Below are 69,380 nucleotides of genomic sequence, written 5' to 3' on the forward strand. Positions count from 1 at the left end.
TGTAAAACCTATAATAATAGTAAACTCAGTGATGCAGAAGGCTTTCTATTATGAGACTGGTTTGGAACTTGACAAGACCTGCTTGACAGCTTATTCTTGAATGAGATAGGTAAGAATGGGCAGAGGAAAAAGAGACATTTGGCACAGAGACAGTCGTATGTATAGGTGAGAGAGCCCCACTCAAATTTTCCAAAAGAAGGGAAGTGACCACCCACTTTAAAAGACCAGGTTGTAAATAAAGAACAAGTACATAGATTTAGAATTAGAGGGGATCTTAGAGATATAGCAGTAAGCTCCTGCTAGCTTTTCATTTTACAAATGAAGAAACTGAGATCCAGAAAGAATCAGAATATGAACTCCTTGAGGGCAAAGACTATATTGCTTTCATATTTCTATTTCCAGCAATAGCAGAGGAGTACTTAATACTTTTTCTCATATTTATTCATGAAAAATTGAGTCTAGATTATACCAGTAGTCTTGGGCAGCATGGCCTAATATACAAGGCACTAAAGATGGGATCAGAAAGACATGAATTCAAATCCTGTCTCAATCACTTACTCGGTATGAAATCCCAGGCAAGTCGTTACTCTGTGCTTCATTTTTCTCATCTGCAAAATGAGGGAATCTCAATAGCTAACTTCTAAGGTTATTTCTAACTCTCAGTCTGTATTCCTGTTCTTTCTTTCAAACAGAATCAAGTTTCTTCCTTTAGGAAAACTTGAATTCCTTCTCTATGTTCAAGGATATCTCATAAATATATTTTCCTTTATTTGAAATGACTCATCTTTTTTGCCCATTCTGACATCTCTGGATCATCACTAGCCACCTTGACTTATGTCTTGCCACTTGCCTACAATGACTAAACGAGAAATTAAAATTGATGAGTTGTGCAGCTCTGACTCATTCAAATACAATTCACTTGCAAGTGAAGACATTACCCTGATGACAACACCAGTTCATTTGGAGAACAAAGGATGAACACACTTCTGGTTTATCTCATTCAAAATCTGCTAGATGGACTGGCTTTTCTCTTCTCTCTCCAAATTTATGACTCCATGAATCCAAGTCCTCTGAAGTTACATCCAGTCTTCTTCCATTCCATTCTGGTAGGCATTCTAATTCTAGAATCTGTAGGATTTTGGCCATTCACCTGCCATAATCAAGAGTAAATGCTGATTTCAAATGGAAGTCACAAGAGACCAAAGTTTCAGCAGAGCAGTGCATTGTGGTGAAACAAAACATAAATTTTGCCAAGAAAGAATGAATTTGGCTTTAACCCAATGCCTAAGTCACTCAGTGGTAGCAAACACCACTCAGGGAGACCCTTTCAGGCAATTAAGTTTTGATATATTCTGTACCAACATGCCCACTAATTTCTTTCATGTCCATTCAACTCACTTGGAGTTTGGATGCATTCAAGGGCATTTTGTTCAAGTGCAATTGTTCCCCTAAGGGCACCTGAGTGCCTAAGAAATTAGAAGACAAATAAGTTTTGGAAAATAAGATGAATCAGCAATACCTTAATTTATGAGCTCTGCTCTTGGTTTGCCACTAAGGAACTGTATTATTCTTTTCAAATCATTTACCCTTTCTGGGACTATTTCCTTATCTGTACAGTGACAAAGTAGAGTAAGTAGAGTAGAAGACTACTATGGTCTCTTCCAGATCTAAAGTTCATGTACACAGATGTGTAGCAATCTTGGGTACATATGTGTGACTTTGGACAAGTTACTTCTTTTCTATAAAGTAGTAATCACAATTCTAGTTTGCATAACACTCAAAAGTTTGCAAAAGACAGAAGAATATGCAGAGCCCAAAACCAGGACCTTGAAAAAAATATCCTTCAGTCCTTAGTTCAACAAATAATAGATAATTGCCTAGGGGAAACTTAGGATTTACTAATAGGCTATCGAAACCATAATTGTTGAAAATCCCTCTTATTACTTGAAAGAGACTTCTTTTTTTAATTAAAGCTTTTTATTTTCAAAACATATACATGGATAATTTTTCAACATTAACCCTTGTGAAATCTTGTATTCCAATTCCCCTCTCCTTTCCCCAACCCTCTCCCCTAGATGACAAATAATACAATATATGTTAAGCATGGTGAAAATATATGTTAAATCCAATATATGCATACATATTTATACAATTATCTTATTGCACAAGAAAAATCAAGTCAACAGGAAAAAAATGAGAAAGAAAATAAAATGCAATATGTTGTGGTCCACACTCATTTCCCACAGTCTTCTCTCTGGGTGTAGATGGCTCTCTTCATCACAAGATCATTGGAACTGGTATCAGTCATCTCATTGTTGAAGAGAGCCATGTCTTATCAGAATTGATCATTGTATATTCCTATTGTTGCTATTTACAATGATCTCCTGGTTCTTCTCATTTCACTTAATATCAGTTCATGTAAGTCTCTCCAGGCCTCTCTAAAATCATCCTGCTGATCATTTGTTATAGAACAATAATCCCGAAAGAGATTTCTAAGGCTTGGAGAGTTACTATGGGAAGGGCAATATGCTTTAAACAAGAAGCAAAATAGATCATGTACAGACATCAGAATCTAGCTCAACAAGAACACCTCCATGATGAGTGTAGGTATAGATATGGCAGTGAAGGAGAATCTACTGGAAATTCCAGCTAGTGTTCCAGTCAAGATGGCTATGAAAGTTCCAAAACTTCTCTTATTCAACCAGCCAGATATGAATTTATCTGGTGAAACTTAATTAAGCTGAGATTGGAAGTGGCAAAAACAAATATTGGAAGAGGAAATCCTTTTAGTTATAAGAAGACTATAAATTAGAAATGCACATTTCAGAAAGGGGAAGTAAGGGAAGGCTAGGATAATTCAATTGCTTGAGAAAGAATAAGTGAGATGGAGCACTTCCCTCTAGCACACAGACTGTATTCATAATTTTGTCCCCTTATCTATATAAGACTCTAGCAAGTACCTGGGAAAGATATTTTGGTTATATTAGATTGTATTTGGTTATATTAGGAATTCCCACAATCAGCAAAGGTAAGATTGTTTACTAAGTAAACAGGATCACAAATCAGGGAGGATTGTTGAACAAGAGGGTTTGGACTTCTTTCCATTCCTGCTTCAAGGTGACAAATGCCACAAGTGATCCTAGGCCAAAGGCCATTGTCCTTGTTGAAGGAGCATAGTGCAATGAACATTTATTAAGCACCTATTATATATCAAGAAGCATATTATGCACTAGAGATACAAATAAGCATGAAAGGTAGTTTACATTCTTTTTTGTTTGTTTGTTTGTTTTCCTTTTCCCTTAAAAATTTTTTTTTAATGGCTTTTTATTTACCAGATATATGCATGGGTAATTTTACAGCACTGGCAATTGCTAAACCTTTTGTTCCAGTTTTTCCCCTCATCCCCCCCCCCCCCTTGCTCTCAGATGGCAGGTTGACCAATACATATTAAATATGTTAAAATATAAATTAAATACAATATATGTACAAAAAGAATCACACTTTGAAATAGTGTACAATTAGCCTGTGAAGGAAATAAAAAATGCAGGTGGGAGAAAAATGGAGGGATTGGGAATGGGGAAAAACATTCTAACAATTATGTACAAAACAAGTCACATAAAGTATAAATTAAAAATAGCAGAGGGAAGGCACTAGAGTTAAAAGGAATAAGGACTGGCTTCTTGTAGAAGGTAGGATTTTAGCTGGAATTTTGAGGAAGATAAGGAATGCAGGAGACAGTTAAGGAGGGAGAACATTCAAGGTATTAGGAATATTCAGTGAAAATGTTCCAAAATCCAGTGCCTGTAATGTGTATGAAAACTGAAGAGATGATGGGGGTAGGTTTGAATACCAAATAGAAGTCTTATATTTGATCCTGAAGGATAGGGTACCATTGGCATTTATTGAGTAGAAAATTGTAATATGGTGGGAGCTGTGCTTTTAGAAGGTCATTTTGGCCTGAGTGAGGAGACCCTTCTGGTGGAAAGACTAACCAGTAAGCTACTTCAATAATCCAGACATCAGGGGATGGGAATTTTAACTATCACTATGTGTCAGTGTCAGTGTCAGAGGAGAAAGGGATTATATGCAAGAGATGCTTTCATGATAAAATTGGCAGACCGTGGCAATGGATTAAATATGCAGAATTGAGAGACAATTATACCTGTTATGGCCCTGGGTATTTGGAAGGCTAAAGACATGATCAATTAATAGGGAAATTAGGAAAAGGGGAAGATTTAGGGGAGAAAATAATATTGCGTTTAAGATGTCCAATAGGGGTTGGAAATGTGACAATGAAAGTTAGCAGAGAGAATAGAGTTAAAGAAGTAAATTTTAGAATCATCATCATAGGTGAAAGGTGGGCAGGGAGAACATTAATTTCACAGCTTAACTCAGTCTCTACAAAGCATAATTCCTCTAAATTCCAAGTCCCATCCTCCACCACGTTCTGGTCCTGGCACTCTAGCTTCTCAGGGTTTTCCTACTAGGCTGACAGCAAATCTGGTTTGCATTTTTCTGTTGGGCTTCAAGGATAACATGGCTTAAACTTCTGAGTGGAGTGATTCTACTACCTGAACTTAGAAACTAAATGGACAAATGGAAGAAATCAAAACTCTAAGTCCAGTTTTTGATCCCACAGGACCACAGCAGCAGTCCAGATGATAACCGCATAGTAGTACTACAGCTGAAAAGAGCATAAGCTTGTCCAGTGGCTGAATTAAGTGAAAGACTTCAATAATACATCAAAGACTGAGCTCAAGGAGTCCAATGGGCTGACTGATCCAGAAAAGACACCGTATGTTAAGAATCATCCAGTGCTTTGCAACCTACTTTTCTCAGCCTGGGAAGCCACAGCCCTGTGACTAAGTAATCTGTCTGATTTAATCCATCAGCAGCTGCCCAGAGGAAAAACAGAATTGGTTTTCATCATAGCACAAGCTGTGCAGGGGATCAATTCAGAAACCAAGAGACCTTAATGACCCAGCCCAGCAGCATTTTGACCCATTCAGTTGCTATGAAAAGCAACCCTGAGCTTCATGTCCAACAATGATGATATACTCTAAAAAGAAGCCAGCCCATTTAAGCACATTATGAATTATCTATATCTCCAAAACCAACTTTATAAGGATACTCTCTCCTCATTGAGAAAGAAAGGGCACCAAGGCTCTGTATTTCTGAAATTAGTTGTAGACTACTAAGTCAATCACTATCATACACTGTTTTTACCTATTCTTTTCTCCATGGATACTGTCTATTTGTAAAAGAAAATGACTAAGATTTGGGGGAGAAATGATTTGTAACTACTGTTCTTGCCTTTCTAAAAGAAATTTCTAATTACTGCTATACCATTTGAGTAAATGCCTTTCTATGGAACTGAGTCTCCTAATTGTTGAGGGGGAGCACACTAATGGGGGCTTTTATACTATGTATTAGGAGGGTAACAATCACAGTGTTATCCTAAAATCCTAAAAGTAATAGTAGGGATGCTTCTGGGGACTCAAACTGCCAGTGGTAGTGCTGTCTAGGGAGTAAATGTTAATCAAACTATCTATCAACAAGGTACTGTGCTTAACATTGGCAATATGAAGAAAAAGTGAAAGTGTTTCTTTTAAAGAGACTATTATTTTAATGGAGGAGACTACATGGATAGGTATAAATACAACATGTCTTCAAAATGAATGTGATAATTTGGAGCAGTTGGGGGTATCAAAAAAAAAGTTTCATGTAGAAGGTAGTGTTTGCATTGAATTTTGTAGGACACCAGGCATATCAAGCAGTTCATCTTAAGATGTAACAAATGAATCATTTACTTATCTGGGGGTTCCCAGAAATAGTAATTTGATTCCCTGGTGGGTAAGCCTGTACTTATAAAGTTTTGTGAATTTTCATTGCTCAGGGATTGGTTGACAGACCTAAAACTCATCACGAGGAACTTCCTTGAAGCTTTCCTAACCTGGGCCTGTGTTCTGCTGACTTATTCTTTAAGAGGACAGATTTACTTCTATATCACAACAATGAATTTGAGGGCTATTACTATTATTTTTTAAATCCATAGAAGAAGAGTGTGCTTCAAATTAAAGAAGAAAATTCTATTCTTAATTCTACCTTTCATTTACCAACATGTATACTTATATAGTAGAAACATGTCAATGATCTTGGGTCTTTGAGCTAAGTGAATAGTAAATATGGATAATTCAGTTCTTTCCTTTATTGCTTTAATCCCATTTTTTTTTTCAGTAGCTGTCTCATCATCTTAATTTCTTTTTAAGCATGTTTATTAATTTGTAAAATAGAGATAATAGCATCCACCCTACAAGGTTCTTGTGAGGCTCAGATGAGGTAATATGCTTGTAATGTGTAATTGTACATATAATTTGCTTTGCAAACTTTAAAGTGCTCTATTTAATGCCAACTTTTAATATAGTCTGCATAATTCAATAAAAATTTTGTCTGCCTCTCTGTCTCTGTTCCTCATCCTTCTCTCTCTCTCTCCTCTCCTCTCTCTCTCTCTCTCTCTCTCTCTCTCTCTCTCTCTCTCTCTCTCTCTCTTACTTTCTTTCTATGCTCTCTTCCTTTCTCTTGCACCTCAATTATCTGGAGCTGAACTTAGGCTGGTGATAAGAATTTATTTGCAAAACATCCACAGGGTGTTTCACTAGGGGATAGTGAGTACTTCCCAAATTAAATTGAGGCTTTACTTAAGTGAAGAATTTCATGGCAATTTATAAGCACTCAGTATGAAATGTTCCCAGTTTCCTATTGCTGAAAGTTTCCTTCAAATTTTATTTTTAATATTTTGTCAGGAAGAATGATCATTTCCCCCCCTCTAATTTGTTTGCTCTAACAAAGGTTTTGTTGTTATGTTGGGGAGCTACAAAAAGTCTCTTAACAGCTTAATTGATATGAAACATTGATTAGGCCTTCTGAGGGATGGAGAGTTCCAAAGGAATTATGAAATAACCACTAAGTTTACAGAAGGATGTTTGCAAGCAGAGGTTCCTGGCTTGAGCTGGACAAAAAGCAGTTGGACAGTTGATAACTAAATTTAAAGAAATACATGCAGTCTGACAGTAGAACTATTGAGCTTGGTCAAAATGTTTACATGTTGATAACTGAACAGCAACAAAAATAAGACAAGGATTAGATGTAGCAAAGAGACAAAAAAAATATTCCAATACATAATTTTCAAGAGAAATTGTTCATGACATTGGCTCTGCCTGCTGAAGGTGAAGGGTTATTGAATTCAAGCACAGAACCTAGCACAACATGAATATTTAAGATAATATTTATATACTAAGGCAGAAAAGGAGGAACAAGAGACAGAAAAAATACAAACTATTATTTAGAATGTGAAAATTACACCTATGCTCTAACTATGTTAGCTACAGTTAGCATTAGTTAGTGTTGGTGGAGCACTGGATTGCCAAGTTAAGGTCATGGACTAGATCTCCTTGTGGCTCAATTATATTTGATTTAATAAAATCACTCAATGACTATTAAACAACTCTGATGTGACAGATACTGTGCTTGGTGCTGGAGAAAAAAAGTCAAAAATGAAAATGGGTCCTCTTCTTAAGGAGTTTACAGTCTGTTGGGGAGAAATGTACACAGATAAGAAAAAAAATTTAGTAATAGGGGGAAAAGGTTAGACCATAACTCTAGTTCTAAATTAATTAAGCTATTCCACAGATGGATATTAATATAGCTGGGCCAGCCCAAACTCTTTGCTTTTATAAAAAGATTAAATAAAAATACTAGAACCACTTATTGTTGTATTATTGGTTTCTAGTACACATGTGCTTGAGCCTATATATTCTGAATATAACCTTTGATATGAGTCTTCTCATGGGGACAAATTGGGAAGAAATAAAAAGACAATGGATTTTAAATTTGAAAGTTAATTTCTTAGAGCTCATTCCCATTCATCTAACAAAGAAATAAATATTCGTTGACTGTGAAAATGAAAAAAAAAGACTTTATCTTTATATACAAATCCATGGTATAATGAAGAGCTATTGACATAGTGCTTGTGAATTCACTCAAATTATGTTCTTTCTCCCTAGGTCTTGGTTTCTCCTCTGTAAAGTGGGGGCTATGTATAGGGAGTGAACTAAATATAGCCTCTGAAGTTGTTTCCATCTCTCCATCTGTGATCCCATGATCCTTTTAGCTCAATAGAGGTAGTTAAGATTTTTTTAAAAGTGATCATATTGAAATCTAATTCATGATGACTTAGTTTAGCTGCTCCTTGGATGACAAACATTGTCCCTGGATCTAGACTTGAATTTCTTTGAACTTGATAGGATTTGATAAGATTCTGTGCTTTCCTGCCAAAGTCTCTAAAAATTCTCATTCAAACCTATGCTAGAGAGAAATGTCAGAGCATGATATTATAAGACATGAGAGCAAAAGAAGTAGAAACACAATAGAGGTTTATTATTATTATATATACATAATATATACATAAAATTACATGTAAAAACAATTTTAGCACTTTTTTAAAAACAATTTTGGGTTCCAAATTATCTCCCACAATTCATCCTCTTGCCCCTCTTTAAAAGAGAAGCAATTTGATAAAGGTTATATATGTAGTCATGCAAAATATAGTGGTGCATTTGATGCATCAGGTCTTCATATGTAACTGATGAGTCAAGGAAGAAAAAAAATTGCCATATTAGTTCCATGATTAAAAACAGTATTTTCCCTTTTGCTTGGGAGGCCAAATTTTGTCTTATATATATATATATATATTTTTTTTATTCATTTTTCCAAATTATCCCTCCCTCCACTCCCTCCCCCGATGGCAGGTAATCCCATACATTTTACATGTGTTACAATATAACCTAGATACAATGTATGTGTAAATACCTTTTTCTTGTTGCACATTATTAGCTTCCGAAGGTATAAGTAACCTGGGTAGATAGACAGTAGTGCTAACAATTTACATTCGCTTCCCAGTGTTCCTTCTCTGGGTATAGTTATTTCTGTCCATCATTGATCAACTGGAAGTGAGTTGGATCTTCTTTATGTTGAAGATTTCCACTTCCATCAGAATACATCCTCATACAGTATTGTTGTTGAAGTGTATAGTGATCTTCTGGTTCTGCTCATTTCACTCAGCATCAGTTGATTTAAGTCTCTCCAGGCCTCTCTGTATTCCTCCTGCTGGTCATTTCCCACAGAGCAACAATATTCCATAACCTTCATATACCACAATTTACCCAACCATTCTCCAATTGATGGACATCCATTCAACTTCCAGTTTCTAGCTACAACAAAAAGAGCTGCCACAAACATTTTGGCACATACAGGTCCCTTTCCACTTTTTAGTATTTCTTTGGGATATAATCCCAATAATAGCAATGCTGGGTTCAAAGGGTATGCACAGTTTGACAACTTTTTGGGCATAGTTCCAAATTGCTCTCCAGAATGGCTGGATTCTTTCACAACTCCACCAACAATGTATTAATGTCCCAGTTTTCCCACATCCCCTCCAACATTCATCATTATTTGTTCCTGTCATTTTAGCCAATCTGACAGGTGTGTAGTGGTATCTCAGAGTTGTCTTAATTTGCATTTCTCTGATCAGTAGTGATTTGGAACACTTTTTCATATGAGTGGAAATAGTTTCAATTTCATCATCTGAGAATTGTCTGTTCATATCCCTTGACCATTTATCAATTGGAGAATGGTTTGGTTTCCTATAAATCAGGGTCAGTTCTCTATATATTTTGGAAATGAGACCTTTGTCAGAACCTTTACTTTTAAAAATATTTTCCCAATTTGTTACTTCCCTTCTAATCTTGTTTGCATTAGTATTGTTTGTACAGAAACTTTTTAGTTTGATGTAATCAAACTCTTCTATTTTATGATCAATAATGATCTCTAATTCTCCTCTGGTCATAAATTCCTTCCTCCTCCACAGGTCTGAGAGGTAGACTATTCTCTGTTCCTCTAATCTATTTATGATCTCATTCTTTATGCCTAAATCATGGACCCATTTTGATCTTATCTTGGTATATGGTGTTAAGTGTGGGTCCATATCTAATTTCTGCCATACTAATTTCCAGTTTTCCCAACAGTTTCTTCTGAATAATGCATTTTTGTCCCTAATGTTGGTATCTTTGGGTTTGTCAAAGATTAGATTGCTATAGATGTACCCTTTTTTTGTCCTTTGTATCTAATCTGTTCCACCGATCTACCGTTCTATTTCTTAGCCAGTACCAAATGGTTTTGGTGACTGCTGCTATATAATATAGCTTTAGATCAGGTACACTTAGACCACCTTCCTCTGACTTTTTTTTCATTAGTTCCCTTGCAATTCTCGACCTTTTATTCTTCCATATGAATTTTGTTGTTATTTTTTCTAGGTCATTAAAATAGTTTCTTGGGAGTCTGATTGGTATAGCACTAAATAAATAGATTAGTTTGGGGAGTATTGTCATCTTTATTATATTCGCTCGGCCTATCCAAGAGCACTGAATGTCTTTCCAATTATTTAAATCTGACTTTATTTTTGTATCAAGTGTTTTGTAATTTTTCTCATATAATTCCTGACTATTCTTTGGTAGATGGATTCCCAAATACTTTATACTCTCAACATTTGTTTGGAATGGAATTTCTCTTTGTATCTCTTGCTGTTGCATTTTGTTGGTGATATATAAGAATGCTGAGGATTTATATGGATTTATTTTGTATCCTGCAACTTTGCTAAAATTCTGAATTACTTCTAATAGCTTTTTAGCAGAGTCTTTGGGGTTCTCTAAGTATACCATCATGTCATCTGCAAAGAGTGATAGTTTGATTTCCTCATTTCCTACTCTAATTCCTTGAATCTCTTTCTCAGCTCTTATTGCCGAGGCTAGTGTTTCTTGTACTATATTGAATAGTAATGGGCAACCTTGTTTCACTCCTGATCTTACTGGGAAAGGTTGCAGTTTATTTCTATTGCATATTATGCTTACTAAAGGTCTTAAATATATGCTCCTGATTATTCTAAGGAATAATCCATTTATTCCTATACTCAAGAGTTTTTAGTAGGAATGGATGTTGGATTTTATCAAATGCTTTTTCTGCATCTATTGAGATCCAAATTTTGTCTTAATGAAACAAATTAGCCCCCCTCTCAAAAAACTCTCTCAAAATATAATTCTCCCAAATAGTTAATCAAATCTAAAATAGATATGAATAGTTGGAACATGAAAGTGTTAGCTTTTATTATTTACTATTTTTAAAAAGGAAGCCGGTGTTTTTTAATCTTGACAAGTTAGTTCTATAGGTCAGTCAGCTGATAAACTGAAAGCAGAAGGCAGTCCTCCCTTCAGGAACTCACAAATCCAATAAGGGAATACACTCATGTAAAATGAAAGAACTGATACAGACATGTACTGAACCCAGTTGGAACCAACTCAATTCATTGTCAAATTTTCATGTGAGCATTTATGCATTAGAAATCAGCAAATGCAACAAATCTGGGCTTGATTCATTGTTTTGTTGATATCTTAGACCAATGGTGTCAAATTCAAATGGACCATTAAACTTTACATGAGCATTCCTGTTGGTTCATATTGACTTAGAAAACTAGGTATCAACATTAACCTTATTTTGTTATATTAAAAGTGAGGGAGAAAATGTTAATAATGCAGATTAATCTAAAAAATTCATGCAACTGTTTTCCTCCCCTCACCCCTCCCCGAGGGAAAGTGGTTGAATATTTACTAATATACTCTTGGTTGGAAGATCATTAAGGTCTTTTCTAATTATCATATTATCTATATAATTGTATTGTTGCTGTTCAGTCACATGCAACTTTTCATGACCCCATTTTAGAGTTTTTTGGCTTCTTAAAAGTGTGTAGTGATTCCATATGGGGTTGTGTAACTGAATATAGAGGGTCATGAAAAATTTGGCAAAGATTTCTGAATACAACGACCAAAAATTAATTGAAAATTAAATACATAATGAATCCAAGATATTTCTAACAGTGCTTGCTTATGTTGTACCTCACAAGTTCACTGCAACCTTGGTGCTGAACACATAACACTCATACTTTGCACTGTGCAAGCATAGACACTGCCAGAAACACATTAATTATCTAAAATTTGAGATGGGATAGAGAGTAAGAATTTGGGCAAAAAGAGGTCACAAGTGTAAAAAGTTGAAGAAGCACTATTTAGTATACAGTTGTCCCCAAGTACCTCTTCAGCCTACCTAATTTTGCTCTCCACTGATTTTAAAGCCTTTGAAATCCAGAACTATCTGTGTGACCCTGAGCAAATCACTTAACTCCCTTTGCCTCAGTTTCCTCATCTATAAAATGAACTAAGGGAAAGAATTGGCAAGCCACTACAGAATCTTTGACAAAAACAAAAACAAAAACCCCAAAGAGGTCATTGAAGTGTCAGTCGTAACTGAAAATGCTTATATAGTAACATGTACCTTTCAGGAAAAAAAAATATTGCTGCCTTTTATATATGACACTGATGATTTCTGGCTCTTATTCATGGAATAACTATAATTCTTTAAATAATTAATTTGATTTATGTTAGTAAATATTCCCCCACCTCAGCATTCTGATTAATGCAATTTTACTACTATAAGCATTTTATTTTGTAAGGAATTATTTTTAGAAAGTACCTTTGGAAAGGTACTTTGCTTATTGTTCTTCTCCATGTTTTAGAGTTTTACTCTAGTGTGTACTTCCAGGAAGTCTTCCTTGATCTCTCAGCTCATATAAAGCATTCTTATTTGCATCATTTTGAGGGAATTATAAAACCAAAGATGCAGAGCTAAACAGGACTTTAAAAATCATCTAATCTCAATCAATGCCTTATCTTTACAGATGAGGAAATGGAGGCCCAGAGAAATGAATTAATTTGACTGACATTGCACAGGTTTTTAGTCATCAGAGAATTCTGAATTCTGAATTCTGTTCTTTGACTTCAAATCTAGAATGCCTCCTGCCACACTATACTGCTTACCAGATAATACTGCATAAAGAAATTAAGTGGGGCAGCTAGGTGTCACAGTGGATAGAGCACCAGCCCTGAATTCAGGAGGACCCGAGTTCGGATCTGGTCTCAGACACTTAACACTTCCTAGCTGTGTGACCCTGGGCAAGTCACTTAACCCCAGCCTCAGGGAAAAAAAAAAAAAAAAAAAAAAAGAAATTAAGTCAGATCTTTGTAAATTTCCAGTAAAGTACTCTGACAAAAGAATGCTCATCTAAATTCAAGATAAATTCATAACAAAATTTTAGAAATTCTAATGTTATAAAATCCTAATGCTGTTGGATAGTGCAATGGATAGAGTATTGGACCTGAAATCAGGAAGATGAGTTTTTCACAACTCAAAAAATAGTCTCAGATACTTAGTAGTTATGTAATCCTGAGCAAGTCACTTTTTGCCTCAGTTCCTCATCTGTTAAAAAAAAAAAAAAAAAAAAAAAGCTAGAGAAGGAAATGGCAAATACCACTCCAATATCTTTGCCAAGAAAACTCCAAATGGGGGTCATGAAGTCACAGATGACTGAAAAAATGACTGAACAAAATTTAACTGTCTAAGCAAGCTCATCTCAAAAGTATTTATTGATAAAACTAGAAAAGGGACAACTAAAAGATGAGAAACAGAACAGGTGGGTTAGTATTTCAATACTCATTAGCAATAATAATACCATATTTGGGCTCTATCATGTCCATGCCCTCCATGTCCGATGCACTAATGAAGGAGACAGCAGAAGCTGTTTAGAAAGTATAGTCAGGCAGAATGAATAAATCAACTGAATATAGTGCTGAAATCTCTCCTAGAGATTGCATATTTATAAAAGCATTGAGGGATATATCTTCAAAATATCTTAAGAAGAGAACATTCAGGAAATGGTAATGATAATTAATATTTCATGCATTCAACAAGGGTATCATTCATTAAAGTATAAGTGCAGAATAGTTATACTTTTACAAATGATTTTCTACAACAGATCACATCTTCACCACTATATAACTATAAAGTACAAAGATTATAAAATCCCACTGTTTATTTCTTTATTTAAAAATATATTTTGCTAGAGTAGAAATTAAACTTTAAAGTCTCTACTCAAAAATATATCTTATTCATATTTTAAAATATATAAAATCTTATAATAGATGTGATTTTAGAGAAGTTAGTTTGTTGAATAGTAATATCTGAAACACAAAGTTAAGAGAGACATATGGTCACTTATGTTAGTTTGCTAAATCCATGGTACAGATGGTGAGGATCTCCAGAAACTTATATTTATAACTTGCACTAGTCGCATTGAGCTTCACAATACCACAAAACTTCCTCAAGGAAATCTACTGTTATTGAAAGAAACTAGTCTATATTCTTTGAAAAAACAGTAGAAGAAAAATTAATATTGAGCAGATTATTACTCACAGTTGGGCAGTCAACCCACTGGATTAGTCTATAAGTACTTGACTACCACTGTCTTAGACAAATGCTGCAAATGGACAATGAATCAAGCCCAGAACTGACCAAGAGGTAGAGAGTAAGAGGATTGCATTGCCTTTGGTAAATTGCCTTTGATTCCAAGCTATTTTTTTAGCAAAATAAATTTTAAAAGTCCCCAAATGCTTTTAGTGTTTTCTATGAATAAAAACCATGAAACATCATAATCTCAGAAGAATTAAAAGTGAAAGGTGTCAACAGGGCAAAATGAAATGGAAAAGCATATGTATAGTAAACGGAATCATATTGTGAGTGATTATTTGAATAAAGAAATGATATCAAAGATGCTATTAATGATGACAGGATCAGAAAAGGGGGATGTGGTTAATCATGAACTGAGTCTATTAACATGTATTTATTATTTATAATGTTCCAGGTACCATAGAGATAATGACTGGGCATTGTCCTGTTATAGCAATGTGATGTGACACATTGAATAGACTGTTAGTCTTGCAACCAAGATGATTTGGGTTCAGATTCTACTTCTGACATTAATTAATATTTATTAAGCACCTATCATGTGTTCCAAGAACTGTGCTTACTAGCTGTATAAATCACTTAATCACTTAAAACAAATCACTTTAACTTCTTAAGACTCAGTTTCCTCATCTGGAAAATCAGGGAGCTAGACTAAATTTCTGAGGTTCCATCCAGAGATGTATTTGTGAGCTTATGAATAAACAAATCCCCCTGGGAAAAGGTGCTTGTTTTTTTTTTTAATATCATGATAAATATATCTTGAATATATAATAGAAGAAAAATGTAAGCTATAGGCTTTAGAAATAATACAGACTATATAATAACACAGTTCACTAAGCCACAGCTTTTTCTTTGGTGATAAAGTAATTAAGATACAGTCTTGGCTTTCATAGAGTTTAAAAATAATCTGGGAACATACCAGATAATTTCACAGAATTTATCAATGTGTTCATTCCCTTCATTAGTACACATTATAGTTCCTTGCTTCCCTCTCATTTTAATGTACAATTCTTGTCAATAGTCACTAATAAATTCTCCATTAAAGGGTCACCTAAAGTGCTAGGGGAAAAAAAAAAAGAAATATATATTGGTAGGAACTATTATTCCCCTTGGCTCCCAACAAAACCTATCTCTCTGCTTCTGCCAGAGATAGCATCATTCTTTTAATTTGGGTATGACAAAATATGATCAGAAAATTCCCAAAGAGAAGGCACTCTTGTGACTTTTCCATTTAATAGAACATTTTCTGCCACAAATGTTCAAAAGAATTGGTTGAGGAGATAGGACCACCTCCAGATATTAACCTTGGAATCAAATTATGTCTTTTTTTCCCCTTTCCTCTCTTTGTGTCCCTTCAGCATACTGGCAATCAGTGAAAAACTACTGTGCTATAATATATGGATCTCTCAAATTACAAACTCAGTAGAGATTAGATGAAGTAACCTGTACATAGTCTTGTTACATTAAGAGCTTCTAGGCTTTACTCGTGTTCTTTAATGGGTTGTTGTAAGATTTACAAACATATTTGTCAGCTCATGTGTGGGGGAAGCCATATCCTAAACCCTTTCTCATATAAGGTAGATTAGTTCCCTCATAATATATTTAATTTATTCTTGAATCTTGATTGAATCAGGGCTTTTCCCATCACTTTCTGGACACTTGAGTAAAAAGCTATGAACTGCTCCAGGCACTTGCTGGTGCTGGTTGGCAAAAATGATGGGCAATCCAGCCAAGTGAGTTTAGGTAAGCTTGAATGTTCTTTTAAATAACCTGCTCCTACTAAGTAAATCTCCATTTCTTAAGTATTGAATGACCCAGAAGTATCTCATTTTATCATCTAACATAAAATACCAGGGAATTGAACTGAGTCAGGCTCAGTCCAGAACATCTTTACATCTAGGTTTACTGCTGGCCATCCTCTCTATATCTTAATTGCATGTAGAATCTGCTTACAGAGTTAAAAAGATTTTTCCTTACTCTTTGGTATCCTTTGCTTACCATTCTGGCACTAGATTTTCTATTTCTTGATCACATAGCTCATAATCAACTTTTCTCAGGAGATTCTTCTATTTATTATTGTGATAGTTAGGTAGCCCAATGGATAGAGCTCTGTCTTGAGTCTGAAGTCAATAACAAATGAGTTCAAATCCAGACTCAGATACTTTGTAAATGAGTGATCTCTGGCAATTCTACCTCATTTTCCTCAACTGTACAATGGGGGTAATAATAGCAGCTACTTCCCAGTGTTGTTATGAGGCTACAATGTGATATTTTATTTTTTGTTTTTAATTAATAAATAAAATTTAACACACATTGTTTTATGAATCATGTTGGGAGAGAAAAATCAGAACAAAAGAAAAAAAAACATAGGAGAGGGAAAAAAAGGGGATGAACATAGTATGTGTTGATTTACATTCAATCTTCAGAGTTCTTTTCCTGCATGCTGAAGATATTTTATGTCCAAACTCTTTTGGGTTTGCTTTGTATTACTGAGAAGAACCAAGTCTTTCAAAGGTGATCATTACACTTTCTTGCTGTTATTGTGTACAATGTAATTCCTGGTTCTGTTTGTTTCACTCACCATCAGTTCATATAAATCTTTCCAGGTTTTTCTAAAATCAGCTTGTTCATCATTTTTTATAGAACAATAATATTCCAATACCTCCTTATAGCACAGCTTATTCAGCCATTCTTCAACTGATGGACATCTACTTATGTAATGAGATATTTTAAAGCACTTAAAACAATGTCTGCCCATATAGAAATGTCAGCTATTGTTGCTATTTTAAAATTTCTCAGGTAATAACTGATCCTGGATTTGAAACCAGGTCCTATTTCCATATACATGCTCTTTTCTATTTAACTATGGTACCTTCCAGACATCTGATCACATTCATCTAAAATAGATTGGATATATCTTTATTGCTTCTTCCTCAATTTACATTTCTTGGAAATGTCTTAAATTCTTTTCTTTAGATCCTTCAATCTGTCCTGGCTTAAAGATAAGATTCTAGAGGTAGAAGGTACTTTGAGGAGCTTTTGGCACATTTTTTTAATGCAGTTACCTTTCTGCATAGTAAGCAATTCTCACTATAGAATACTTTCATGTCTAGTACTTAATAAATTTCATGATTGCTGATGCTCCATTAGTGGAATTTATTCTATAAGCATGAATCATTTTGGATAGGAAACTTTTCCCTACACACATTGACATTACTCAAACAATCTTTACCTTATCCACCTTCATGTATAATTAAATGTATCATTGTGTGATTGGGAAAAGTTATTTCCAAAACCCTCTAGAATGAGTGTAAAGAGAACTAAGCCTCCTTGCACTCATATTCCTGATTTCTAAAATGATATGGTTGGAGAAAATGAGGTTCCTTCTAACTTTAAGCTATTACACAGTATAGTTCTTTTTCTTCCTTTAAAAAAATCTATTTTATTTGTAATTCAAGATTTTTCAAGGGTAAATGTTGAAAATTATCTTTACAGGTATTTTGAAAATAAAAAGCTATTATTTAAAAATCTATTTTATATAATTGGTTTATAAGTCAACTACTTTTTCATATGTAAACATTTTTATAAATCTTATTTATGTATCTAATTATTCTAGTTTCATCTATGTGTACTCATGCTGTTCAAATGATCATGTAAATATGTTTTCCTGACATTTTTTTCTTATTCTTTAAATTGGGAGTGGGGGAGGAGATAGGAGATTGGTGTTAAATGACTTGCCCAAGGTCTCACAGCTAGGAGGTATTAAGTATTTGAGGCCAAATTCAAACTCTTGACTCCAGAGCCAGTGCTCTATCCAGTGTGCCATGTAGCTGCCCCTTTCCTGATATATTTAAAGCCAATTTGTAATATTATTGATAATCTTCCCTTACCCCATAATATTTTGCAGATTAGTTTATACACTTATATTCATTTGTCCTTGACAACAGTTGAGGTATGATGATTCCTTTGACATCAAAGTGAGATAGTTAATGGTTCCTTTACAAAATGATGTTAGTTATTGAACTTGAATATATATAATGAAACCATCTCATTCATTCACAACTGAGAACTTGTGACCCATCCTTCCATTGAACTACAGCATTCTTATGTCTTTTGATTTCATGTAAAATGTCTTTATAGAGATCGTTTAGTTGGACCAGTAAAGTGCCAACTGTTATTGTATATAATAGCCCATATTTAGAGGAATAACAATCTAATGCTTGTGGGTAGTCTAAAGTGTTATGATTTGTGGCTCTCCAAAATTCTTTTTCTCATAGCACTCCAATATTCTTATTATGATAGAGGAAGAGACCATACAGGATTGAGGATCATTTTCTATTATAATTTGCTTTATAACTTACAGAATTTAAAGATGTCATAATCTTGTGGACAACCTATTAAGTGTTGTCTAAACTTAAATTGACTGGTTTTCTTACAAGAGGCTCAGTTTGTTACCAAGCCATATTCTCAGTCTTTCCAGCTTGGTAGAATCTGACAAAACTAAAGTTCAGCTGGCAAACTTTTTAAATTCAGGGTAACCATACTGCACTTGGGGCAGGGCTTTGTGGAATGGAATTTTTTTTTTTAATTTCACAATGTGCTTTTTTCCTAATGTGATACACAAAAAAATTAAAAGCCACTGTTCTGAAAAAAACTAAGATGCCACTTTATGCTTTAGAAATAAGAATTAAGTTCCTTAGAACCCATTAATTGAGAAAAATGCATTTTAATATGCTTCTAGTAAAATAAAGTTAGTCTCATCTAATGTTTGTGTGCATTATGCAAAGAGCACTATGAAACCTGACCCGGGAAAATTCCAAGACAAAGGAAGCCTGATACATTAAAAAAAAAAAAAAAAAAAATGAACAGTCTTGTACCCCTCCTGGAACACCCAGGTTTGAGCCAAGTTTTCTCCTCTGATAACAACATGTGATTCCTATTAATATTTTTGTTCTGGGAGGAATCTACATTATATCTAGAATTTAGTGTGAAGAAGTTGAGTGGGAGAGGGAAATAAACAGTGAAAAAGTTTTTCTGATTAGATATTCATCTGGGGAATTACTTTGTCAGTAGTAAGGCAAATTGCATTGCAGAGATTTAATTGGGGGGGGGGGAAGAATGTCCTTAGACAGTTCTTTTAATGAATGAATATGGATGAATATGAAGAGTTCATTAAACTTAAAATTCTAGTTACTCTCCAGTTTCACAGAAAAAAAGGTAAAAGGATTTCACCCTGGCCCAAGAGCCCAGACACTATGGAAATTGTGAAAGCATATATAAAATTGGGGAAAAAAATATTAATTTTTAAAAGCATACAGACACTTCCCATGTACGCTGCTATAGCAAAACATAAAACAATATTTTGAACTTGAGTAAGAGTGAATTAACGCTATTTATTCATGCTTTTGGGATAATTTTAAAATTATATAAGTCATTTCACTTATTCTGCTGGGTCCCCTAATGTAAACTCCAAGGGCATTACCTATCTAGCGTTTGCTTTCCAGTTTCCTTAGTCCTCCAATCCTCCTCTCCCTAACTCAGTGCTGACCACATGATAGGCATATATTAAGTGTGTGATATTTACTTGCTTTATTATGACATCAGAAAACAACACATTTTCAAAATATAGCAAGAAGCACATACTGTTTTGGAGAGGCATAGAAAGTAGAAACAAAAGTGACTCTAAATCTTAAAGTGATAAATAGAATTGATAGGATCTTTTATTTAGAACTTAAAGGCATCTTAAAAGCTATTTTATTCTATTATTTTATAAATGAGGCATTGAGGCCTAGTTAAGTGGCTTGTTTTGATAAATTGTTTTGTTGCTTTAGTTTGCCAAAGTTGTGAGGCTTTAGATTATATTGATAGATTGTTATTCTTATACTTTTATGTAGTTACATGTTTTTAAGGAGGTGCATTTCAACATTAAAAACTATGTCCCTAAATGGTTGTTATAAATTACATTTTGCAGAAGCAAATATTAAACTAGATTCAAGACTTGGAGAAAAAGAATGTTTTCTCACTTGTATTTTTTTTTAACTTACACCAATTTGACTGATATCAAATTCTTGAGGGAAACATCTATTTTTTCTTTTCAAGATAGTCTCATTCTTTTAGCCTCATATTCTGGGAAATTAATTTAGATAATTTATTATATGTCTGTATGAATCTGTTTTAACTATTAAAAAAAAAACCAAGAGATCAAAGTATTCCTATGTCTGTTGTCAGTGCATTTCCCTGAGTGCAACTAAAATTAATTAAATGATTCAATGCGCAAATCAATATTGCGTAGTCTAAAGAACTGTTCTGGGAGTCAGAAAAAACCTAGGTTCACATGATTCCTCTGACACCTGTAGTGACTTCGTGACCTTCTCTAGGCAGGTAACCTTTCAAATGCAAGACAGAGAAGATCTATTTGCATATGTAAAGGTAAATGTCCTTTCTGGGAGCAATCTACACTTATGAAATCGGAGGTTTGAACTAATAAACAAAACAAAAACAAAACAAAAAAAGAGTGCAAAGTGCAAAAAAGTGTTCGAGCTTCAACACAGAGAGCCTGCTGCCAAGGGGTTTGCAGTCTCGTAGTGGTGGGGGAGAGAATAAAAATTATACAAGTGCTATATAAATTGAGGAAAATATAGGCGAGGTCAAAGTGAAGGAGGCGGCAAGAACCACCAAAAGTGGCTGGGGTTTTCCACAAAGTGATTTTTAAAAAGAAGACTGTGTGAATTCTGCTGGGTTCCACTGTCAAAAAGTGAATCTTTCTGAGTGTCCATAGAATGTATGCGGTGTACAGGAAAAAAAAGGGGGGGTCCCTCCTTCCCCCTCAGAATTTCCAGGATCGCCCAGCAGGCGGCAGCGCCAACTTACATTGCTCCCAGCCCCAGGCAGGCAGCTCTTCTCAGTGTACCGGGAACAGTATCCCCACATGCCCCAAGGTCACACCGCTCCTCCAGCTCTAGCCCCGAGGCCACGGAAATAATGCATCTCCCCTCCCGGCGGTGGCTCTCCGGACTCTGGGAAGTAGTCTACCTTGGCCAAGAAGCTCCCTGACACAGGACGATGTCCCCGCGGCAATCTAAAAGGGGGAAAGTAAAGGCTGGGGTGTATCGGGTTTGGAGCAGAGAGAACCACCATAGGGAGGGGGATGGGGCGCATCTGGGCGCTTTCCTGCTAAGCTCCGAGGCTGCTTCTCAGCAGCGCTTCGGGTGCTTGAGGCTGGGCCGGGAGATCCTGGTTCTGTTCTCTCCTCCTTAACTTGGACCTGCTGCTCTGTGCAAGGGAAATGTCAGCGCACCCAAATAGATAGGGAGCCTTCCAGCCAGGAGGAGAGGAAGGCACGGGAGAGCGGCCCAGAGATTATATAGGGGAGCTTTCCACGCCTTCCCTCCAGCCCGCCCCGACCAGGCTCTGCCCTCGAGATAACATCCCAACTACTGCCCTCCCTCCCCCAAGTCCAACCAGTGTCTCCTACCCCCACCCTCAGCCATCTCCTCCCTTTCCCCCCCTCACCTCCCCGGTCGCAAAGGGACTTGGAGTTGGCGGGAGCCTATAAAAGCCCATCATAGAAAGAGCCGGGGACAGACTTGCAGTAACCAGTGCAGAGGTGCAATCCAAGAGCTAATTACTAAACCCTGAACAGCTTGCAAGACCATGTCCCAACACCACTGGGGATATGAGCCAGGCGTGAATGGTGAGTGAAAGCGTTCCGAAAGAAGGGACGACTTCCTTCCCCCGTCCTTCCCCTTCAACTGTCCTCTGCCCCAAATCCCCAATTGCCCATGACGAGCAGGAGAAGATGGTGATGGCTGGAGCGTGGCTCCTCCGCACTGCACCTGCTGTTTACTGCAGCTTCAGCTTTGCAAGCTTGAGGCTCAGGTGCACACGGGGATCTCCCGGGCGCGCCCCGCTTCCCAAGCCTCTCTTCTGTCTTGGTTTCCCAGCTGAGGTATGGGACTGGTCCCCTTATCCACTATTACGTTTCCCTTTGGGTCGCTGGGCAACCGGGTAGGTACTGTCGAGGAATCAATGATCCTGCTCCCTGCCTTTGGCAAGCAGGGGCAGGAGGTAGGACAAGGAGATCTCTCTAAACCCTGGTCCCTCTTCTCCCCTCGCCCCCCTTTTAAAGAGAGAGATGACCGAAAGTACCTTTAGGGCATTTTGAGACCCAAAATACTCATCTAAAAGAACGTTGGGCATTGTTTTCAGCCGAGAGGCAGACACAGCCGGCACGTCCTCCACGCTGTCTGTGACTCACAGATCTTTTCCCAAGGACTGTCCCATTCCTCCGTGTAGGAGAGCAGCTTCCTACTGGCTGTTTTATTTCCGTTATGCTGTGTTTCTGAGAGTTTTCCTTTCTAGTCTACCACCTTGTAATTTAAGGATTCATTAGGAATCCGAATGAACTGGTACATGACTTTAGGTTTTCTGAAGCTTTGAAAGGGGCAGAAGGGAATGTGGAGAGGAGGGTAATTTGTCTCCAAATCCATAAAAGAATCAAAACCCGACACTTGCATTCAGTAACCCCGCCATTTCATTCATAATTAAAAGAAAGAAAATTTATGAAAACGCTTTGAGATAACAAAAATGCCTTTTTAGAGTTGCACGCAAATGTAGAGTATGAATACTATCGTTACCAAATTAAATACTTTAATGTCTGCAGGAGGTAGAGACCATGCAAGTGGAGGATCTACAGTACTGCCTTCCAGCCCGGCGGTCAGCATTGCCTACCTGGTTGCAATGACCTGTTGTCTGTTGCACTTTCTGTTAAAGGGCTCTCTTCGGGTGGGTTTGGTCTTTGTACGTTCTTCTCTTAAAAGATAAACGTGCCTCTCTTCTCACCATAGGGCCAGAAAAATGGCATGAGGCTTTTCCTATTGCCCGTGGAAAACGACAATCTCCTGTGGAAATTGAGTTCGGCAAAACACTGTATGACAGTTCTCTGAAACCCCTGCAGATCACCTATGACCCCAGTGACGCTAAGAGGATCATCAACAATGGTCATTCTTTCAACGTCGAGTTTGATGATTCCACTGATAGATCGGGTAGGTTAGCCTCTGAAATGAGCACCCTCTACAATAGAACTTTCAGTTTATTTGAGTAGTGGAGAATAGAGGGAGGTGATATCAAAAGAAATTTAAGACAACTTAAAAAAATTTAAAAAAAAATTACAAACAAATCTGTCAGCCTAAAGGTTCCCAGAAGTACCTTTCACTTCTCCTACAGACACTCAATAAATGCTGCTTTATCTATAATTTGGCTGATTTTTTCGAGTTAGTGCTCTCATTCTTTTAAATATGGTGGGTTTGTACATATTTCTTTTCGAGTGGAGTTGTTTCACCCCGGGCTAAACAAATGCAAGGCTGACTGATTTTGTTTAAAAAACTAGACTTTCACTTGCTGGTGGATAAATACTTGTTTTAGATTGGATAATTGAGGACTCTGGCAAGATTTTTCTCCCAAAGTAAAATGTATTCCTGTATTCCTTCTAAATAACTATTACAAAATATAAATTAATGATATGATGTATATGTATAATGTATAAAATGTATATTTAGAACTATTGGATTTTTAAAAATTCTATCTTAGCTAAAGTATATTGAGAATGTATGATAATCTTGTTATCAAACCAGCAGTGAGAAGAAGAAAGGGTAATGGCAATCTAGTAAATTTCAAAATTCTTGGAAACATTAACATTTTGTCTATGTTTGGTTTCTGGTCTTGGCTGATAACAAGTAGCAGTACACCCATCATCTGTCCAGATCACTTGCATATATAAACCTAGATATTTTTTACATATGGGAATATACATACATATTGGATGTTACTGATGAAATAGTTACTGCATTTTTTTGTAACAGATATTTGCTCATAATGAATAATTTAAACTTATAATTTTATTATAGTTTCCAAATATAGAGCAGCACACATACAGATATTTAATGTTTCTTTACTTTTGAATTGAAAGTTGTACTGTTATATGGGATACTCTTCTCTCCTTCCCCTCTCCTGTTTTCTCTCCCCTTCTTTCCTTCTCTCCTTTTCCTTCTTATTCTCCCTCCCCCTCTCCTGTTTTTTCTTCCTTTTTTTTTTTTTGGTAGAAACAGGGAAAGAGTCCAATTTAGAGACAGTAGCAGCCTTATTTGGCTACTGCTGATTTAACTTGTCAGTGCCCTGTTTTCCTAAGTTCTTTTGTGTTGTCATCTTGCAAATACTTCAGGAAATAAGTTATCTGTGCGAAGAATCTTTTTTTTTTTTTTTTTTTTTTTTTTTTTTTTTAAGGGAATAAGCTGGGGAAGGGAAAGAACAAAGAAGGAAGATTGGGAAAAGATATATATTCCCCTCCACTACATATCCAGTGAATCCCATGTATGTTGGTACAGCCTGAGTGATTTTAGCTAGTACTTCACAATGTCTGTTTAATGGTCAGCCTGTTTTAGTAGGTATATTTTATATTCAGTAAAATTCATAAACCATGAGAAGCTCTTTTAATTTTTTTTTAAAAAATCTCTTTTTTGCAGGATTTTTGCATTTAGTTGATTGGTAAATTAGTGTTTCCATTAAAATTGAGGAATTTTGAATAGACTTTTTATTATCAGGTAAAGAAGATTTTTGCAATTAGTATATGATGTATAAGTCTACATCAAGGCCAGGGGTCTTGGGGAAAAGTGCAGATTTAGAAAACATACTATGAAATTTCATGATTAATTTGTCAGAAATGTTGCCTTTAAGCACTGTGACATGTCTCAAGTAACCTTTTGAGAGATAATACCTATAGTGTGAAGCTATGGAGTTGCTCCAAGATACACCTGAAAAAGGCAAGAGATAAATATAGAAATGTTTCCTAAAACTCTATAAAACTCATTGGTTACATACTAAATGCTTGCACATGCAAAAACACCCATACCTGATGCCCCCAACTATCCCTACGTATTCATCATGTTTTTCTGTAATATTCTAAAGCAGTTTTGTAGAAAGGAATTCGATTAGAAACCAGAATGCATGGATTCAAATTGAGCTTCTGAGTCTTACTAGTTGTGTGACATTAGAAGCAAGTCATTTTATTTTTTTGAGCTTTGTAAAATGAGGTATTTGGATTATAATGATAGCTAGCATTTATATTTGCCTCTACTGCTATACAAGTCATCTCATTTATCATAATCTCTAGATAGCTCCAAGATTCCTTTCTACTATAAATTCTAGGTATATCTGTATTAAAAGATAAGTTAACTTCTTACTGTATTCTTCAAAGATCTATCAAATGTGAATATGCCATTAAGCATTCTAGTAATAGCATATATTGTCTAGTAATTCATATCTAACATGGATAAGGCACACTTTATTGGTAGATTCACAGCCATATTTGACAGACACTTGAAGATCAGAATTAGGAAGTTATTTTAAGTGTTCACACATGTTGAAATTTTAATGACAATAAGTTTGCATTTGTGTGAAATGTCTTCTCATGTGTTGAGCAGTCAAGGAATATCAGGTTTCTAAGGTTGCTAAAATCATTTCCTTATTTTTATTCCCGACAGCTGAAAATTAAATGCAGAATCCTTTTAATTTATGGAGTCCATAATTTGGTTACCATTTAAAAAATATTTTAAAATGCTATTGGCCATTTTCTCAATCCTAACGGAACAAAAGTAATGTTCCAAAGAGATTTTTTTGCATTTTACAATATCCTATAAATTATAAAATATTTATAATACTAAAATGAAATGATTCTTTAATATCTTTAAAATTTTGTCTACAAATACAACTTTTTTTTTTTGGTGTCTAGATTTTAGATGATTTGCCCCCACATATATTCCATTTTTTGGCCAATGGTCTTGTCCTTTGAACATTTACTTTGTTGATTATTTAACTGTCCTAGGATTATTGTAACTTAAAACAGTAAATTTAGAGCACTGCAATGAAATCTGGCAAATCTTTTAAGCTATTTAAAAAAACAAACCTTTTATACACATTCAATAAATAGTGACCACAAAACACTTAAGAACACCCAGTGCTGTCTTGAATACAGGAAAGCATCTTCCTGAATTCAAATCCAACCTCACACACTAACAAACCTATATGACCCTGGGAAAAGACTCTGTTATTTCTTTCTCCAACTCATTTTACAGATGAATAACCAAAATAAACATTGTTAAGTAACTTTTTCAGGATCACATAGCTAGCTACTGAAGCTATAATTGAACTCAGGTTGTCCTGATTCTATCTACTATGCTACCTAGCTGCCCCCAACTTTTTGTATGCAGTAATTTATAGTTTTATAGTAGTCTGGGTGCACTGAGAAGTTAACTGACTTATGTAGGTGTCAAATATATGTTTGGAGTAAGACTTGAACAAGTCAAGTTCTTCCTGACTCAAAGACTGCCCTTCTTTTCACTGTATACCTGCTTTTTTCATTTATATCTTTAGGACCCTGAGAAAGCACTTACCTTATCAGTTGCTCAAGCAAACTCTGTCTTTTTATTTTCAAAAAAAGTTGCTTGACACTCAATAATTTCTTACCAGTAGTATACTACATCAACAATAATAGTAATTATAATAATAAAGTGATCCAGAGCTAGGCTTATTAGATATCTAAAAGAATTCATGCTTAAAAGCAATATTAATATACATTAGCAGTAAGGTCTAGAACGCTAAGTTTATGTATCTGCAGTTAAGCCAATGATTATATTACATAACTGTAACTTAGAACTCATGAATTTTTTTGAAATACAAAAGCTGTTAGCAAGTGGCTTATTGTACTATTTTATAAAATTAATAATTCAGTAGTGATATTTACTAGGGTAGTTCTGCCACTTAGGAGATGAGACCAGGTGTGTCTCAGAGTTAAATGTTAGACTATCCCATTTAGGAAAAATGTCACTAAAATGTATACAATGAAAAAGAGTAAATGTCTGAGCATTAAAAGTAAAAACAGAAATTGAAGTCCATCAAAGTAAAAATCACTCATGCCGGTAAATGGAGTGGTTTCTTAGATGTGAGGTAGACAGTTTGGAATTGAGAATCTTATCATGTTTTAGACACAATTTGTAGGGTGGTACTTCTAGAGATCTTTAGCAAATTCCTGTCCCAGTAATGGATTATTGCTATATATTTGGGTAATAAGAACTGGTGCGTAAAGATGACATTATGTAGATTCATCTGAATCATAATAAAAGTTTCCATTTGTCTCTCACACTAAAGAAAAATATTCTTAAATTTTAAAAAATTATCTTAACTTTTCAAAATTATTTCTGCTATATGTATAAACAAATGGTTCAAAAAGTCAGAAAAAATATTGCTTTACTTGTATGCTTAGACAATTGAATGACTAAAACTTCAAAGTTTAAAGTGGTTCAATAATTTATTTTGTTTTGACCAGATGACATGACTTTTCTTTCTTGTTATAAACCCATTATAAACATCCCTTTTGTTAAGAGGATTTTTTTTTTAATAGTGTGTTAACATTTTTAGATTTCCTGTAAGTCTTCATTTCCTGCATTTAGAAACTCCACTTCATTTGCTTCCTTTTATCATGCTATCTTCTCACTTCATTTTCACAGTGACATTTCAAATTTAGGGAACTTTTCAATGATTCCAATTTTTTTTTGTTATTCTGTAAATATCACATAATTCCAATGCCAGAGGCTAAAACTAACTAATGTGACTAAGGGTTGAAACAAAACTGAATTCTTTATCACTTATTTTATATTGGTTTAATTTACTATGTTTCTTTTTAACTGTGGAATTAATAAACTTTAATCAGAAATTCTGGCTAAACTATTACTCAGTAATCTTATAAACTTTTAAACAAGTTAATGAAAAATTGCTAATCCATTTATAATGACTATTAAAAAAACTCTTAAATGATTCCAACTGATTTGAGATCTTTTATTAAAAGTTTGATTTTTAAAACATTTTGAACATAGCTTATTAATAATGTAAAAACACATTAATTGCAAGCATTCTTGTAAAATGATTTTTCCCACATTGTTGTCCATTTTGTTGGGTCAAAAATGTGTATTTCTATTAGTCCCAGTTGGAATGCCTTTGCTTAGAAACTTTATCTTAGCCAGGTAACTTGTGTTTTCAAAGGAAAGAAAAAAAATTTTTAAGTAATGTTCGCAGTCTATTTTCCACTGCTGAGATCAGAGATTAGTGAATGTACCAAGTTTCCATAGTACACTTCCAAACCTATTCTGTATTGTTTGTTTCCTTCCAAATATCTGATTGAACCAATGAATTTAATTTGAATGATATATATTGAATTTCATTAATAAGGAAAAACAAAGAAGATTCTGGAATACCTGAAATCTGAGGTACAAACATTAATATGAGGCATGTAGTATACCACAATAATTTGTATCATTAATCATGGTGCCCTACCCATATGGTTCATTATGCCCATATCAAAGACTTTATACATGAATTTAACAATACTTTGTTTAAATTATGTTCTGTTTTCATTTCTTTTTAAAAAATTATGATTATTCTCCTTATTCATTAACATGCTTTTTATTTTTATTTTCATTTTTCAAATAAATATTTTTGAAAATAATTAATCTGTTCCTATCACTATCTATTCTGAGTAATTTAATTAAAAAAAAACACTATATTTACAGTCTTCCAACCCCCCCCACATATTAGCTATATAAACCCCATATTAGTAACATATATGCTTACATAAACATACATATATACATATATACATACATATCTCCCACATTTGTTTGGAGGTGAGTGGTATTTCACATAACATATGTTAAGCACCTAACTACTACATGGCAACATATCCAGATTGTCAAAGACTTATCTGTATCAAACACCAATTGATATATCTTCTTGGTGTTATCTATTGGGACACCTAATACAGGACTTCTATGTTGAAATTTTCATTTTACAAAGTTACTCTTACTATCCAAAAAGCAGTTTTTAAAATAATTATTCCTAAATATTACTATCCAAATCCAAAACCATTGTTTTTGGTTAATAATTAAGTACAGCTTTACATTTTTCATAGTATTGCCCATTTGTTTATAGAAATTAATATTTTTATTAATGATTTACAAAGATAATTATCTCTGAGTGATGGGATTTGAGGGACAATTAGCATTCACTGAGGCCTTTATAATCTCTTTGAAATACCTTCTCCCCCATGCATGCAAAAAATGCATGCACAGGCTTGAGGAGAATTGATATAATGGAACTGAGTTAATTCTGAAGTGAACTAAAATGCATTTAGAGAAGAGATTAAAAAGACAACAGAAATACACCTATAAGTTATGTGTGCACTTGCCTGTATATTGGCACCTATCGAAAAAATAAAAATGAAATTCAAGTTCAGCTCTTTTGGGCTTTGGAAGCATAATAAGGAATTGCCTCAGCCTTTTTTTGAAGCCAGTTTCACTTTTAGAATCTCATTTGGTTAATTTAGATAGGTAAATGAGTATTGGATTCAAAGCTGGAATAAACTTTATTTGGAGGTAATTAACATTTCTTCATTGGAGAGAGAAGGAAACTGGGGTACCCCGAAGCTAAAGGGAATTGTCCACATTCATTAAAAGAGCCTAGATTGAGCCTTAATTCTTTTATTTTAAATTTAGCGCTCTTCTGCTATATCATTCTTAAGAAGTTAACATTGCTCAAGCATGATGAAAAATAAATTTTATTTAGAAAGTCCTTTACACCTTGTATTTTCTGTTAATTCCTCCTTATTTCATTGGCTTTATTATTTAAAACATAAAATTTATTCTATCCACAGAATATAATTAGAATATTCTAAAATTGCTATATACATATGTATGGCATATATATATATATATATATATATACATATATATATATATATATATATGCACAAAAAACTTTATCGATGGATTCTACAAATTAGAAATTCTTTTTTTTTCCTCTGAAAATTTTTTCTCACTTTCTTGTGTAGTTCATATGTACCAGAAGGTATTTCTTCTTTTCAAGTACTAGAAAATTGGAGAAAAAAAATGCAAGGAAACAAACAAAACTGTTAATTTTTTACTTTTTGTTTATTGACAGTCTAATTTTAAAAAATCAGATACAATACATATTAATTTGTATTGTTGGTATGTAATGCTACTACACTAGACCCTTTATACATAGAAATTACTCAGCAATATGCTTTCTTGGACTTACTGAATACTTGAAATGTACAGTATACTTAATTGTCTTAGGTCAGCTGGAGCTTTAAAGTGCTGATATTTTAATTTGCATTAAGTTTTGAGTCATTCCTTTGTAAAGTGGAAAATCATCCTTTTTCCCCACATCCTTCCTAGGGAGTTTGTCTGTATCCCTGTCTTGATGTGTGTGTGTGTGTGTGTGTGTGTGTGTGTGTGTGTGTGTGTGTGTATGCCTCTGTGTGTGTGTGTATATGTGTATGTGTGTGTTTTAATTAGGCCCCTTAGATTTTTTTAAAAGTAGACTTTGAGTCTCTTTATCTTTTCTCCCCCCCAGGAAATCTTTCTTCTCTGAAATGATAAAAGTTTAGAAAATGTTCAAGTTGCTAGAATAGTATTTTTTTGGTCATAAAAATGAACAAACCTGTGTTTTGTGCTCAGTTGCCTTTAACCCAAATACCTTTTTCTCTTTTTTAAATGAAAGGAAGGAGTTTGAGAATCAATGTTAATTTACTTTTAGAAGAATTCATAGCATGCTTTGGCTACCCTGGCTGTTGCTTTAAATTCATTTCCAGGCTTAAAAACAGTTTCTAAGAACCAATCAATTGCCTGCACCAGTTATACATAGTACTTTATAACATATATATCATGTTATGTATAACATAATTACATGTTATATTTTATAATACAGATATTACATTACATATATAATAAATATATAAATATAAGCATTTGTTTGTGGGTTTTGGAGAGAATTTTCCTACCCAGAGCAACTTATTTTGAAAATCCTGGTTACAATAGATAAGCACAGAAAATTATTGAACCCTGATTGGTTTAGAATATTAATATAATCAATTCTGAATTGATCGTCACTACTTTTTAAATTATTTAAAAATACATAATAAATGGACAAGGATTTGAAAATCACATACACAAAGGTTAAAATAACAACTGCAATAAGGCTTATTTGACTTGGAATTTAAAATTGACAGGATTCATCCAAGGAGGTAAATAAACCTTAGATAAATTTAAAAAGATTGATTGAGCCAGCTTCTTGACATAGTCTCATTTAATTTATTTTGACATATCAGCAGCCATCCAAGTGTGTTAGTTTCATGGGAGTAATATATATTTATAACCAGAACTCCCATAAAATACCTTCCAATCCATTAGTTTGAAAGCAAACAGATTATTAATACATTGTATATTTCAGAAAGTTAACTTTTGAATAATAAAAAACTATCTTGCATTTTAATGAAATAATTGTCTTATTTTTTTAGTTTGAAGAATAGCTGATGCTGAGGCAAAGGCATAATGTGCCCTTTATAGGCCAATCCTATTACAATAGATTTTTGTTTGTAGTTGTTTTGTTTGGAAAGATACAATTTGAACAGTACATAATCAAATTCATGTTTATAAAAAGCCATGTTAGCTCTGTCAGGATACATTATCCCCCCAATTGGTGTGAGAGTGAGATTATCAGAATTTCATTCTTGTAAGATGCTACTTTACTATCTCAAAAACTTGCTCTATATCACAATGACAATTTCCTGAGTTAGAGAGTGATTTGAGGGGCACTGAGAAGGGGAGTGTTATTCTGAGAGATAGCTATGATCACACTTGAGCCCTGACTGGCCATTCAATCTACTTTTGTATTACCCTCTTTTTCCTATTAAAAAAATAATTCAAAGGCTCATTGTAAACAGAATAGATTGGCTAGTGGGGTCATTGGGAGAGTACTAAGGAAGCCTTGTGAAAAAATTCCTTTCAATTACGAATTTTCCCAGTTAAAACACAAGTTTTCTCAGAAGACAGTTTGGAGTTCAACACTCCCTTCAGTTAACTAACATTTTTAAGTACCATGGTCCTCTGCTAAACCCCGGATATACAAAGAAAAGCAAAAGATCTTTAAAGTTTTGTCTTCTAATAGTTATCCTTCAAATACCTAATAATGAGTAATTGGCAGCTAAGTTAGTGGCTCCCAGAACAGAGGCATTGAGTAAGTTTTGATTTGGGAGAGAATGATAAGAGAAGATGATGTGAGATGTACATTTTGGCCTTCTAAATTGAGAATCTGAGAACCTTGAGGGCTGAGTGTTAGGGGGAAGAGGACAAGGAGAGGTGGCCAGGTAGAGGACAAAGTTGTATGGACTTAACAATGTAGCTTTGGGCTGGCGCTGCTTTGATTTACACTCAGATTCCATTCAGTTCCTTAAAATCACTAGGGCTCCTCTTCCCTCCGGTCACAGAAAAGACATCTCAATTTCTCCCTTGGGCCAATCCCAGATTACTTTTCCTTCCTCTTTCTTAAGGACTTTCTTCCTCCATGAATTTTCAACCCTATTTCTCTGGCTCCTCCAATGCCTTCCGGAAAACACTTAGATTTTTTTAATCCAGACTAGTTTTCTTTTAACCTTCCTCTCCTATTCTGTCTCATTTCTCTCCTCAAGCTTGCTGCATGTTACCTGTGTTTCTATCTTTATGCCATCTTCTCAACCCTTTGCAGTGTGGCTTCTTTTCTTGAAAGTTCCCTTTGAAAAATCTCCAATGAGACATAAGAGATAATATTTGGAAAGGATTTAGTACAGTGCAGTGCGTTCAGCAGGTAACTAATAAATGCATATTCCTTTCCCTTTCTTTTAGTGACCTAACATTCAAAGGTGTTTTTTTTTTTTAATTCCCATCTTCCCTGACCTCTTTGCAACTGTACATCAAATCTTCCCTTAGTTTTCCATAAATAATTTTCTGCTTTTCCTTCTTACTTTAACTGCTTTCTCTGCCTCCATAGCTGACTTTTGAAAAGCAGGTGTTCCCCAAGACTCTCTTCTCTTACCATTTTTTAGATCTCCTTTGGCAATCTTACTCATCTGTAAGCTTCAACTCCTTATTAGCTCTGTTCTATGGCTTCCCAACTTTTTATCTCCATCAATTACCTTTCTTCTATTTTCCAGGCCCACTTTTATATGTCCTCTATATCCTCAAGAAAATTGTTAAAAGAATCTCTTTACTTGGGATTTACTTTCTTTTTTCCCCCCTGGGAAATTATGCACACTAAAGCTTTGCTATATTTTGTTTTGAATGTTTACTTTGTGAGACTTATTCTTAACAAGTGTAACTGAAATAAATGGTTGAACTATGCATTCAGCCAAACAGACCATGGCCTGGGGCCACTATTCTATGTTTGATGGTGTTCCTAATAATCTATTTTAAAGGCATAAATGTTCATCTTTTCCCACTGGGGGCAATGGCAGTTTTTTTCTCAGCTGTAGTGTTTTATATTTACAAGTCTGTTTTGCAATGTAGGAAACATTGACAGAAGATACAACTTGACTGGTTGGAAAAGCTCATCATTAGATTGGCTCCACAGGGATGAATTTTTCCATCATAGCCCCTCTTAAAGCTAGTTTGGGACCTACATCTGTGAGAGAGTAGCCATTAGGATGAAATCATTGATTCTTTAATGCTAGAAGGACCAGGGCTATCACTCGATGCAAAATTTTTATTATATTTCTATCCCAAAATAATAATATTATTCTATCTATAATTTTTTTTTTGCTTTATGGATTTTAAGCGTATTTTTTTAATCAATAAAGTTTGATTTTTCAAGGTTTACTAAATTCCAGTCCTTAGAAGGATTGAGTATTATTTTGTAGCAATTCAGATCAAGTGAAAATTTATATTTAAAATTCTATTAAAGCAGATATTACAAAAAGTGTTTTATTTAATCACTATTTTCAATGTTTGGAGATGACTTAATATGCCATATAAATGAGTTACCTGCAAAGAATAATCCTTGCTGTTGGTGAAGAGGAAAAAATATTAATAATAATCTGTATTTAGGCACCAATTTGTCATAGTTTTATTTAATATAATATTAAATCTATAGACAAGTGATTTTCTAGCTTAGAGAAAGATGTCCAAACTGACATCGGCCCCCTCTGCCACTTCCATGTCCCCCAATATGGCAATTTCAGGTAATACTCACAGGAATCTAGAACAAGGAAAAAATATTTTAAAATATATCCTGGGTTAACATTTCAGAATTGATCAAACATATCTCTTTTCCTTTCTTTCTGTTACAACCATCTTTGAGAAATTAGTAGGATTCTTCCCAAAGATCTGTAAAACAAAAATCAGAATGGGGGGAATGCCAAATTAGTCTTATTAACTTTACTTACTAATTTAATAATTCAACAGGGAAAAACTTGGTCAACTAGCTCCATTTTTAGTACAGGCTAAGCTAAATATTATTATGAGTTATGCCTTTAAGTATCCTACATAAAAACATTTTGAGTGATTCTGTTTTTTTTTTTTAAAGCATTACACATTAAAACAACTCTGAAGTACCACTTTTTACCTCTTATATTGTGTTAGATAACAGGAAAATATAATGATAGATATCTCATCTAGAGATATTAGAAAACTGGGACATTAATTGAATTGTTGGTGGAGTTGTAAATTGATACAACCATTCTGGAGAGCAATTTGTAACTATGCCCAAAGGGCTATCAAATTCTGCATATTTTTTGATCCAGCAATGTCTTTATAGAGTCTGTATTTTAAAAAAATCAAAAAAGAGAAAATGTGCAAAAATGACATGTGACATGTGCAAAAATGTTTGTGGTAGCCCTTTTTGTAGTGGCAAGACACTGGAAACTGAGAGGATGCCCATCTGTTGGAGAATGGTTGAATAAGTTATGGTATATGAATATTATGGAATATTATTGTTCTATTTAAAAATGATCAGCAAGATGATTTCAGAAAGGCCTGGAAATACTTACATGAACTTGATGCTAAGTGAAATGAGCAGAACCAAGAGAATATTGTATACAGCAACAAGAAGATTATGTGTTGATCAATTGTGATGGACTTAGCTCTTTTCAAAAAATGGAGTACTTCAGACCAATTCCAGTAAATTTGTGATGGATGAGAGAGCCATGTGTATCCAAAGAGAAAACCATGGGGACTGAATATGGATCAAAACATAGCATTTTTGTCATTGTTGTTTGCTTGTTTATCTTTTTTCCTCTCATTATTTTTTTATTTTTTGATCTGATTTTTTTCTTGTGCACATGATAAATGTGGAAATATACTTAGAAGAACTACACATTTAACTTATGTTATTGTCTAGGATGTAGGAGGAAGGCAAAGATAGAGGGAGAAAATTTTTTTAAAAATAATTCCTTTAAAAATAGAATTGAACAAGGAAGCTCTATGAGTCATTGATATGATAAAGTAAAATAAAGTTAAAAAATTTTTTTTAAAACCCAAGTATTCATTCAGTAGAGTAGAATATATTTGAATTCGAATTTCTAGTTCACTGAGTGGAAACATTGCTAACAAAAGTCTTGTACTATAATTCAATGTGGGGAGGGGGAATTATGGGTAGTAACATTATTTCTTTGAATTTCAGTACTATCTGGAGGACCTCTGACTGGGAAGTATAGATTGATCCAATTTCATTTTCACTGGGGCTGCAGTACTAAAGTTGAGGGCTCTGAGCATGTTTTGGATGGAAAGCAATATGCAGCTGAGGTAGGAAAGTCTTTTTTTTTTCTTTTTATTAATGCATATTCATGTAATGACTTTTTTGAAAAATCTTGTTAAAAACTTTAAACTTCTATACTTTGCTTCATTCATGATTTTCTCAATATATGTAGTGCCTCCAATGGTTTGTCTTCAAGACATTTGTGTATACCTCTTATTACTATACTTTTGTGATCTTTGCCATTTTTGCCAAATGTCCAGGGGAATTGGGGAATGGAAGGAGATAGGGGATTCCTTTAAATCTTTTGTTTTTATGGAGAAAGCTGTAATGGACCCATTGTCCATCATTTTCACTATATGACTAGTTCAATTAATTTCATAAATTATTCCAACTCCACCTTTCCAAATCTCTTACAAAAAGACCTTGGCATTTGAAGAGTGAGACTTCCTCCTTATGACAATTTAAAAGTTCTGAGAGATCAAGTTTCTGGGTAAATTAAACTCAATTTTTTTGACTACTTCTAGAAAGTAGTCAACAAAACAGGCTGATTGTACCCAGGGTAGCCAAAGAGACCGAACTTCTTGATATTTATATTTGATATTTATTTTGATATTTATATTTTATTTGATATTTATAAAGTCTTTTGAAAAGGGGGTGTACCTGAGGGTGAAAGTCAACTTCGGTCAAAAAGAATGAATATTAATAATGGAAATTGGGCTATATTAAAGGTCTTTGGGATAGGTGATTTGGATGACCAAATCTTAATTTAAGGAGTTTCCATATCACCTGACTGACAAAAGAGAGAATCAATGTTTCCCAGACCTGTAAGAGCAATGAGCAGGAATGCAATTATTAGTCTAAAATTAGAATTTTTTTTTTTACTCTGATTAGATCTTGGCCTGAGTAAATCCCATATTGATTGATTTCTAGATGAGGATGTAGAAGAGGGGAAAAACTTAAAGTGCCTTGTAAATATTAAAATACCATATAAACTAGCTATTATTGGCAGCTAGTGGACCTATTTGAATCCTTGCTATTTACTATCTCTGAGACGATTGGCAAATATACTAATTTCTCTGGCCTTCATTTGCTCATCCACAAAAGGAAGGGGATTGACTTTTCCAATATTTTAAATTCAAGTTGAACAAGACTGATTTAATTATCTTTCCTTTTAAATCCTCCTCCCCACCTCTTCCCTATTACTATAGAGGGCAATACCATTTTCCTAGTCCTTCAGGATTACAACCTGGGAATTATGTATCAATCATTCTTTCTCTCCTCCCTTCCCCCCAGTCCAATCTGTTAACAAGGCCTGTTGATTATACTTTTGCAACATTTCTCCAATAAGTCACCATCTTCCCTTAAATATGGCCTCCACTTTAGTATATGCCTACATCACCTCACTCCTGGACTATTTTATTAGCTGCCGCTGGGTCTGAGGCTTCCCAGAGTCATGGTTTCTCAGCTGGTTTGAAAGAATTCAAAGAGATTCTCTTGGAGTCACAAAAACCTTTTAATATGTCAAAAATGACCAATTACTCTGTAGGAGACTCCAGCAAAGTGGGAGAAGCTTATGATGGAATTTTGGGTTTTCAGCTGGCAGGGTAACAGCATACATGGGAGAGCAAGGTTGAACATAAGAAGTCAGGATGTAGTCTTTTCCTGTGAGGAGGGGGGCCTCGGATAAAGAAGTCAGGATATGGCTCTTACAAAGAAAAATTAAGGCCAGGTGGGGAAGGGATGTGGCTTTTACAAAAAACAATTAACGACCCAGGATGCCAATCAAATAAGGAGACAAAGATGGAGGTTCTTACTAGGTCCTGAATTTTAGCAAGATCCTATTGACAGATAAGTTTATTGCTCCATATTCCTTAGCTAGATAGACAGTTTGTCTTTTGGGGAGAGAAAATTCTGGGGTCAAGGACTAGGGAGTCCTAGGGTCTCTGTGCCTCAAGTCTCTCCCTACTCTAGCCTATCCTCCAATCAGTCCTAAAGTGATTTTTCTAAAGCACACATCTTACCTTAAAACCCTCCTACTCAATAAAGTACAGTGGTTTCCTATTACTTATCCAGGAGCAACTCTATGAAATGCTCAGTTTGGCATTCAGTCATTTGTAACTAGCCTTTCTGCCTTCTTTCAGTTAATTTTTTCCCTATTTATCCTAATTATGGTATGCTATTTATTTATTTGTTTGCACCTTGTCTCCCTTATTAAGTTGTAACCTCCTTGAGGGCAGGGATTGTCTCATATCTCTAGCAACTTAGCACATAGTAGACATTTAATAAGGGTTTATTGATTCTTTGATTAAATATTCTGCCCAGCTCTTACATTGTATAACTATGATTTTCAAAGAGAAACAAGTAGTTTACATCCAAAGTGTTGTGATTTTCTCTTCATTATTACTATTGATAAAGTTTATGTTTATAAAAGAAGAAGTAGGAAGTCCTTTGTTCCTCCAATTAACTGCACCCGCCTCTTTGGAAATACTTTGTATTTACTTAGTTTATATTTTAAATTAAATTATGTATATATAGTATTATGTATATATATATATAGTTCTTCCCTTCCTCATCCTCTATATTACTTGTATCTCATGGTAAGAACTATTGAGCTTTTTATCTTTAGGACCTGTAACATAATAGCTACTTCAAAACATTTTAATAGATGTATCTATTATCTACTACACCATTCCTTTCTTTAAATATTGTTTTACATATAGCTTAAAAGTGCTATCATAGTAAAAGATGTTATTGAATAAAATTACCTTGTACTTTTTCTTGAATTTTTATTACTCTTTGTGTTTTTATGTTCTTTTGTGATTTTAGCTTCACTTGGTTCATTGGAATACAAAATACGAAAGTTTCAAGGTTGCTGTGACCAAGGATGATGGACTGGCTGTTATTGGGGTCTTTTTAGAGGTTAGTTGTTTTGTTTAATGTTCTTCTTGAATGTTCTAGCATAACTGGGCTTCCTCTCATCCAAGTTATCTCACGTTAGCATATTGGAAAGGTTAGAATATTCAATAAAAATTCTTAGTAAATGCTTCAAATGTTAAAAGCTATTGTACCCGATTATATCCTTTGAATACCTCAAAAGATCTATAATTTCATTAGTGTCAATATTTCCTCTACTGAAGTGGATTACAGCCTGTCCCCCTTGCTTTAATAGACAGTCTTCACAAGTTGTTATGGCTGGAAGTACCTAGAGTCCAGTCTTGATGATAAGCCATTCCTAAAAGTTATATACTATAGTGAAAAAGAACACTGAACTTGAAATCTGAAGATGTGGGTGTGAATTAAGGCTCTGTTTTCCTCTAGTTTGTTTGTTTTTTGAATTGGCAAGGCAGGCCCTCACTTTCTTCATCTGTATGATGGATGCTAGAATATATATTCTGCAATGGATGCTGTATAATAAATTATCTTACAAGAATCTTGAGGAAAGTGCTTTGTAAACATTAAAATTCTCTGTAAATATGAGTTATAATTATTAGCCAAATTAGCCCTCAAATAACATACATATTATTGGTCCTAATTGGTCTTCCTGAAATCTGTCACTATCAGAGTCATCCAGGCTTACAACTCTGTTCTTCTTATCAATTTCTCACTGCTTTTTACTCATAAGCAATCTCTTACGAAGGTATCCTGAACTCTCAAATACATCCCCTTCTCTATAATAATACTACTGCTGCTCTGATAAAGGTTTTTATTACTCCACACTGGGAATAATGTCGTAGCCTGCTGGTCTGGTCTTTTCCCCATTTCTTTTTATCTATATCTATCTATCTATCTATCTATCTATCTATCTATCTATCTATCTATCTATCTATCTGTTTGTTTTTGCTGAGGCAATTGGGGTTAAGTGACTTGCCCAGAGTCACACAGCTAGGAAGTGTTACATATATGAGATCATATTTGAACTCAGGTCTTCCTGACTTCAGGCCTGGTGCTCTAGCCACTGCACCAACAAGCTGCCCTCTCTTCCCCATTTCAATTCATCCTCCATTCAACTGCCAAAGAGATTTTTCAAAAGTATAGTTCTGACTCTGCCCATGATCAACAGAAAATCCTCTTTGGCCTTCAAAGACCTTCTTAATCTCCTCTTTCTTCTGTTTCACTTCTTCAGTCTTCTTATACCTTTCTCTTCTTCACTATATATTACACTGGCCTCCTTTGCTATTATTCTATGAACAGGGCATTCCATGTTTTAGTTTCTCTGTCTTCCATGCCTGTGATGCTCTTCCTTCTCTTTCTTTTCTTTTTAAAAGAAGACTTTTATTTTTCCCAATCACATGCAAAACAATTTTAAACACTCATTTTTAAATCATTTTTCACTTTCAAATTTCTTCCCTTCATCCCTCACCTTTCTTTCTCAGAAGGCAATTTTGATATAGATTATACATATATAGGATTGCTTTTGGATATTGCATTTTCTACATGAAACATATTTTTAAAAAATTTAGAGTTGAGAGATTATCTCTGCTAGGGCACTCTTTTTCCAGAAGTCCCACTCATAGAGAAAGTTGCGGATGTTCTCATTCGAATCCAGTGAGCTACCACTATCATCTATTGCTTGGATTCTATCAGTTAAACTTTAAATTCTCTTGATAATTATGCAATTATCATCTATTGCTTGAACTCTATCAGGATTTAAGTTTAAATTTTATTGATAATTATGCAGTTCACACTGCCATCTCCAGTCATCCTGATCTATAGCTAGCCACTGGACCCAGAAGGTTCTAGAGGGGAAAATGAGGCAGGTAGCTTCTCTCACTTAAATCCAATTCACTTGCATATAATGACATCCCCTCTCTGATGCCATGATTTTCTTTAAGAATGAGGGACAAACAACAACTTCTTCATGTCCAAACAGTCCAAAATGTAGAAAAGGTTTTGTTAAGTTCATAGGATAATTTCACTAGTATACTAGCAAAGTGGACAATTCAAGATGGAAAGTAAGTTCTTAAATTTAATTGCATAATTGACCAATCTCTATTTTACTTTGGGTTATATAAATACAAGCCACAATTGTTTGCTCATAAAAGGCAACAAGAAACTCCTGTTAAAACAATCAGGTCTGATATTCTATGAATTTAATCCCTCCTACTCCATTATATTGGGTATGGTAAATTAAAGCTTTAATGGTACAAACCATATTCTCTGTATGTATCACATTACAGGTGGGAAGTGATAAACCAGAACTTCAGAAAATCATTAATGCTCTGAGTAGTATTCGAACAAAGGTAAGATGATCATCTTTTGGTGCCACTTTAATATTTGTTGGTACTACGTTAGATTTTATTCTCTGCCTTATCTGGTTTTAGAAAAATCCTCAAATTATGTATCTGTTTTAGATATAACATGCAGGGTTATATCACAATAAAAGTGTAGACATGTAAACTTTAATTCCCATTATTCAGTTACCAACTTTCCTTTATTTTCATGTCTTAGTATGATTCTAATCCATGGTAGGGATGAATAAGTATTTAAATTTCCTAACCACCACTGTGATTCATTCTGCTTTGATATTATCTTAAGTTATTTCCTTCACTATTATTTTGGTCTCCTGTGTTTAAATGTCTTAAGGAGTAGGTACTGGATAAAATGTAATTGATAACCCCAATGGAAAGATAATAGGTTATATATGAAATAGATATCTCAAATGTAAATCATACTTTCTAAATCAAATCAATTCCTATTTTTCAACATTTCATTTTCTTTGTTTTTATTTTTTAATAAATATGGATCTTCCCTTAATAAGCATCATTGCTTAAACAGATATATACATATGAATATGCTCCTATGATATTTTAAATGTTTTGTTTTGTTTTGTTTTGTTTAAGGGTCAAAATGTAGCTTTCACTAACTTTAACCCAGCTGGTCTTCTTCCTGAGTCTTTGGATTATTATACTTATGCTGGCTCATTGACTACTCCTCCTCTCTTGGAATGTGTGACCTGGATTGTTTTAAAGGAGCCTATCTCTCTGAGCCATGCACAGGTATGTTTCTTATTGATAGATTTGCTTATTTTAAAGTTTACTGTAGTTTTACTTATGATAAATAGTGCTCTCTGAAAGTTCAGTTTTCATCTAAAGAAACATCTTACAAAAAGAATTTTAAAAATATATGTTATGTTATGATTGGCAAATTAGAAAAGATTGATGCAGATTTTAAGATCATTTTGGAAGTATATACATAGGTAAATATAAATTTATTTTAGGGTTAGAACACATAATCAGAGTATAGAATATAGAATGTCAGCCATTTTACAGAAGTTTATATTTTATAGAAAATTCATTAATTTAGGTTTTGGTTTGCAAATAGATTGTCTGGAGCAATATATATTTAATTTTTTAGCACTCATTCTTTGGAAATTTTTTAAAATCCTGTATTCCTGACACATCTTATTGTTTCTTATGTCCTATATCTAATATTCCAAAGTGATTGAGCTTTCTATAGTATTCCTGAGATGCGACAATGTTACTTACATTTTATAATATCTTAACATATGTTTTTTTAAAAAATATTATGACTTTGTCACACTTAAGCACTTTGATTAATCTGTGGTCTTAAAGATATACTCATTCTGTGCCTACTATGTGTCAAGGCTAGGTTCAGTGCTGGAGGTACAAATGTCATGAATGAACCAAACTCTAATCTCCAGAAGCTTACAAGGAAGTATATATATATATATATATATATATATATATTTTTTTTTTTTTTTCTCCTGAGGCTGGGGTTTAGTGACTTGCCCAGGGTCACACAGCTAGGAAGTGTTAAATGTCTGAGATCAGATTTGAACTCCGATCCTCCTGACTTCAGGGCTGGTGCTCTATCCACTGCGCCACCTAGCTGCCCCAGAAATATATAATTTTGTTGGCTAAGTAGATCATAACCTACTCTTGGACGAGAAGACATCTAACCCTTGTCCGTATTTTCTCCCAAATTCTCCATTAGAGGCTCAGAATCTGCCCGTTAGTTTTCATGTTCTCTTACTGTGTGATTAAGCTATCTCATTTTCTGATCTTGCAGCTATCTGATGACAATCTTTAATCATATTAAGCTAGCATAATCTTAAACAATAATAGTCCTTCCTCATCCCCTTGGTTTGTCCAGTATAGATAGTTATAATGGCTGATCCTTTCTAGGATTTATATAACAATATTCTGGAGCTTGATGGAATCCTCCCAATATGCAAACAGAGCTTCTGGATAATCTCACCATCTCTATGAAATTCCTCTTCAATTTGAACTGGACAACCTCTGTGCTAGGGGCAAATAACTTTAATAAGCATCTACTTCCTTGTTCTATGCCTTGTTTTACATCCATCTGCTTGGATACGCTTTTTATTAATTCTTGGAATTCCTTCCTTACCTCTGCCTCTAAGAATTTCTTACTTCCTCCAAAACTCAGTTCAAATGTTGCTAATTATATAAGGCCTTTTCTAATCCTCCAGATTGCTAAATGTCCTCCTCCCATCCCAATATTATCTTGTATTTACTTTGCATAAACATCTGTATACACATAGTGTTTTCTCTGATAGAAAACAAGCTCTGTGAGGGTAGGAGTTGCTGATTCTTTTTTGTCTTTCTATGCTTCTTGCAAACCACAATGCCATTCACATCACAGTAGCTTAATAGATTCATAAATGCTTATAGATTGGTAGATAAATTAGAAGGTTGATAAACAAATTAGAAAGTTCATATACTCCTCAAGAAATCATTTTGATGATTTTGACATGGGCTTGGGAGCATTGTAGAAGGAGGACCTTTAAATCAGCATTTTGCTGTGCCAAAATAGAATGCCATTCTGTAGTCAAAAAAAAAAAAAAAAAAAGCACAGTGGGATTTTATATGCTTTGCATCTTTCATTTGTTTGTATGACCACAAATGTAATAGATGTATAAATACAATTTACAAAATTTTATTTAAAAATGTACAAAAGATAGCCTGGTCTCTTCTAATGACTTCTTTAGATACCTTAGATACGTCCAGATGAATTGCGTCAGATATATCACCAGTCTGTTTATTGTCCCTTGATTTTTCTTTCTAATCTTTTATAATCCTTTCTGGCTTGAATCTGGGACCTTTGGTTACTGATATTTTTTGGCACCTTGCTTCTCTTTCCATAGTTGGATATATCCCCATTTCCAATGATTGCTCTAATAATCAGCATACCTCTAAGAGATATGATGGTGGTGCCATCTTGTCCTTAATGAGTCTTAATGCTTAGGGACCATGTATGACTATTCTTCTAAAATAGCTGTACAAGAAGGTCTTTCCAGAAACCCAGAGAGGGTGGAGTAAATTCTTTCTATATAACATAGGTATTAAGTCCTGTGACCTACTAACTTTCACTTATATTCACCCCAGTCTTAATAATTTCCTTTCCTATTGCTATTAATTATGAATGAGCAAGAAGAATAATATATCATCGAGAGTCTTTAGTGAGCCCCTCTGATGGTAGAATAATGTTATATTTGGAGTAAAAGGACCTGAGGCTCCACTCCCAGTCTTACCCATTTTATTTGTGTGACATATCCAAATATGTCACAAGCTCTATAGGACTCAGTTTCACCATATGTGAAACGAGAGGACTAGGTGACATCGGAGGTCCCTTCTAGTTCTAAAATCTATGATTTTATGATTCTTGATTCATTGAAGCGACCAAAATGCCTCTAGTGCCCAGCAGACTGGAAAAGAGAAAATATGGGGGGTGGGAGTAGGGCAGGGCCCAATTGCCTGTCTCAGAATCCATAGATTCTTTCTACCCATGTAACCCCACAAAGTCATTTGACAAGAAAGATGCTGTCTGACTTCATGACTGTGGTCAAATAAGAGGGAGAATCTGCATCAAGCCCCTTAAAATACATTGGCAGGAAGGCAGATTTTTATAGCAGCTACTATAAAAGGGCCAAAGCATTGGTGACGCAGATCGAGTAAGAAAAGTAGTCAGCTTGCTGATACCTCCTGTGTTCTTTCTGCTGCTTGATCTGGTACTAATCTTCTCTGCTTGAATTTCTCCTATCTGGCTTCCTGGTCCATCTCAGACCCTTAGATTTTGGTGTTTCAGAAAAATTCAGGTTTCTGACCTCTCCTGGCTTGCTTTGCTAATAACTAGGACTTTGCTTTTCTTTCTATAGGAAGGAAATCCCGTAGCCCATGAAAGGAATACAATAAGCAGAAACTTAGATCTTTTAAAAAATGATTTTATAAAAAGAAGTAAACCCAGAATGAGCTGGGTAGGAATTAAAGTCTAGCAGTACTCAGCCTGCCAGAAATTCATCAAAAATAAAATTAGGTGAAAAAGAGAAGAACTCTGGGAAGCACTTGAATGACAGAGCCAAGAAAAATTGTGGTGGATGATTGGAGGAAAAAAAAAAGTGAAGACCAATCTTGGATTTCTGTGGCAGAGCCAAGGAGATATCAGCAGCATGTTATGAGGTTTTCTGACTAACCTTCCAATACTGTAAATTATATAATAGGCATCATTTTTGCCCCTGGTGGAGAGGATTTCCTCAGCAGAAGTTCCTTTCTTTCATTGAGATTGCAGGTTTGCTGTGAGAGAAGTTTAAGCCTGAAGTTAATGGAATTGTGATCTGAGCCAACCCTTTTGAAGAGCAATTTGGAATTATTAAACTGTCTATATACTTTGACCTAGCAACACCACTATTAGAAGTCTATTTCCAAAGATTATTTTGAAAAAAGGAAAAAAAAACCGCTATATGTTCTGAAATGTTTATAGCAGTTCTCTCTGATGACAAAGATCTAAAAAGTTGAGAGGATGTCCTTCAATTAGGAAATGGCTGAAAAATTGTGGTATATGATTGTGAATGGAATACTATTATGCTATGATAAATGATAAGCTTGTTGATTTTAGAAAATCATGCAAAAGATTTTCATGGAAAATAATATCAATGTTGAATTAGTGTCCCACATATCCACATATCCCATCCAACATTTGTCACTTTTCCTTTCAAACATTTTGGTTAATTTGCATTTCTTTAATTAGTAATGATTCAGGGAATTTTTATATGACCATAATTTGAAAAAAAACTGCTTGTTTATATCCTTTGGCCACTGACAAAGTTCTTTATGTATTTTAGATATATGGGACCTTTTTCTGAGAAACTTTGTATACATTTTCCCTCTAGTTTTCTGCTTTCCTTCTGATCTTGACTACATTTGTTTTATGTATAAAATCTTTTTAATTTAGTGCAATCAAAATTTATCTATTTTACACCTCACTATCTCTTATTTATTTATAAGTATGAGAAAAATTTTGTTTTGTGTTCTTCAAATTTTCTTGTAATGTCTCTCTTTACATGTCAATCATGTATTCATTTTGACTTTATCTTGGTAAATAATGTAAGATACTGGTTTATGCCCAATTTCTGCCATATTATTTTCCTGTTTTTTGAAATATTTAATTTCAAAATAAAAACAATTTATTCTTAAATTATACCTAGAATAATGGTGACCAGTAGGTTGATAATGAAATACATGTCTTGATAGATAGGTAATGGTCTCAAAATTCAGAATGAGAGATGCATTCTTAGATATAACCTGTGTTACTTGTTTTGATTTACTATACATTATTACAAGGGAGGACTGTGTCCATAGTGACATATTTTTTAAAAAAGAGTATCCATGAAGCCTTTCTTTTAAAAAAGCATAAAAGAAAAAAAAAAAGTTCAGAAGGGTATACAGCAGTTTTGCTTACCACCTTGTTACATACATAAGTATGCCTATTTCTTTAAACCAAAGTTTCACAGTTTCTTATGCAAGTCTTGTTATTGCTCTTTAAATTTAATTTTTAAAATCATTTATTAAGTATAAGGCACTGTGCTAGATAGTGGAGATTGTGCAGTTATAAGCAAAGGTTTTGATGCCTGTGGAAATTGGATACTCCAGCTATAGTATCCCAGTTCTTGAGTTATATTGTGAGCACCTGCTTGAAAGTTAATATAAATGCTTTCTTTTTGTTTTCCAGATGAAAGAATTTTACTGCCTTTACTTCACTTCTGATGGAGAAAAACCTGGAAAACACATGATGTGCAATTGGCGCCCTGTCCAGCCCCTCTATGACAGGACAATTAAAAGATCTTTCAAAAGTTGATTTCTGAAGAGAATGACTCTCTCTAACTAAGCACAAATCTGTACACTGGTAGCATCTATTCTAGTCTCAATCCTTTTGTATGTGTACTGGAATTTCTTTCTCATAAAATATAAAAAGGTTGTAGACCAAGTTAAGATGTTCTCAATGTGTGAACCCCCTAGTAACCTACAAGTGCAGATCCATTTGCAATGCTTGGCAAGGTGATATTGACCTGGTGCTTAGTGATAGCTATGCTTTTTTTCTCTATCAAGAAACCATAAAATTGTTCCTTCCTTCCCCTATGATAGGGCATATGAGTGCCTAGAGCTGAAAATCCTTAAGCTGTTTTAAATATAGCAAAGCAGAAAAATTGAAGACAAATCTCCAATGTGATTAAATTGCATCAATATAAAGTGTGAGAAGGCAGAATTAATAATAATGATTCCAAGAGATTACATTTAAGATGTTGAAATATAGTTTTTACAAATTCTTATATGTTTGTAGGGATGATGTTTTTGTGAATTTTGAATTATTATCTAGAAAAAACATTTTAATTATAGTTATTTAAAATAAAGATTATATTTCCATTCAGAGGATATATACCATAATTTAAAGAAAAATTCATATTGTATTTTAGATATATGTTGGCTAATAAAATAAATAATTATGTTTTGGCTTGTAATCTTCTTTATGCTCTGGACATATGGGTTAAAAAAAAGGAGAAATTTTTTGCGACTCAGATGTTATAATAAAAGTTTACATGGTAGATTAAGAAGTATATCTATTATCTTTGAATAGAAGCACAAAAAAAAATCAAAGAGAACCTAAATATATTCACATCCAATCAACAAGATTCATGAAAGTGTAATAGGCCAATGCATTTGCTTGCTGAGGAAGTTATAATGATTTTGGAAAGCAAAAATAAAATGGTCACAAATGCAGAGATGGTAGAACAACAGCTATTCAAATATTGGGCACTGGGTGTATACTGGATGACAGTGATGTCCAGAGTGATTGGCCTTGTCCTCAGGGGATTTTTTTCTAGTGTAGAGAAGATGATGTACCTGTTAGAAATGTGACATTGTCTTCTCAAGTAATGGGAAAGTCTCAGAGTTGGAAAGGACCTCATAGGTCATGTAGTCCAAGAACCTGTACAATTTAATCCCTCCAAGCCTCAGTTTAAACACTGGAAATTTCTAAGATCCCCTTCAATTCTAAAGCCCATGATTCACAATTTAGCCTGATTTGTATTTGAGCAGGAATCCCTATGACAAAATCAGTGACAAGTTCTCACTTGAAGACTTTTAGCGATACAGAACTTGTTACTTCTGGAGGCAGCCCATTACAATTTTGAACAATTCAAATTATTAGGAAGTTATTTCTTATAGAAAACCTCAAACTGCTTAGCTGTTAAATTAAATGAAATATTTCTTCTTTCTTTCTTCTGGTATTTGATATCATGGGCTAGGTTTAATTCAGTTTAAGTTGGTTTAAAAGCAATGAGATATTCAGAGATCACTTAATATAATAGAAATTACTTTCCCAGGATAATAGGATAATACAAATAGGATATGCTGTGTAAGGTTCAGAAGATGGCAAATTAGACGGAAAAAAAAGCTTTTCCTCTCCATTTCATCTTTTTACCATAGCAAGCAGCCAAATTGGGTCAAAAAAGATAGTCTTTGGGACAGTGGGAATTCTAGTTAGGATGAGGCAGCTAGGTGACACGGTGAATAGATCTCTTTACCTGAAGTCAAGAAAACCTGAATTCAGATTTGAGTTCAGACATTTACTGTGACCATAACAAGTCATTTAGCCCTGTTTACCTCAGTTTTTCCATCTGTAAAGTGAACAGGAGAAGCAAATGTACAGTTTCTTGACCAAGAAAACTCCAGATGGGGTTATAAAGAATTGAACATAACTGAAACAATTGGTTAGGGTGAAATATTGTATGATGAACATTCCTTTGTGCTCTATGATATTGTTTCTATAAATGTGATCCAAGGTTTTATAGCTGTTGCTTTTTTGTGGGGTTGGGGATAGGAGGCTATCTTGTAATACAATCAACTCACAGGGAGTGTATAATCTACTAAAACCCTTAGCATTGTACTTATGAACTGCTGTTCATCCATACCTGGGTAGTTGTGTGCTATGATATATAGGACAAAGTACTAACTGTACTAGTTGTACAGACCATAAGTGTAAATAAAGTTGCATAAAGGAAAAATTATAGTGTAGACTGTACAGGGAAAGTTTAGTGACCTGAAATTGAAGGATGCTTAGGCAAGGCAAGTCAATGAACATTTATTAAGCTCTTGTTATGTGCTCAGTACTTGTGTAAAGCACTAGGCAAAGAATGATAGTACATTTCCTCAAGGAACTTGTGCTACACAGTAGTGTATATATAGAGTTTGTGCTTTGTAGGCAAACCCCCCCCAAAATAAATGACTATAAAGTATTTTAAAATTTACCATTCCTATAAAAAGATATGAAGTCTGTATAAAGATAATCAAGTTCAACCTTCTATCAATCAATCCATCAAAAATATTAAATGCCTACTATGTGTCATCTTGCTAGGTTCTGGGAATACAAAGTCAAAAAGGGTAGTTTAGGAAGGAGGGAGGGCATAAATAGTTGAAGACATAAGTAAAAATTTAATGTAGAAGGTGATTCTTAATAATCTTGAAGGAAGTAAGGGATTATATAAGGCTGCAGTAAAGGAGGAGTTAATGGAAATGGCTGCAGTGAAGAAGGAATTAATGGAGATGGGATACGGAAAGTTCAAAAAGGTGGAATGCTATAAAAAGGTAGGTTGGGTTAATCAGTCACTCAATAAGTATTAAATATTTTTTATGTGCCAGGTACCATAGTGGGTACTAGAATTACAAAGGAAAAAAATTGAAAAAAAATACACAGTAGTTAAATATAAGTTATTCAGGGAGGGGGAAGAGGAAAAAGGCAGAAAAGAGCCAATATGGAAAGTAGGGTGTGAGCTGAAATCTTGAAGAAATGAGATTTTATGAGGTAGTGCATTCCAGGCATGGGAAAAGTTAGGGCAGAGATTACTCTCCTCCAGGTATCTCTCCTAAAGAGAGGTCATGGAATATAAGCGGGGAGGAGGGAGGAGGAGAACAATTTAACTGAATCCCATAAATTGAGAACAAGAGTAAAAATATTAGACATTTAGATTTAGCTTTAAATGTGAAAGAAGGATTTCTTTTTTGTTGTTACTGATGTTTCTTAAGAAAAAATCATTTTGGTAGCTATGTGAAGACTGAATTAACATAACATGAGATTTCACAGGATTAGAATTGTAGATCTAAAAGAGAACTTTGAGCTCATCATCTCCAATCCCTTTTACAAATGAGATAAATGAAACCAAGAGAAATTAACTCTCTTGTCCAACGTAAATATCGGAGATAGTGAATATCTGAAGCAGAATTTGCATCCAGGTCTACCTCACTCCAAATCATTATACCATAATATTGCTTCCTTTATGAGACAGTAAGAAACCATTTCAGTAATCCATTCAAGAAGTGATGAAGGCCTGAACTTAATGTGATGGGTGTGAGAATAAAAGGAAATGGAAATTGAGAGATGTTACGGGGATAGTATGGTCAGGCTTGGCAAATAATGAATTATGTGGGATGAAGAGGAGAAAGGAGTGAAAGTGAATGTGGTTTGAAGGATTATTGTGCTCTCAGTAGCTTCAATGTTTATAACACTCTACAACAATGACCGACATAACAATGGTTATAAAGGCAGAACCCGAAGTCCATTTGGAATCATCAAAGACATTACATACTGGCATGTGTACATGTATATGCAACATGTGTTTATGTGTACACATGTGTGCATATATGGGTATTGTATTTGTATGTATATATGTTTGTGTTGCAAGAGTAAGAATTTGTATACACAAATACACAAGTTTATATTGTACTGTGCATGTATGTATGCACTGTATTCAGTTGAAGCTACCACATATATGTGTGCATGTATGTGTATAATTTTATTTACGTGTACTTGTGTGGATACACATATGTGTTTAGTTTGGGGGGAGAGACATAGTTTTATGGTTGGACTTGGTTATGCTTTATACATTGTGACACAAAGCCATAAATTTTTTCTATTTTCTAATATTGATATAGAATCATTATAAGATTTGCAAAGCTTTTACATATGTTAACTCATTAGTTCCTTATAGCATGAGTTCAACCCTAAAAGAATTTCATTAGTGTAGTAACTTAACTCTTTCAGGACAAATTAACATTCCCTCCACATCTTAGTAGATAGTAAATTGCTTTTTAGAGAACACAGGCCTGTACTCAAAGACCTTGCAGGCTGGCAAGATCAGAGAATCACAAGGATCATAATCACAGGATTCCAAGTTGTAAAGGACTTCAGAGAGGTTCAAGTTCTCTCCAATGGTCCCAGAGGAAGGCCAGAGCAAAGAGTGACTTGCTAAGGTCACCCGCATAGTGAGTTAGTAAAACTGGGATTTGAACTTAGATGATGAAGTTCTAGATCCAGTATTCTTTTCTCATGATGCCTCTGGAAAGAGCTTGCAGTTTTTTGTCAAAGCCTTAAACAATCCAGAGTGTGGTTACATACCAAAACTTTAGCAAGTCTCTGAACCTCTAAGCAGCCCAGGCAATTCTCTAAGTCTGTAAGTTGCAGAAGAGAATGAGGGAGGCTAGATGTGCAGTGGATAGAGCACTGAGTTCAAATGTGGCCTCAGACACTTAATTATTGTTTGACTCTGGGCAAGTCCCTTAACTCAAATTCTTTATTAAAAAAAAAAAAAAAAGACAGAGAAAGGGGAAAAAAAGAACAAAGAAACGAAAGAAAGAGAAAGGAAGGAAAAGAAGGAAGGAAGGAAGAAAGAAAAAGAAAGGAATGAAGGAAGGACAAAAAGGAAAGAAGGAAGAAAAAAGAAAAGAAAAGGAAGGAAGGAAGGAAGGAAAAGAAAAAAAGAAGTCCACCTGCATTAATAGAGATAAGTTTCTTTACTGAAAGTTCTCTTTGCCAATGAAGTAATTGTTTCTGTTCAACAGACAAAAAGACTTCAGAGTCATCATCATACCATGATGAAGTAGCTAAGTGGTGCAAATAGAGTAAAGAACTTTTGAGTCAAAAACAAATAAAACCAACTCAGTTCAAAACTGTTTTAGTCATTTAATACTTACATTTAAGCTCTTCGTGACTCAATTTCCTTATCTGTAAATTTTTTTTTTTTTAAAATGAGGATAATATCATCTACTTCAAAGAATTGATGTGATAATCAAATGAATTGACATGCAAAACACTGTATAAACTGCAGTGAACTTATGTATTAGCAAATTTAGTGTGAATAGAAGGTAAACATCTATACTTAAGGAAACATGAGCATAGAATAAAAAGAGGGTTACATAATTCTGGAAGTTCTACACACATAGAACAATTGTTCTAAAGTTTAGGATATACTGCTCTCTAATAGACCCCATCTCTAGGAAGAGGAAGCCCCGCCCCATCTTTTATTTTTATATATCTCTCTCACTCTTCCCTTTAAAAATCTCAGTAGTCTGACAGCTTCCAACCAGTGTATTTAGTGTTTTGTCCTCTAGATTTCTTATAGAAAAAAATAACAGATGGCCCTTTCTACCCATGTAAATTTCAAATTCCAATGATTATGTGAAATAGTTAAAATAATACAGTAAAATCTTTATTATTTGTCAATGAAGTATTTAATTTATGGTCCATTGTCTTGTCTTTAGTTTAAGTTGCTAACAACTTGATAACAGGCTAGGAGGAACTTAGGGCTAGATTGGGTTAAGGAAGCAGAATAAGATAGCCATGATATATCTGAGAAAAGACGGGAAGTCTGCAATGGATAAAATCAGCTTCATCCCCAGTTTAAAACTCTAGAAAAGTCAAGGAGGTATTTAAACTTCAGTGGGGAAAAGGAAAAGAAGAAGGAGGAGGAGGAGGAGGAGGAGGAGAAGAAGAAGAAGAAGAAGAAGAAGAAGAAGAAGAAGAAGAAGAAGAAGAAGAAGAAGAAGAAGAAGAAGAAGAAGAAGAAGAAAGAAGAAAGAAGAAGAAAATTGAGTAATTAGAGTTAATGCAAACTTTGATAGTAATTGAATTCCTAGGGGACAACATCTTTCTCCATTAATGCTTGGCAGGAATGTGCTAATTGCAGCAGAGTGAGATACGTCCAACAATGCCAAAAAAGCAAAAATTCATTGAAAGCAGAACAGCTAAGAAATTCTTGACCTGTCCTACTAATCTTTCCATTTCTCCAAAAAAAAAAAAAAAAAAAAAAAAAAAAAAAAAAAAAAAGAGTTAACTAGAATCACTGATCTTTTTGCCTATGAGAAGAAGCAGATGGTTGAAGAACTAAAAATGATGAGATACTATGAGATCAAGGGGGAAATGTTCATTCCATCTTGAAATCTATTATAGAGTAGAAAAAAATTTGGGGTGATAACATTTCACCTTCATTTTGAGGGGTAGCTACAAAATGTGTTGAGAGAAAAATTAGGTGGGATAGAATACCTTGCAGCACTCTATGGGTAGAAGGTCCAAGAGGGAGAAGAAATTCCTAAGAATGAAATTCTGAAGATAAACCAAAATTATTTGTATGAGGAGGAATAATGATAATACTAATGATAACCATAACTAACATTTTTATAGCACTTATTTTGTCTTAGGCACTGTGCTAAGCACTTTATATCTTATTTAATCCTCAGAACAACTCTGAGAAGTAGGTGCTACTATTATTCTTGATTTACAGATGAGGAAATTGAATAAATTAAGTGACTTGCCTCCTAATCACACAGCTAGTGAAAGTCTGAAGTCAAATTTGAACCCAGGACTTCCTAACTCCAGGCCTGGTCTTCTCTCTTTGCCTGGTGCATTACTTAGTTGATAAATCACTAAGAGTACGTCTTAATAAAAATGGCTCTGTTGACTAATGTGGTCCCATATAAAGTTCACTGACCAACTCATTTTTAAAAATTCCATGTATGAGGATGTCAGCAAGACCAAATTATTGAGGATTTTAAAAAATGCAAAAGTAATAAGAATAGTGAGAGATAGTCTGATGTAATTCTCTGGAGTCAGGAAAAACTAGGTTAAAATTATGCCCTGTCATATATGTGACAAATAGTTGCTATCTATCAGAGGTGGGTTTCCTATCAGGATGTCCATATATCAATAAAACAACAGAAGTTCCATCCAAAAAAAAAATGTAATTTCAAGAGGACTATAGCCCCAATTTTGAGGAAGAGATTCCTCTTCATTCTCTTAGCCCCAAATGATCTGAGGTCAATAGTTCATGGTTCAAAAAGAAAAACAAAGATAACTTAGGAAAAACACAGTGAATGATATAGAAGAGAATGCTAAAGCAGAACTGACCCACTCTCATTTTGTTTGAAATTGTTTTTACATGCAAATGGGAAAACATATATTTTTAAATGGGTCATGGAAAGTTAATGCCATTTATTTTTGTCAGGTTAGATAGATTTGTAGATCAAGGCATTGTGAACACAATAACTAGAAATTTAAGCAGAACATTTTAACAAAATCTTTCACGTCATTTTTTAAAAAAAACAATTGAGGCATGGGTGAGGTTATAATAATACATTTAGGTATATTCAAACCTGGCTTAATGGTCATATTCAATAATCAATGTCCACTATATGAAGTGGCTACTGGTTCTAGGGCTTTATTTTTGACTCTACACAATTCAATTTGGTGACCTTGGACTTTCTAAATTAGGGCTTTGATGACTGGGGAAAGAGTGAGACTGAAAACTTTGCTTAGCTCTGCCTTACTTAAATCAAATTTGCAAACAAATCAAAATATCACCTTTGTGATGTCATTGGTCCTCTTCAAGAATAAAGAAAAAAACAACATAGTTCAATACTTTAAATTGATGACTTAGGTGAAGGTATATAAAACATATAACAAATTTATAGTTTTGGCATGAAGCTGGGAAGAAAGTTAATATATTGGATGATAAAGCCAAGTCCAAAGAAGACCAGAAACTTTGGAAGAAAAATTAAAAGTATAAATTCTTATTTTTAATCATTTTAAAATAAGTATTCTGTAATTTACTTAATTTCTTTTTTCTTCCCATTGTATCCAGGACAATATCTGTACTACTGTCTATGATGTCATGCAAAACAAAATATGCTTATTCTAAGTATCATTTGTCATATAGCATTTTGGATCATTTATCAGATAATAGGATTTGATTTTGGAAGGAATCTAACATTATTCAGTGAAATCTTCTCATTTTACAGATAAACCTGAGATGCAAAGACTATCTGTAAATTGCTCCAGATTATTAAAGATAATAAAAAGTAAAATAAGGATTTATATCCAGTTCTTTTCTTTCATTTTTAGCACTCTATCCAATGGACCATAATGCTACTTTTCTGCCTTTCTACTTTGTTTCTTCACTGAAAATTGTGAATGAAGCAGTTGAAACTAGCAAAATGCAAAACAGACATTTTCAGCATTTTTTCCTGGCAAATACCTGTCTTAGCTTCCCATAAAGACTTTATTTGTTACTGCAGAGTCATTCAATTGAGAGGTTACTTGCAAATGAAACTCAATCTTTTTCTGTTGCAATTCTTTCTTTGGAAAATAAACAAATTCTGAATGGTATTGAGGGTGGGGCTTTTTTTTATTATTATTATTATTATTATTATTATTATTATTATTATTATTATTAGAGGAAGTCAGTGAGTGCTCATTCTTTTTCAGTGAACCATATAGAGGACTTAAAAAAAAAAAAAAGTTATTCCACCATTCTTGGGAAAGTTCACTTTGAGGATAATCCCCAAGCAGATTTATTTTCCCTACTGACTCTTTTCTGGAAATAATTCACCCCAGAGAACAACTTTTTCATCCTAGATTGATCCAACAAAGGGACAGATGAAGTAACTTGCACTGATAAGGACTAAACAGTCGCTTATGGAAAGTACAAAAACCTTTATAAGTAGATTAAAAAATACATTCACTTGGGGCCTAGTGACTTTGTCCCACAAAGATGGTACCACAGCACACTAAGCTATCATCCAGAGTGTGATGAAAAGGACTCTTAAGAAATTAAAGCTGGAAATGTAGGTTGAGACAAAATGACCTTAAATGGTATGAATGAATCCTGGCTCTGAATTTAAGACAAAAGATTAGGGTTCAAGTCCCTATTATGTCCCTTATTACCCATATCACCATGGGCAAGTCACTTAAATTCTTTAGTATGTGATTTCTTCCTCTATAAAACTAAGGGATTGGTTCTCTTAGGTTTCTTTGATCTCTAAATCCCTAAGTGTTGGAAATGTCAGATTAAGGAATTTGTATTTTGTTCTAGTTACATTTGAGGAGCCACTGAAGATTTAAAAGTATAACAAATAGTTGCTATCTATCAGAGGTGGGTTTTTTTTGGAGGGAAAGCATTGAAGCAGGTAAAGTTCCATGGTAAAAGAAAGAGGATTTCACTATTCTAATTCATCTCCCTTCTCCCTTTAGCCTTATTACCCTCTTTTCCTATCAGTAATTGCTTTTCTGAACCCCCATTTTGAGGAAGAGATTTCTATTCATTCTCTTACAACTTCACCACCATGCAAAGGTACCAAACTCATCTCACCTCCTCTTCCTCGACATTGGTTATAAGTTCTCTTTTCCCCATTAGAATATGAGTTGCTTGTGGACAGGGACTTTCTGTTGGCTTGTTTGTATGTCTTTCCTAATTAGCACAGTTTATAGAACCTAGTAAGCACTTTAAAAATGCTTATTGACTCTGATTTGTAGTTAGATAACTTGATTATAAATCTTATCTCCTACATTGGACACCTTTCAGATTGTCTAAGATGACAGGAAAAGATACTGATAAATTTTGGAGATGTGGGAAAATTGGAACACTAATGCATTGTTGGCCAAGTTGTGAATCAATCCAACTATTCTGGAAGGCAAAGGGCTATAAAACTGTGCATATCCTTGGATCCAGCAGTGTCTCAGCTGGGTCTGTATCTGAAAGAGATCATAAAAAGGGAAAAGGACCCACATGTGTAAAAATGTTTGTAGCAGTCCTTCTTTTGGTGGCAAGGAACTGAAAAGTAAGTGGATGTCCATCAATTGGAGAAGGGTGAATAAGTTATGGTATATGAAAGTAATAGAGTATTATTATTCTCTAAGAAATGATGAACAGGCTAATTTCAGAAAGGTCTGGAGAGACTGACATGAACTGATATTAAGTGAAAGGAGTAGAACTAAGAGAGCATTTGTACACAGCAACAACAAGAATATGTGATGATCAATTGTGATGGATTTGTCTCTTTTCAACAATGAGGTGATTCAAAGCAATTTCAAAAGACTTGTGATGAAAAGAGCCATCTGAATCCAGAGAGAGAATTATGGAGACTGAATGTGGATCACAACATAGTATTTTCACCATTTTTGTTGTTGTTTGCTTGTTTTTTTTTTTCCTTTCCCTTTTCTAATTTTTCTTGTGCAGTGTGATGAATATAGAAATGTTTAGAAAAATTGCACATGTTTTGTAAAATGTATGAGATTGCCTGTCATCTAGGGGAGGGAGTAGAGAAAGGGAGGGAGTAGGGAGAGGGAGGGGAAAATCTGGAAAAATGAATACAAGGGATAATGTTATTTAAAAATTACTCATGCATATATACTGTCAAAAATGTATAATTATAAAATTAATTTTTAAAAAATTGCACATGTTTAACCTATGGGAAGGGATGGGGGAGAGAGAGAAAAAAATTGGAACACAAGGTTTTGCAAAAGTGAATGTTGAAAACTATCTTTGCATTTATTTGGAAAAATAAAAATCTATTATAAAAAAGGAATGGGAGAAATTTCAGCACTCTATAATTAAAAGTAAATTTTCCATTTTTTGCACATAGAGTAGCAGTTCAAATTATAATAAATTTAGTTAGAATCTGTTTTGATATCTATTTTTAGAAGTGTTTGGTTGTAACTATAAACTAATAAACAATTTCCATCTTTTTTTTTTTTTAAAGTAAAGAAGTTTTCCTTTCCATCACACAGCAACACCAAGGCCAAACCTAATGAAAAACAGAGTAATATTATACCAAAAGTCAAAAAGACCTGGATTCAAATGCCTCCTCAGATACTTCCTGGATGGATTTAACATAACTAGCTCTAGTTTTCTCTTTAGTAAAATGGATAACACTATCTTCCTTATGGGCTTATTATGAGTATCCCACTAGAAAATAATCTGGTAAGTGTTTTGCAAATCCCTTGAAAATCTCTATCAATGGGAACACTTAAGTTAGGAAAAAATCAGTCTGGGTAATTGATAACAAATTTTCAGTCACATTAATTACTGTGGGGTCAGATTGACTTCATGGAGATTCAAATCAGCAGTTAAGATGACTGGATGAAAATATAAAAGTAGCCAGGCTTCTCCTAATCTATCTCTTCCTGAATCCAAATCAGTGGGAAATGTTGATGCTTCATAGAATTATACTGAGCCTTTCCACTCCCATCTAGATAGATCACTTAGAGGTGGACTAACATCTTTGGTGAGAGGCTGCCAAGCATTTTTTCGTGGCTGCTCATCCACCTTTGGTGTCCACTTGTCATTTACCTCTCACCTGTGGCTCCAAAAAGCTGAAGCATGTGCAGTGGTCACATCCCCAGTAAAGCCCTTTTGGCAGACAGAATAAACCAGGTAGGGGATAATTTATCTGTCTCAAATTCATTAGTGAGTGGGGGGGGTGTCTATTCCGGTGGAATGGGCAGATAAGGACAACTTATTTTAATGGCCATGAATGTGGTTGAAGCAAGCACTGTGAAATACCGAGAGCTTGGTCAGCCATGAAGATACCAAGGTCGTTCATTGCACCCCAGGCCGTTGTCAGTAGTCAGGACTTTTGTTCTGCAACTGGACTTCAATGACTCAGGAAGAAAAAGTGAGGCTGCCCATTTGCCTCACTTTAATCCAACTTCCGCAGGAATCAAGACATCACTACAGGATGTTATTGGTCCTTTTCGAAAATGAAGAATGAACAACTATGACAGGTAGGACCCTATGGTTATAACAGAAGGGATGATTTATGGAGCTCATTCAGAGAGCACTCATCTCTATATCACTGCAGGTGGAGATGAGGGTTTGGAAAGCTTAATAGTTAATTTGTCTTTAAGAACTGTTTTGTATAACCATAACTAGCCATGGGGAAATTTTAGTGAGTCATTCTGGTGTCAGAATAGCACCTAGAATGGAGATATAAATGTCAGTCCTACTTCTCTTCACCTAATTTACTCTGCAAAGCTTCAGCACCACTTTTATGATTTCAAACTTGGATTTTCCCCAAGCAGTTTAGCTCTTTATTTACATTGCAGAAAGCCCTTCAATCTGTTTGTTAAGCTCTCTACTGCATACCTCTCAGGTACATTTACAATGAAGTCATCAGGTGGTTGCTATAGTTAGAGTGTCATGGCGTGTTCTAAAATGCATTCATAGAGAAAACACAGATTTAATATTGTGGAAGCTTTCAATTTCCCTCTCCCCTTCCCGCTCCCAGCTGTTGTTGAAGTCTGTTGACTTCCTTCCTTTTGTTAAAGATTCAGATCAGATACCAAAATCTCCGGTTGCACTGGACAGAAGTTATGTCTCTCTCTTTGAATCCCTCATAGCACTTTGTAGTTTTTCTATGCATCTCTATTTGATTTTGATAGGTGTTCTTTTCTTGCTTCCACTAATAATTATAAAATCCTTGAGGGCAGGAATAAGATTTTAGGTATTCATCTTTGTGTGCTCAACAACTAATGTAGTGTGTTGAAACAAGTGAAGTCAGTAGGGTTTCTAAATTCCCATACATTCATTTTGTACCACTCATTTCTTGTACAAGTGCAGTTTCCCTAGGATTTTTGGGCTGGCATCAAACTGAAAACGTAAACAGTCATGAAACTATACTCATATAATTCATGGCTCTGTTGTCAAAGCTACTTTTGTTAATGCTTAATCTGAATGAGGCGATAAAGATCTCCTATGCATAGTCCACATTTCCCTCATTTTGTTATTTATACTGAGGTCATAATTATGTCAAAATCCTTTTTATGGAAAAAGATAAGGTAATTCCTCTAGAAAGCAAAATGTAACTTATAAACAATCAGCCTATCTCTTTCCAGGAATCACAAGAACCAAAAGAACACAAAACAGCTTTGTTAGTTAATGGAAACTAAATATTTTATTTGATGTAGGTAGGTGGTGAATCAATTTGGCTTCCTCCATCATGTAGAGAGGCCCATTTAAAATGCAAACCAAAATGGGAGAAATCCCTTGATGTTTCATAAACTAGCTTTGAAGACATCTATGAGGATAACATTTTACAAATAGTTCCCATCATGGCACTAGACCACAGGACAGGTGTGTGTGTGTGTGTGTGTGTGTGTGTGTGTGTGTGTGTGTGTGTGAATTTTCAACATCCCTATGGAAAGAAGGCAGCAATTGAAAATTGCATGGAAAAGGAACTTGACTTTTTCCTACTTCATTCCTTGGGGCATAATGAAGAGCAATGGACAAAAGTTACAGAGAGGCAGATTTTAGCTAAACATAAAGAGAAACTATATAAAGTTACCTTAAAAGTAGAATGAAGTACCTCAAGAAAGAGTGAATTCCCTTTCTCCTCTTTTTCAAGAATACTTTATTTATTTATTTACTTATTTATTTATTTTTTAAATTTTATTTAGAATTTTTTTCCCACAGTATATATGCATGAGAAATTTTTTAATAATATTATCCCTTGTATTCATTTTTCCAAATTATCCCCTCCTCTCTCCATTCCCTCCCCCTGATGACAGGTAATCCCATACATTTTACATATGTTACAATATAACCCAGATACAATATATGTGTGTAAATAACATTTTCTTGTTGCACATTAAGTATTAGATTCCGAAGGTATAAGTAACCTGGGTAGATAGGCAGTAGTGCTAACAATTTACATTCACTTCCCAGTGTTCCTTCTCTGGTGTAGTTATTTCTGTCCATCATTGATCAACTGGAAGTGAGTTGCATCTTCTTTATGTTGAAGATATCCACTTCCATCAGAATACCTCTTCATACAGCATTGAAGTGTACAGAGATCTTCTGGTTCTGCTCATTTCACTCAGCATCAGTTGATGTAAGTCTCTCCAAGCCTCTCTATATTCCTCCTGCTGGTCATTTCTTACAGAGCAATAATATTCCATAACCTTCATATACCATAATTTACCCAACCATTCTCCAATTGATGGGCATCCATCAAGAATACTTTATTGATTGCTTCTCTTAGGGAGGAAACTTCTTTCAGTGAGTGTTAGACCTAGCAAGCTCAAGCTTCTGCTCAAATGCCAGTGGCAAATAGCTAAGTCCTTTAACCTTTCTGAGTTTCAATATAATACTTTACAAAATGGGCCTAATATTTGTAAAATATTGAGTTGTGAAGAAAATTATTTCTTACCTCTGAAGAGCTACATAAATGTGTTATCTTTATCATGCCAGGCAGATACAATTTATTATGCCAGACAGATACAATTTTCGATCATATAATTTTTGATAAAAAAAATTAACATATCCCCATTATGTTTATACTTCTTAAAAAGTTTTACTTACTTATGAATTGTATAATATACTCATGTACTAAGTTATTTACTATATAAAGCATATAAAATTAGAAGATTTTAGAAAGGATTAGATACAGGTGAAATAATATTTCATTTTTAAGTCAATCAAGAGCCACTGGACTTTATTGAGTAGGGGAGTGACATGATTAGAACTGTACTTTAGGAGTTGAGTCAAAGAGACTGTTTAGAAGGCTATTTTCTTCTAAATGGAGAATGAGGTCCTGATCCTGGGTTATGATCATGGAAGTAAAGAGAAAGGAATATGTCAGAGATGTGGGGGTTGTAAAATCAATAAAATTTGGTATCTGGTTGGATATGTGAGGTGAAGGACAGTGAATACTTGAAAGTTGTGAACCCGGAGACTTGGAGAGATGGTGATACTTTCAACTATGACGGAAAAGTTTAGAAGAGAAAGAGAATTTTTTTGGTGGGGAAGATAATGTAATGAATTATTCAATAAAGATTATAATGCACTGGCAAAGAATTGGAAAATGAGGGCATGCCTATCAATTTGGGAATGGCTGAATAACTTATGGTGTATGAAACTAATGGGATTTCTATGAGAAATAATCAACAGACTGATTTTAGAAAAGACTAAAAATATTTACATGAATTGATGCTGAGTGAAGCAAGCAGAACTAGGAAAGCACTGTACACAGCAACAGTAAGATTGTGTGATGATCAACTATGATAGACTTGGTTTTTCTCAGCAATTCAATGATCCAAGGCAATTCCAATAAATTTTGGATGGAAAATTCCATCTGCATCCAGAGAACTATGGAGACTGAATGCAGATTGAAGCATACTATCTTCACTTTTCTTTTCTTCTGTATTTTTTTCCTTATGACTTCCCCCTGAAATTCTGAAGTTTCTTCTCTAACATGACTCATGTAGAAATATGTAAAAAAAAATAATGAATGCACATGTATAATGTAAAAATAAAATTTTTAAAAAGATCATTATTCATTATTTTACTGACTCCATTTCACCCAAAATCAAAAGAGGGGAGTTAGGATTCTTACTGGTTCACCACCCCGTGGTAATAGAGACTAATTAACTGAAGAGCACTTGTGGCATCCATGAGGTGAGCTAGGTAATGGGGAATAATTGGAGTAAGGAAAGGAATTCTACCTATTCAGCTGCTATTAATGCCTGAGGGATGGTTGGATTGTAATTTCTCCAAAGAGCCAAAGATAGTCTTGGAAAGCCAGCAGTGAGAAGAGGCTGAATGGGAGAGTATTGAATTTTAATGTGAAAAGGCAGCAGTGTAGGTCATTGAAAGGAACCCAAGAGTTGCTGTTGTGTAAATAGGTTATGACCTGATTTTCTATTCTCTGCTTGAATGGTCACATGCCCTTGGATAATATTGTGGTCACTTTAGTGTCATTCCACAGCTCCATGATGGGTGGGGTGGATTAGGGGAAGATGTTTTCACTGGATTAGAGAAATGTCTTGTCAGGAATATTGTACAGGGTATTCTGTTCAGGGAAAGGTTGGACTAAAAGACCTCTGAGGTCCTTTCCAACTTGGTTATTTTTGAAAGCTGTAGAGCCAAATCTGTCTTCTGGAAGGTAGAGATCTTATAAGTGATAAGGCTAGTGCTAACCATCAGCATTCCTTGGAAGTTTCACATAAAATCATATTCCAATATTTCTTCATAAAGTAAGTCAGCTTGTTTAACCTATATCAGATTGGTTGCTGTCTTGGGGAGGAGGATAGTAAGGGAGGGAGGGAGAAAATTTTGGAACACAAAACCTTACAAAAATGAATTTGGAAAGCTTTATGTGTATTTGAAAAAAATAAAATATTATTGATAAAAGTAAGTTAGCTCTAGTAGGTTCTCAGGAGATGGCATCTGAGTGGATATCAGTAAGATAACAAATAGGTATTTGAAATTTCAAGCGACATAGGCAATTAAGGGCTTTAACCATGAAATTTACTTGCCTCTGTGGCTAGCCAGTTATTTGTTACTATCCCGAGACTTTTTATCTTTTCCTTACAAATATAACTGAGTAGGCACTTTACCTTGGCTCTGTTTTCAAGAGTAAAACAAGTGACTTCAGGGTTTTATAAGTGAATTAGTGCTCTAACTCAGACTGACAATCATCAGCATGATAAATAGCTTCTCCACGTACTCCCAACAGACTGTTGAATGTTATTAAAAATTTAGAAATACAAACATTTGTTCTTGTGGTTTTAAAATAATATTTACATGCACAGATAAAAAAAATTGCCATTTGATAATAGATTGTGTCAAACCATTTTTGTGTTTCCCATTCTCCACCAGAAAAAAAAGAAAAATGATTTGTAATGAAGGTATTTTAGCTAAGATTCTGTAGCTTCTCATCACTCATAGAAGTTTACAACACATATGAGACAGAATCTTATCTGGGATCAACACCAGGCTAATTGTACCCATTTGGTTCATAGACTTCCTTTCTATCTCTTCCCCTGACATCATTCTCTGTGCCTAAAATACACGTTAATGATCTTTCTATCATCTAAACCTTTCTGTTTTCTAAATCTTTACAACTGCAATAACTTCCATTTCCATTCCAGTTTAATCACTCACTATCATGTCTATACCTTGAACCTTATCCCTCTTTTGGCACTATACACCTCCCAAGATCTTAACATATCCTTTCATAGCCTCCTATCCTCTTACCAATTTTGTTCCTCACTTCCTTTTAATCTGCTCTAATTAATTAGTGTGTCTCCTGGTTCCTCAACCCCTCCTTACACTTAGAGTTAGGATAGAGTATTGATCTTGGAACACCTGAATTCAAATATATCTTTAAATACCAACTGTGTGATTCTGGGCAAATTACTAACCCCTCTGTAACTAACCTCACTTTCTCAACTGTAAAATGGGGATAATAATAGCATCTATCTCAAAAGGCTGTTAGGATGAAAGGAACTAATAATTTAGAAGTTCTTTGCACTGTGACTGACATATATACATGCTTATTCCCTTCATTTCCCCCCTCTCTTCCTTTTTAGTTTCATTGATCTTACCAAAATTGTATCTTATAATCACTTCAATGATAACTATCATTTTATAATCCCTTGTTGTCTTTGACATTCCAGTATCACTATGTAATAATTCTCCATCATCCAGTTTCTTTGCTTTCACTCTTGCTTTCAGGCTACTAAACATTGCTAGAAGAAGTAATGAAATTTTGATGAATTAATTCAATTATAAATTAATGCTTCCTAACCTCAGCTGGGCTTTGAGTGCTGCTCAACAATCTATTTATTCATATTTAATTGATTTTCTTTTACATTTTCTACAACCATGGTTGAAAAATTTCCCTCCTAGTTCTGTCATTCCCTATTTCCTATTTACTTTCCTGGTTTACATTTGCTTAAACTCTAAAAATAGGGGATTGGAGTAAGTGATGTCTAAAGTCTGTCTTAGTGATAAATCTATGATCTCAAAAGTCTCTAATGCTTTCTCCTCAAGCTCTCTCTCATCCTTTAATAACTAAACTTATATCAGATGATGTTGTCTCCTACTTCAAGGCCATTTGACAAGAGCTCACTTAACTTCCTCCCTCAATCCCACATTCACATTTCAAAACTTCTTTGTTTTCACCCATCCTCCTTTTTCCTCATCTTAAATAAAGAGATGAACTTACTTCTTGCTCAGAATAATGCTTCTTGTAAGCTTTTGGAGGGCAGGGATTATTTCATTTATGTGTTTGAATTCTCTATATCAAGCACAATGTTCAGCACATAATTTGTTGTTACTGAGTCATTTTTCAATTGTGTCTGATTCTTTGGGGCATCATTTGGGCTTTCTTGGAAAAAAATACTAGAGTAGTTTTCCTTCTACTGCTCATTTTACAGGTAAAGAAACTGAGGCAAACAGGATTTAGTGATTTTTCCAGAGTCACACTGTGTCTGAGGCCAGATTTAAATTCAGGAAGATGATTCTTCCTGACTCCAGATCTAATATTCTGTCCAGTGTCACTTCTCTGCTCTCTTGTGTATAATAGAAATTTATTTTATTTTATTTTTTGTGATAGGAATTTGTAAAGGCTTTATTGATTGATTTTTAAAATTCCTACCTCTTTTAGGTTTCTGCTTATTCTTTCATAGATCTCCAATCCTTTTCTGTTACCCTTGACTCTTTCCCTTTTGTTTGCTACATGTTTCAGTCTTCCTATCCTAAAAATAACTCATTGAATCTTCTACCTATTCATGGTACCTGCCTATTTCTCTCTTCTATTTCCTTGTCAAAATTTCTGAAAAGAATAATTTATGCTCAATATCCTTATTTCTTCACCACCCACTAACTCCATAATATTGTAATCTGTCACCTACAATCTCACTGAATCAATCCTTTCAAAGTTTATCATTGACAAACGGAATGGATTTTTCCCACTGCTCAATTTTCTTGATATCTCTATAGCATTTGACAATTTTACTCCTTCCCCTATATATATATATATATATTTTTTTTTCATATTACCTGCTTTCTTGGTTTCTATCTTCTTAATATTTTGTCAGTTCCATGGTCTGGTCAATCAGACTGGCTCACCATTTCAAGAACTGGTCTCATTTCTTTTTTTTTCTATAGGTCTTGTCACAGGAGGTATGGAATGTATTATATTCACTGCAACTATCTACATTTGGTGAGCTCTTACCCTCCATTGTATACACAATGTTAAAGGGATCTCCTTTATGAAGTCTACTCTGATAAGTGGCCCTCCCTCCCTTGGAATGCTCAGAGCACTATATACTACTATTCTAGTCTGATCACATGTTATTTTATACTATAGGTCTTTGTATTCATTTTATTTTTTCTACTATATTGTAATTTCTGTTCATGTAGGATTCATTTCTTATTTATTTTTGTACCTAATTACCTAGCAATTTGCTTAATAAATAGTAATTAAAATAAATTAAACTATAAAATAAGGATAATTACACTTGACCTAACTACTTTATAGAGTTGTTTTGAGGATTATATGTAACAATGAATATGAAGAAATATGTGAAGTGCTAAATATTCTCCTGTTATTGTTACCATGAACCGTAGTTTTAAGGCCACTTGTTTAGTAAAAGCTTTTGAATTAGGTAGTAAGCAATTTCATCTTACTACTCCCTTTGACAAAGTTAGGTCAAATCTAGCTAAATAAGTAAACATTTATTAAGTGTCTTCTATGTGTCAGGCAATGTGCTAAGTATTGAGAATGCAAAGAAATGCAAAAGACAGTTTCTGTATGTACAAACAAGATAAAGAATAAATAATTTGGAGGTATTTGAATCTGAAAGGCACTAGAATTAAGGATACTAAGAAAGGATTTGTGAGGGGACAACTAGTTGGTACAGTGGTTAGAGCACTAACCTTGAAGTCAGGACACCAACCTTGAAGTCAGGAGGACCTAAGTTCAAATCTAGCCTCAGACACTTAATATTTCTTATCTGTGTCACTTAATCCCAATTGCCTCAGCCAAAAAAAGAAAAAAGAAAAGAAAGAAGCTGTGCAAAAGGAAGCCAGAAAAGCCAGGATTCCAAGCTTTAGGAATAGCCAGTGAAAGTTCATGGAGTAGTTTATTAGAGGAAGAGCAAGGAGACCAATATCATTCAGAAAGGAGACTAAGTTATCTAAACATTGGAGAGGTAAGAAGGAGCCAGGTTATGAAAAGATTTAAAAATCAGTCAGAGGAATTTATATCTGATCTCGAAGATCATGGGGAATTACTGGCACTTATTGAATAGAAGAGTGTCATGGTTAATCCTGAAATTTAGAAAGATCAATTTGACAGATAAGTAGACCATGAATTCAATAGGGGAAGAGAACAGCAGTAATAAAAGTTAACATACACTTAACATACTAAAGTTGGCCAAGCATTTTACCTATGTAATATAATTTGATCTGTTCAACAACGCTGTAAAATAGGTGTTCTTATTTTACAAAGAAATTGAGACTTACAGAGATAATGTGACTTGCTCTAGTCAAATCATCTGAGATAGGATTTGAATTCTGCTCTTCTTGACTATGTTACCTAGCTGTTCCTGGCAATTTGAATCACTAGTTTTAGTGAACTAGATGTTCTTTACCAAAGAGAAAGACAGTGTTTTACTGTGGATGCATTTGCAGCTGGTTTTCTTGGAACCATGTTCTCTAAGCCATTTGTTCAATAAGTTATTTATAAGTTAAGGCAGAAATGACTCTACCAGCAAATATTAAGCAAGTCTTAATTGTTCCTTCATGATATCATTAGTATACAAGTTTCTGGGAAGATAGCCAATGCACAGTGCACATCTTTAATAATGTACTCTTTTAAAAAATATAAGGAGTGTTCTTGTATCAACATTGCTTAGTGGGAAGAGTACATAGGTTTGAATTCTCCCTCTGCCATTTATTAGATGTGATATTTTTTCTTTTTTTAATAATAACTTTTTTATTTTCAAAATACTTGCAAAGATAGTTTTCAACTTTCAATTTTCACCCTTGAAAAACTTCCTTCCCCCCCCCCCCAACTCCCTCCTCTAGACAGCAAATAATTCAATATAGGTTAAATATGTGCAAAATATGCACATATTTCTACATTTATCAGGCTGCTTAAGACAAATCAGATCAAAAGGGAAAAAAAGCAAGCAAACAACAACAGCAGCAACAACAACAAAATCGGTGAAAGTACTACTTTGTTATCCACATTCAGTTCCCATAGTCCTCTTTCTGGATTCAGATGGCTTTCTCCATAACAAGTCTATTGTAATTGGTAAGTCCATTACAATTGACCATTGATGTGTGATCTTCTAAAAGTATAATATAGACTTATCACAATAGAATGTACTTTTCTCACATCTTTAACAGAAACTAGTTTCTTTTTAAACAGCTAGCTTAAATTCCACCTCATCCATAACAGCTAACTTTTATGTAGTGTTTGGAGAGTTTAAAAATGTTTTACATATATTATTCAATCCTCACAATAACCCTGTGAAGTATGTACTATTATAATCCTTGCTTTATAGCTGAGAAAACTGAAATTAGGCATTGTTAAGAATCTTGCCCAGCTTTATTCAGAGAGTAAATATTTGAGGTGGAAATTCAAACTCAGGTCTTCCCGATTTCAAGTCTGATTCTTTTCCCCACTCTTCTCTTGATGAAAAAAAAAAATCTTCTTTCTTATATTTCTTCCAGCATAATTGTTCTTTGCCCTTATATACTACTTATCTATATATGTTTTATCCTCTATTACATTGAATTCCTTGAGAGCAACAGTTGGTGTTTTTTCTATTTATACCCCCCCTACTTTCTATGACAGTTTATTGGACATACATGTTGAGTAAATGTTTTTTGAATTTTTAAAACTTGAGCAAGTGTATCCAAAATCAATGAGCATCTAGATAGTGTAGTTGATAGAATTCTGGTTCTGGGATCAGGGAGACTTATCTTCCTGAGTTCCAATTTGGCCACAGACATGTGTGTATGACCCTGGGCAGGTCACTTAACCCTGTTTGCCTCAGTTTCCTTATCTTTAAAATGAGGTTGAGAAAGAAATGCTAAACAACTTTGCTATCTTTGCCAAGAAAATCCCAAT

General features: G+C 34.4%; 1 protein-coding gene and 1 long non-coding RNA gene across 2 annotated transcripts; one reads left to right on the plus strand and one right to left on the minus strand.

Annotated features, from left to right (window-relative positions):
• Positions 1–20,475: 20,475 nt before the first annotated feature.
• On the minus strand, positions 20,476–22,405 carry LOC141558784 (uncharacterized). Its single transcript, XR_012487148.1, has 2 exons — positions 22,299–22,405; positions 20,476–21,541 (listed from the first exon to the last, which is right to left on the minus strand). It is a non-coding gene; the product is annotated as an uncharacterized LOC141558784 (long non-coding RNA).
• LOC141558736 (carbonic anhydrase 2-like) lies at positions 21,744–47,856 on the plus strand. Its single transcript, XM_074296425.1, has 7 exons — positions 21,744–22,156; positions 23,310–23,507; positions 36,019–36,140; positions 38,920–39,012; positions 41,271–41,333; positions 41,934–42,089; positions 47,083–47,856. The coding sequence occupies exons 1-7, from the start codon at positions 22,117–22,119 to the stop codon at positions 47,206–47,208; spliced, it is 798 nt and encodes a 265-aa protein (XP_074152526.1). The 5' UTR covers positions 21,744–22,116; the 3' UTR covers positions 47,209–47,856.
• The last annotated feature ends 21,524 nt before the right edge of the window (positions 47,857–69,380 follow it).

The sequence above is a fragment of the Sminthopsis crassicaudata genome, chromosome 1, assembly GCF_048593235.1.
Source record: "Sminthopsis crassicaudata isolate SCR6 chromosome 1, ASM4859323v1, whole genome shotgun sequence".
Lineage (NCBI taxonomy): Eukaryota > Metazoa > Chordata > Mammalia > Dasyuromorphia > Dasyuridae > Sminthopsis > Sminthopsis crassicaudata.

Coding starts and splice junctions, on each gene's coding strand:
- LOC141558736 (XM_074296425.1), top strand. CDS start 22,117: ATGTCCCAACACCACTGGGGATATGAGCCAGGCGTGAATG. Junction 22,157..23,309: donor ATATGAGCCAGGCGTGAATG/GTGAGTGAAAGC, acceptor TTCTCACCATAG/GGCCAGAAAAATGGCATGAG. Junction 42,090..47,082: donor TCTCTCTGAGCCATGCACAG/GTATGTTTCTTA, acceptor TTTGTTTTCCAG/ATGAAAGAATTTTACTGCCT.